A 72089-nucleotide genomic window follows, 5' to 3' on the forward strand; every position below is an offset into this window, starting at 1 on the left:
TCAACAGGGACATCAGCCTCTAGCTTGCTGAGATATTTATTCGATTATCTTATAAATTATAAAATGCTGGAGGAAATTACATTATTATACCTAAAAATAAACAATGACTTTCGAGATTTTAAAAAATGACTCGCGGGAGAGTATAATTATCATATACTAAAAAATCGATACTATCTGAAAAACGTCCGATATAATGAAAGAAAAAATAAACAATTTAATGATAGAAAAAACTACATATCATTCTCTTAACAGTCACAAATGATTTTTTCCAGATATTGCTGAATATTCAATTGTCCTTGGCCTTGAAAATGGCCGAACGTATTGTCTAGATTTTCTTTATTATATCAATCGATAAACATGAAAGTAGGACCATAAACCTGGTTTCTTCCCTGAATTAAGATATATTATGCTTTTATGGATTCGACCAGTCTAGTTTTACGGTATGGCTCTCCAGATAGGACCGCCATCTTTTTTACTATATGATATTAGTATTTTACTACAAGATCCCGTGTAAGTTGCACTAAAAAGAAACCATAAAAATTCTTTTTTATTTTTTCGCGTCTTAAAATGGAAAGTTCGTTGTTTAAAATTTTCTGATACAAATAGTTTAAATAACACTTCATCAAACTTATTGTTAATGATATTAATTGCGAATTTATTAAAATTTTAAATATTAAATTAAAATAGCAGAAATTCCTTGATTGCGTCAAGCAAGATTGAAAGACATTCCAAACTAGATCACCTGGATACTATTGATCTTTAGGAATTTCTGATGTGGTAACCACTAAGACTCGAATAATTAGTCTGAGTGGAATTAGTCGAGAAATTACAATACACTTACGGTTTAAACTGTGTGTAATCTAATAAGGTAAAACTCCTTAGTTTTACCTTAAAACTAGAACCGAGTGACGATTGGCTCTTCTTACTTACGAATCTGTTCCATTATCCAATCAACTGTTATAACATTACAAAATTCTCCCCGGTGCTCTCAAAGGGTAAGCTGTGATGACGCTTGACCTAATTTTTTTTTAATGATTATATTATCATCCACGACATAAATTTGTCTCAGTTTGTAACCAAAAGATAAAATGTCAGAAGAATTTTAAAATATGTTCGGTGTCATAACGCTTACAGAGTATGTTAGTGAAATAAAAAAATGGCATTTAATACAGCTCATTTAATGTTCATGGAAGATGAGCAAATAAAAATTTCACGCCTTCCAGTCAGCAAGGATACGAAAAGTATCGATTATGTAAACAATAAAACACGTTTAGTCTATACAAAAGAATTTTATAATGCGAAACAACGCTTTATACGGCTGAAATTACTTCTCCCAACTCGATTAGTGAGATAATTTAATAACTATCTTAAATTATCAGTTTATATATAAGTATAAAAATTTACTTTGCTGTAGAGATTACGAGTGAAAGCGCCTTAAGTCTTGTATCTAACTTTTCTAGTAGCAAGTTTGATTATTAGAAGAAAAAAAATTCTATAGTGATAGAAGTCACTTTCTTTTGTCGAGTTTTTAAAGGCCTAAACAGTATCAAAACCGAATAAAGGTCATTTAGTGTGAGTTTATAACCGCAGATACCCTATAACGCTTCAGGTTCAGAACTATTTTCACAGTTATTATAAATCGTAAATTGAATTCTACTGGTTTTATTATGTGCACTCGGTTCCTTGATATTTTTTCTTTTTAATATTTTGGAGAAATAAGGTCAAAATGTTTTTTTAAGAATAAAGAAATTCTGCCTGGAATGAACTAGAATACATAACTTAGAAAACCTATCATCATCTAGTGACGTTCGAGAGCCAATTTACCCAGTTTTGTCTGAAAATCGGATAGACAAAGCTATTAACGTGTCAACTCAGCGCTTTTGGGGATCTGGGAAACCTCGACACTTGTGAGAAAAGGTCCTTTTAGTGTCTACAGGGCTATGAAAAAATCGGTACATTTGATTCATAATATTACAACGAGTATTCTAATTATTTATTGTAACATCTCTACAATTTCAATCATATTTTTAATTTATTTAAAATATACGCTCTCCACCTCAAATCAGTAATATCTTTTCCCTGTACATTATACTTTTTCTGATAACAGAGTCATGTCAGCCATCTATGTAACTAAGTTCTGGGAGAAAATTGTTGAATCGAAATCACGTGACTTCTGTTCTATACCAAAAGTAATTGTATAATTAATCGGGGCCTCCTACCACAAAGCTACCCATATCTGGTCTCGACTTTCTTGCATCTGACATCATTCTCGAGATTAAGGAAGGACAGACTAACAGATATACAGTGTAAATTACAGGTCTATAATTTTTCCAAATAGCGGACTAATAACTGTATCAAAGCAAACATACTCAGCACCTTTAAGGTTGTGAATAAAAATATAACAGCATCTGCAAAGGTTAATAAGTAATATTAGCATGATCTTGAGAATAGTTGCACTATTCGCCTGCCGGGCATTATCATTAATTTTAATTGAAATGGAGCATGTTAATGATAAAGTAAACATGCAGATAACTGCGCGATAAATGACAACGACCATATTTTATCTACTCGAAGTGAGAAGCATTTATTGCTATAATTATCGTATTCATTCATCAATGATAAACAGGCGATAAACAACACTCCTTTTTAAACCTTAAAGCTTTTCTCTACAATATTTACAAATTTTTAACATTTTTCAGCGCGAATTTCTTGTAATTTCGTAATATGAGGTGAGAGTTTATGTCAAATAATCGACGATGTTTCGATCTGTTTGACTCTTTGGCATTTCTGTCATTGGAGAAACGTTACAAAGACGAAGTAACCGCTTACCTATTCTCCTCACTCCACTTACACTCGCCCATTCGAGAGATTATAGACAACTCTAGAACATAAAAAAATTAAATTTATTATATTGAAAAATATAAAAATAAAGTTAAGAACACAATCTGATTAAATTATTATTATTTTTAATTATTCTCTTTTAAAAATGATTATATTTTCTTCTTATTATCTTTACAAGTTGCCGATCAGTTCTGCAGTTAAAATAAAATAAATTTTCTACATGCAAGTGCCAATTAGGACAAAAATTTCGAAAAACATTTTTATATAATAATAATGCTTTTACTGAATACAACACGAGAGATAATTTCTTTACTTTCCTATTCACGAAATCTTTAATAATTTATCTGTGAAAACATTACATTTAATCATTTTTTCCATCACTGTTCGTTTTTTTTAATACTAAGATAAATTATAAAACATCAGGAGTTTACGTGGGAGAGACGATCCTGTTAACCATAACATAAATGCGTATAGAAGCGAAGGGCTGGAAGGGAGCCACAACAATCTTATTTTGGCAAACATATATATAATTTACAAACATATTTTTTAAATCGAGAGTATTAGAATATTCAAAAAAATTATTTAATGTACCTAATCTTCCCTTTTTAATATTAATTTTTACTCAGTTTATGTCAAGAACTTAGTTAACAAGTCAAGATGGTGGTATAAAAAAGTAATGATTCCTGTAAGGTTTTAGTATATTGTTTTGATTTAAGCTTACAGAATTGTAGAGATAACTTACATTAATCTTGAATAACGTATGAAGCTGTGGGGCAGACGGCGGAGAGACGACATTGACCCAAAGACACGACCGCGTTTAACATCGACTCCAATGCGCCGGTCCAATCGAATCTCGACTCGAAGTTGCCCATTTGGACGAACGTTCTTGTAGCGTGTGCAGTTCTACCTGTGGATCTGTGGATAGTAAACGCAGCTAACAGTTCTATCCATCCGCCGATGTATCTATACGCTTATGGAAAACGAAAGAGAACTTTACTACATCGCAAACAGTTCTATCCTTTCGGTTTTTTGGGAATTAGCCACTTATCGAACCTTTTCGACTACCCAAAAGGCCCAACTGGTCAACGATTCGTGTCTATGGGATATAAATGCCACTACGGAAGAAAGGGAGGCCGAACACAACCTGTCGTTGGATATAACACTTAGTGAAACGTCCGTAGTCGGGCCACCCGACACTTATCCCAATCCGGGTTATCTAGCTAACGTAGCTATTGCTGTACCTATGGGAATAAGTCTATACACTTTGAGCCTTCTTACCTTTGTGGGCAACGCTATGGTCCTTCACGCAATCAGAACGGAAAGGAGATTACAGACGGTGAGTTAAATTACCCAAAAGTAATGTCTCCTCGAAAAAACTAGTCGTTAAGATCTTGATATTTATCGAAAATCGATAGAAATAACTTATATATTCCGTATATAACGTAGTATTATACATACGAGACGTATCCCCATTCATGAGTTAGCCGGATACGTTTTATTCTTTAAAGTCTTTCTTCAGTTTTTAGGGGATTTAATTATTGATAATTCATTAAAGAAACGAGGAAATTCTCTAGAAATTCTCGAAAAATACGCGCATCTGGACACCTTTCTACGTTGTTGTATTAACGAAACTTCGCGTGACTACAAACTTTAACTAATATACTAGCGAATTTAACGCTAGAAAATTTTATGAGACGGTATGAAGAACAGTAAAGAAAGTAACGATTACGTTCCATAATCGATCCAACTAATTATAGAAATTTTAATTTAGACGAAAGCTACAAACTGATAAGCTACTTTAGACATATTTCCTGATTACGTTATAACTCCGAGACAATCGGGAGATATATAATTATTAATAAACATATATATATATATATATCCCTGCCAGTGTGATGAAAGATAATTACGAGTCAGAAGTTAGTGAAGTTGTTACGTAAGGTATAAAAGGAAAATTTTACTAATTACACCGTAGAATAGAATTGTTAAAAATGTTTTATTGTTAGCAATTTATTGAGGTAGAAAGAGAGTTGAAAAATGAATTCTTCTTCTTTTGCTTTTCTTCTCCTAAGATGCGTAAAGAGATAGCCAGAGAAAGATAAGAGGCTGGTAAACGCCATAGAGAATTGTTAGTCAATTTTTGAGAATGCCAACAAACACTGGTAGCCACGATATTTTACGCTGTTGACCCAGTTTATTTTTAATAGAAATATGTATTTCGAAATACACTATTCTTCTTTTTTTTAAATTACGATTGAAGAAAGGAGAAGTTGTAGCTTTCTGTAAATTATTTATCGATCCAGATGATCTTAGTTCTACATTCTGTAGTAAAAAAAATGTTTCCTGTATATGCGAATACAGGCTTTAAACGTACCAATGTATATTTTTCCTGTCCCTCTGCAAACGTTTTAATTCAACATTAAAAAATTCTTGAAAATATTTCTACTGTAAGGCTCTCTATCAGACATGACCTGCAGCAATCTCATACAGAAGCGCTTGTATTTTACTGTTTACAAATAACAATAACTTATTTTTCACTATACATGAGGATTTCGAATTCCGTACAAATCATATTTTCCAAGGAATTCAAAATTTAATAAAAGAAACTAATAAAGTTGTGCATGATATAGAAGTCGTCGAACCTGCATTTTTCTTTATAAAAATTTTTTACTCTACCCTAGAGAAATTTTATAATATTATGATTTTATTTTCTTCTATTAAAGAAGATAATGTCGAATTTTACTAGTTATTTAAATTTCTTTTTATATATATAAAATCGCTAGATCTGTAAATAAAGAGTAAGTAAGTAAATAAAATAAAGTATAAAGAGTTGTAAGTATATAGATTAAATCTAATTTTTGAATAACAATAGAATTATGGGGAAGTTCGTGTTAAGAATGTATGAAAAGAGAGTTGAGTGGATTAGTACGTTATTTCTAGTCGTATTTTTTATAATTTTCTTACATGAAACTGAATTCGGGTATCCTGAGACAACAAAATTCCTTCGAGAATTAGTTTAATTAAGAGAAAACAGTCATTTTATTTTTTTTATACAGTTTTATATTGAGTAATAAATCACCATTTTATAATTATAATCAAATCTCTTTTCATTAATATATATTTATATTTTTTATATTATTTAATTTTGTATTAAATTCTTATTTTTTTAAAAATTCTCAATGAATTTTATTATTTTATCTTAAATTGTAAAGCTAAATATTTATGAGTGAGTAGCGTGAAAGTATCGAATATGACCTAAACAAAGGATAAAATATTTATAAATCTACCGTGATCGAATATTTAAATAGTTATATTGTTTATTTAAGTATAAAATATCTATTTAAAGTAATAATCTTTTTAATGTTTTTTTTTTCTAATTAAAAATGCTATTCAGAAACATTCTTATTGACTAGTTTCCCCGTCAGGCTTTAAATAAAATGCAAATACTTTCAGTCAAGAAATATCTATCTTATAGATTTTCGATATTTTTCAATCCATCCAGACATAAAAAAAATTAATCTGATTAAAAATAAAGGTTTAAAAATACGTCTGAAGGACAGTCTAATTACTTTTATTATTCCTGAAAACGTGAATATATATATATATTTTTTAATTTAAAATTTCCATATTAGAGATTAATCTCTAGTTTATATTGAAATAGTAAACACGCTTGTTAGCATGAAGATCTAACGCTGTAATAATTGTAACAATAAGAAACGTGGTGTGTTCGTCTATAGGCCTTGTTTCTAATTGGAATTCTCGCGTTGAAACCTCGAGAGGCAACCAACAAAACATTAAATCCAGAAGAGAGAACATAATCTCGGTTGTCTCTCTACCAGGACCAACTCGATTACATTACCAACTTGTCAGGAAAAAGAAAAGTTTTAAAGAAATTGCTACTGAATCTGTTTTCTGTTTTCAGCTCGTTAAATACACCGCTTTTGGGATTAAGTTTCTTCTACGTGCATCCTACATTTATCAAAGATAGGAGATGCCCATTTGTATGGTCCTATACTTTATATCGCTTCGTTTTTCTGCTCTTTTCACTTAATTAAGCCGATCGATCAGTTTTGACACTAAGTAAAAATTCCTACACCTAAATAGGAAGAGAAAAATTGATTTTTCTACACTTCGAAATTAAATTAAACATTAAATAAACGTGAAATTTTCTAAATAAATGTGTAACAACTGATCAGAGGAATGCCAAATTTCTACTGACTTTATTAGCAGAATATAAAATTTTCATGTATGGTTCTAAAACAATAGTATTATTAATTAATAATAGAACTATGGCTGCATGTACAATGAATTTGACATGGTCTTCATTTCATATTAAATATTTATTAATAAGTTCTAACCCATTGTTAATATGCCCTACATTTAACTATCACATAATTTGCCAACTGTATACTGTTGTATAATTGCAACTGCTAATACAATAACATCTATTTTACACATTTCAATTGGATTCTATATATATTCTGTGTTATTTTAAAACATTAATTTACATGGAACAAACGTATAAAATTAAAATATAGTTTTATAAATTAAACAAACTAAAACAGAGACTTATGAATCTAAAAATTGTATTTTTGCCCAAATCTGTAAACAACGAACAAAATTTTTGCAATTTTTAATAATATTTTTAATTTCTTTAATTTAAGATATATGCTCTCAATCTCAAATTAACCTTTCCCCTGTAAATCATACTTTTCCTAAGAACGATGGCGTAATGCTGGTCATCTCTGCTCTGGGGAAATTTTTTGAATTGAAGTTCGTATATAGTTAATCTGGGTCTCCTGTCCAAAATATTTTTATATCTGGTCTGGATTTTCATCTATCTAATACCGTTCTCGGGATTAAGAAAGTTAGGACAGATAGTGGGAATTTATAAGTCTAGAATTTCTTTAAATTTCATCTCAAAAATTGATTTAACACAATTTAGATAAGAATATACTTCGAAATTATTCGAATTTAATGTAAGACAAACAAAAATCTTTAGTTCTTTTCGATAATTTATTTAAATTGTATAATACGTCTTAAATTAATTATAATCATTTCAATATCTTAAGGAGTTTATGTTTGTTTAGCGTAATATCTCAATTGAAAGTCTTTATTTAATCAAATGAGAATTTAAAGAAGGCAAATAACTAGACAGGAAGATTTATTTATTTATTTATTCTGAATAAATTACAAGGTTACTATATATAGTGATTACATTAATTCACTATTGTCATATTTATATAAAAAACAAACTCATATATCAATAAATAATAGAGAATGTACATAAACGTCATCTGGATCCGTCTATAAAATGAATGAAACTGGAAATTTTCTAAATCGAGTAAAAGGACGGAAATTAGTTTTTGCAAGCTTTTTTCTGTTAAAAAATCCAATTAGCCAGCTTAAAGTGATATCATGTGAAGTAGAATATACCTAAATCGATATTAGGGGGAAAAGGAAAACTTTAAAGGAAAATGCCTAACTATTCCGAATATAATTTATAATCGATATCCTTTATTTTGAAATTTTACACTCCATTTTACAATTCGCTTGAATTTTTTCAAGGAAACGTTTCCTGCTATGGAAGTAACGAGTTTCAGACGAGTAGTTATAAATTATACTTAACGTCGAAGATCATAAGTTCATGATTTTTACCGTGTCATAACGTAAAAAAATAAAAAAAAATATAAAAAAGTATATTTGACACTGAACTATTGTCGTCGATTCTTTCATTTCTTTCCAATTGCAATAGTAAAGTTGAAATAAAACTGACAAACGTAAGGAAAAACATTTGGCAACGTTTCAACTCCTGTTGGCAAGGTCTATCAGGTGAATTGAAAAAGGGCAATTTTGAAGGTCGCAAAATAACCCATTTACAAATATAATATAACATTTAACTTATTCGATTCTCGCTTATTTATTCCATAAATATAATTTAATACCTTAAATGGATGTCGCGTTAAAGGCGTTAGTCTATCTTCTGAGGGATCGGGATTGAATTCGGGTGGAGACATTTTCGTGAACGATTTGTTCTGGATATGTCGAGCCTTGTCTCCTCACTACCACCCTTGCGGGTCTGTCCTAACCCATGGGTTGGTTTGATTTATTTATATATGGCGATCTGCCGAGAAGGGTGCCTTCAGGAAGAACTTTTATGGTAAAATGGCCTCTATTTAGGCATTAAAAACGTAAAGAAAACCCGGCCAACCCGTTGGCAGTTACAAGCCCACGACCAACTACTAGTGTTTAGCGTTTTAACAGTTTATCATACCCTACAATGGAATTAAAAAGACCCTCTATATATATATAATTTAATAAATTTTATTATTATAAATAATGTAAAGAGATGAGATAAAGGTTCGAAAACTTTTCAATATAAAATTTTTAAGCTAAAAACAGCGATTTTATTTCAAAACAATTCTATAATTTAAAAATTTTGTATTTTGTAACATTATCTTTCAATTTTCTTCTCGAGGAAGTCTTATTGAAAATTTGATTGGTGGCATATATTAAATCATCATTTTACATATGGCACTTCCTGCAGTTTTTTAGATGGTGTTGTATTTCTAGAAGGTATTTTTAAAAATTACCTTACTGTTTTCGCTAATATATGTAATTCGCATCTTATTGTAATTTATGGCTTGATATTAATTTTAAAACATTATAACGACTAATAAACATCAAAGATATTAAAGAAGAATTAATTTAATTACACCAAAACAATTGTTAGCAGAGATAAAAATAAGCAGAAATTTATCTATTTCTATATTTATTAAATAAAAATATTTCTTCTTAGAAAGTTGATGCGAAGTCATACGCTTCTATCTTAGAATATATTAATAATAAATAGTTTATAGATGAAGTCGGGGAAGGACAAAGGATAAGAAATTTAAAATAAATACGTAAACAAAGTTTGTGATCAATACTTAATTATTTATAGAAGTAATTTTCTAATAGTTAAATAAAAAGTACAAATAAAGAATATTTATTTGTGTAAGTCTTATAACATTTGTTTACAAAAGTAATTACTTTTGTATATACTGTACAAAATTCTCTCTTATGATTATGTCTGTAATGACTGACAGCATTTACAGGAAATTTTTGCCTTATTTTGTTTTCTACATTTATCTCAAATTATTTAATTTTATTTACGTGTATTCAAGAGGATTTGTTGTAGTGCACCACTTAATTTTTTTTTAAACAGTAGCAACAGCACAATTTTAGCTATAGGCAATTTTTGATATGTTTAGCTTAAGCACCCGTCTACTTCAGCAGACACTTTTTTTAAAATATAAACTAAATATATTGCAGTAAGTTATTTTATTCACTTATGGCGAATATACCAATCACTCATTAAATGTGCTCTCACTATGAAAATTTGTTGTCTCTTTAATCTTTTCTCTTTAGACGTTAATTGCAGGATTATGTAAACATATACGACTAATAAGATAATTAATAGATAATATTATACATTACAACAATAAATAACTGTGCAGTTATTATAATTATAAAGTAAACAAATAAAAAAAGTATACATTTATTCGTTTACTTTTATAATTCTGCTTTAACAACATAATTGAAAATATATTTAGAAAACTCATTACTGTTTTATAATATGGGTTATAAAAATATAACGTGGTAAAATCGAATAAATTATTGTAACATGAAGAAAATGCTGGTTACAAGTTTTAATTTAATTTAAGATATATGCCCTCGATTTTAGTAGTGTCTTGCGCCTGTACATCATACTTTCCCTCATAACAAAAAAGTTATGCTGAGCATCTATTCTGGAAAAAATTTTTGAATTAAAATCACGTGTTTTCCGGTTCAAACCGGAAGTTCGTATATAGTTAATCAGGCTTCTTGCCCCTAGCTTTACATGTCTGGTCTCGACTTTCATATATCTAACTTCGTTCCCGAGATTAAGGAATGTCAGATACACAGACAGATGCCAGTGGGAATTTAAAGGTCTGCAATTTAAAAATTGCAACCCAATTACACAAATGATTGCTTCTCAACTGACTTATTATGCTCCATTTTAGAAAATACTAAGCTTATTTTGAATTGTCGTTGGATTCTTAATTCTATTTTGTTTACTCCTTGTTTATGAGAAGCAATTCAATTAGAAAAGTTTTTATATAATAACAGTTTAACTATAACGATGCATAAAATAAATTGGATTTATACTCATATTCATCTGATTAAGTTCGATTTTCTTTTGCTTTTAATGAGTTTTTAATGAGTTTTTTTCATTTAAATTATTATTATTATTATTATTATTAACATGTTTTTCCTGCTTCAAAATTTTAGATGCTGTTAATCTAGTTACGTTATATTTGATGGAATTTCGATAAGGAAATAAAAGTAAATAATAGAAATTATTTTGGAGAAAGAAATTTTCTAGTTTGTAAGTTTTCGATTGTTCTCGGATGAAAAATAACTCGGCTATTTAACTTGATTAAAAGTGCTGATTGTGTAATAACGACTCGCTCTTTTCCATCTTAAAGCTTTTAAGGAACAATTTCAAGAAAAATGTGCATTCCATTGCGGTAGAGGAAAGCTCATTCAGACTTTCGCCAAAAGGTATTTCGTCTTCCTTTCCCTTTTTTTTTCTACTTTTTACATTTTTATTTTTAGCCGAGACAATAGGGGTCTCTTGAAAAAGTAGTGCTTAGATATCGGTGATTTGATAAGTGCTGCTATCGTTATCGAACTTGCCGTCCATTCCTGACCATTAATTGGAAAGTATCTTCAACGTTTTGCCTTGTTATTCTGAAAGTTATATAAAATAATTGGAACAAATCTAGCTATGATTCACCTGTACCTACAGACATATATATATATATAGATGTATGTGTTGTTTGTTTATATGTTTGTAGTTATATATAAATACATATATATACTGGTATATACAGTGTTTATATAACTATGTTTTATTGAGAATGCTTTTACAATAGTTGGGCTGCAATTTGAAAAAAATTATAAACCTATAAATTCCCACTGTCGTCCATCCGTCTATCTTTCCTTAATCTCGAAAACAGAGTAAAACAGGTGAAACCTTAGGGGCAGGAGGACCGGATTAACTATATACGAATTTTCAGTTTGGATCAAAAGTCACGTTATTTAAATTTAAAATTTTCCCCTGGAAGGTGTTAGATAGATAACGGGCACGACTCTATTGTTAAAGGAAAAGTATGATGTACAGGTCAAGACAATATTAATTTAAGGTGGAGAGCGTATATTTTAAATTAAATAAATTAAAAAATATGATAAAAAATTGCAGCCGATAATTGCTCGTTTAATAAACAAAATTTAATGAATTTGAAGCTTGAACTCGATTTTAATTCCTTTGACAGTTTTTTAATTACTTTTTAAAATTTATAATAAAATAATTAAAACATATCTAACTATTGTCACCTGTACTTACAGATATATATATGTTGTATATATCTGTGCGTATAGTTTTATATAGACACACACGCTGTATATACCAGTATATAACTATTTTTGTTGGAACGAATGCTTTATCAAGAATGTTTTTACGCTAGTTTAATAAATAAAATTTTATAAATTTGAAGATTGAATCTTGAAGTCAATTTTAATTCCTTTCGCAGTTTTTTTTTTTTTTTTAGATTTTTTTAACATTTAAAATTTCGTTTATTGCATAGCAGATAATGCGACTCGTAAAATTCTTTATGTGAATATTAAAAAGAAAACTTTTATAAATTTTATAAGATAAAAAATGATGAAAGTAATACCAAAAATACATTAAATTCAACTAAAATTAACAATTTTATTATTGATTTTCGTTATCTTGTATTACCTTCTAGATGAATAGCTCCATCGTTTAACGCCTAATTCAACTTACTCGATACAAAAAAGAAGGTAATATTACACCAACTATCGAAACAATCTTGAAGCGTATACAACAAATTAGTTTGTATATGAAATCGATATAGCAGTTCGCTTTAAAGTCCATTCACTATTCTGGAACAGTCAATCAATAAAGCAGCAGATACTTATTGGTATCCTGCATGAAGTGTATATTTCCTCCTACAACTACTCTTATTGTGATGAAAAAGATCATTTGTATCTCGCTTCATTGTGCGGAAGATTATGAAATGTAGACTGTATTTTATAAGTTTTACCTGTTTAAATTGAAAAAAACCCCACACACACGCACACAGATTCATTTCTTCCGTTTTTTAGGTCATTTATAAATATGAGAATATAAAAGATCAGAAATATCCCACCAGAGCTTTGGTTCTTTCATACTTGAAATTACTTTCTTCTTCGATTTTTCCTTTCTGTTTCTCCAAAGAAAGATTTTATTCAAATATATATATGAGTTATATATATTTTTAAAAAACCAGAATATCTTATTAACTCGCGTTATTATTACGTGCGAGCTTATTTGGATATCAAATTTGTGCAGTGACAGATTAATAATTTAGTTGTAATCCTAAAACTATATTACGTGTTGTTATGCAGTCGATAATTTAATGTATTGGTATTTACTATAGAAATTATTAGAGAATAATTCTAAATGGTCACAGAAAATCACAAAACAAGTAATATAATAAACCATATAATACGTGCAATATATATATATATAACATATTTTAAATTTTGTATATATTTTTGTATATTTTTCTGATATAAATAAATATTAAATAATTAACGAGCAATTATTTATTGTGGAATTGTTACAATTCTTGCCTGCAATTTTTTATCACATTTTAATTTTTAAAAAATCACGTGACTTTCCGTCAAGACAGGAAGTTCTTATATAGTTAATAGGATTTTTCAGCCCTCATCTTTTCATATCTGGAATGAATTTTAGTGATGTCTTGCCTCTGTACAGCATACTTCACCTGGAAACAATCGAGTCATGTAGATTCTTGAAAAAATTTTCAGTTGAATCATGTGACTTCCGATTAAAACCGGAAGTTCAAACGTAGTTAATAAAGATCTCCGTTCAATAAGCTTTCCATATCTGCTCTCGATTTTCATCTGTCTAATTCACTTCTCGTGATTAACGAAGAACAGACAGTGACAGTGGGGGAATTTGTAAGTCTACAGTTCAAAAATTGCAGCCCAATAATGTAAAGATGTAAATTTTGTGGTGATATATTCGAATTTATATTCTTTTTTTCACACTCTATTATTAAATTATGTCCTCTATAAATTTTGCCATATCTAATAAATTTCTGATAAGATTTTATCTGTCTAATTTAATTACATTTATTTTTATAAATATATCTTTAACTTCAAAGGAATTCATTTAATTGTTTGGAAAATTAAATTTAAGTGATTTCTTATTTTTCTGACTGTTTATAATATAATATACATTTTTTATTTTTTGTTAAAATATCTTTCTACTCGACATGAAAATACAGTATGGTCCGTAAAGAATTGAAATATTTTTATATATACATCTTTTTGTTTAGTACAGAATAAACAAAATCAAATATCCGTTAACATAGAGAGGAATTATTTTGTTTATATATACACATCATGTAAAAGAAACTGCATTTGATAGAGTAACAACAGTATGAAAAAAAAACTTAAATGTGTCTTAAAACAAGAATATATTCAAAGAAAACAAGCAAAAATTATTGTGGCATCTTCACAATGCCTAAATGCAATTTTAATCATACTTTTTAAATTAATTTAATTTAAAATATATGCTTTCCACCTCAAATTAGTAGTGTCTTGCTCCTGTACACCATACTTTTCCTGATAACAACAGAGTCGTGCTGGTCATCTCTCTGACTCGTTTATGGGGACATTTTGAATCGAAAACACATGATTTTGTGTCTAAACTGGAAGTTATTATATCACTAATCTGCGCTTCCTGCTGCTACTCGTTCTATGTATGCTCTCGATTTTCATCTATTCAACACTTTTCTCGAGATTAAGAAAAGACAGCAGACGGACGTATGACAGTGAGAATATATAGCTCTACAATTTTTTCTTAAATTGCAGCCCAAAAGTTTTAAATGTGCATTAAAACAAGATTATTATTAAAGGAAAAAGTTTTTAAATTAACCAAAAAAAAATGATTTTTATTACTGAACATATAATTTTTATTAAAAAAAGAAATTAAACCTGACTCACTGGCGTATCAGAAATTACACGTCCAGTTTTATAGCTAGAAGTGGCTCGTTTTATGAGAAGTCATCTCTAAAGCATATCTGAGTGGCGAGTAGTAAAAAAAAGTTGGATTGTTGGTGTGCGGATGCGTTGATTCGCAAAAGCACATTGTATTACTTGCGCAAGGAATGTTACAAACACTGTCTTATCCAGGTAATTACCTTCAATCGACCTGAAGACGATAACGACATTCCGACGAACACTTCCGCAGTTGTAGACCCCCGAAGGGGTCTTGGTCGATTGAACATTAGCGCCTAAGGTCTCTTGACGGAATCTAACGAGGACACTTTAGCCACCGATCTGATTCTCCAATCTTCAAACAATCTTATTCTCCAGGGGGTAACTTTATTTCAACATTCTTACTTCATTCATTGGAAAGGACTAGGAATAACTTATTTAATATTTACTTTCTTAAGTCTTTCAATCTCTATTCGTCAAAACTTAATTATATTTTAACGTGTTTCTTCCTTTCTGGAATTTTCTAACTTCTAATTTTAAAAATTTCGTTGTTTTCCAAAGAATTGTTTAGGATTGTTTATCGAGGCTATCAAACAGATAAATATTTAGATAAGAAAAAATTTCATATTTGTTTGTTAGATCTGTTGCTTTAATACAATGTATAAATTGAATAGTTAACTCAACTATTAACATTTAAGAATATTTACTTGAATAATAAAATTTATTTCTATCCTTTATCACAATATAAATCGATAAGTGAATTCCTTAATTAGAGTACTCATGTAACTGAGCTTGTGTTCTTTATTTTAAATATCAAACTGTTACATATTTAATTTAAAAGTATTTTTAAAAATAGGGCCACCATACTTTTTTAAAAATTTACATGAATTACAAAAGATAGGAGTTTTCCCACTAGTAGCAGAGTTAACACTAGTAGTTGGTCCAGGATTGGCGCCTTGACTACGGGCTGGTCATGTGGAGTCTTCCAGGTTCGCTTCCTGCTTCACGTTACCTGAATAGGGACCAGTTTTCCATAATCTTTACGTTAGTAGCACCTGAATAGAGGCCAGTTTCCCCATAAAAGACTTCCTGGGAGGCATCCCACTCGGCAGATAACCCATGTGTCACGTTGCCGTATACGAATAAAACAAAACTAAAAATAGAGAAAATAGAGCAAAGATAATTCATACATTAATGATAGATAATAATCTTAATAACTTCCCTTTCCGTTTTTTAGATCGATCAGAAAATTAATGATTATCGCTGCATAAAAAATAACAAATATTCTCTTAAAAAATTCTTTTATATTAATTTATTTTCCAGTTATTTTAAAGGCAGAAATTAGTCAAGCGTTATATATTCAGTATGAATATATTTAGTAGTACATAATAAATAAATATATATAATTCTCGTATTGATGTTATGTAATTGCATACTTCAAAACATCATCAATTTTTCAGGAAATTATGCGGAAAAAAAGATAAACTAAAACAGGATTTTGATACAAGAATGTTTTATATAGTGATTTAAAATAAACTTTTAGACATTTATAGATTCTTTAATAGTAAAGTTTGTTTAGTGGCCGAGTTTACAAACGTTTCAATATAAATTGTTACTGTACAAACATTTCAATGTATGCAAACTGTATTTTCTTTTATTCTATTCTTTATTTTTCCTATCAGTTTTATAGATGAAGTATGCGATTACTCGACAGCTTAAGTTCTACACGATCTGTGATATTGTAACAGAAAATACAATAAATCCTAAATCGTATCTCAAATAGTTATTTTAAATGAGGCAAACAAATGCCCAGAGTCTAAAAATACTGGAAAAATCAAATATTGGGCAAACCTCCGCCAGTCAAAGTACAAACTGCCAAAAGCGTTTATGACGTAACACTAAAAATATTTTCCCCTTATTGACTTTGAAATTGGAAAAAAAAGTAATAAAGAAACTAGAACAAAACATGCACGAAAAATTCCAAAAAGGGGGAAAAAAATTCGTTTTTAATATTTTCTCTTTGTTCAACTCCATCTACAAAATTTTATATTTGCCCTAGAAGAAAATGATTTTTATGTCGGCCATACTCTTACAAATATCTAGTTATTACGAAACCACCGCCGAAGTAACGAAAACAAAATATTATATTGCCGTATCCCTGTGGCGCTGAAAGATTACTTTAAATCAAAATTTCAAGAATTTATTCTTTAATAAATATAACTCCGATTGAATAAAATTGGAAAGTCATAAATTCAAAGTATTGATACAAGAATTCTTCCTGTTTCGTCCGAGTTTAATTTCCGATAATCGTTATAAAAGACAAATTCTTCTTTCTGCTGCTTGCACGGTTAATAAGGTGAAATGAAGATACATTTATCGAAATTTTCCTACAGACAAACGATGTTATTTAATCGAAATTAATTTCGTTTTCTCGAGTTCGACGACATTTTTCAATTAAGAAACGGCGTTTTCAGTTGTAATCATGTATATACCGTAAATAATCGAAGTCGTAACGTTGAAGAGCTTCCTTCCCCGTCGAATAAACAAAATTTGGAGATAAAAAAAAATTCTAGAAAACTTTAAGAAACGTGAGAAATTAAAAGGTCGTTGCTTATGATTTCTATCGCGATATATCGCTTTGCTAATAAAGCCATTTAGCAAAGATGCGATCAATATTTGATCGAAGATAGCATTTTTTCTTTTCGTCAAGGCAGAAACAAAACTCTTTATCATTTCCTGAGTCTTTTTATCTTTCTTTATCTTCTATTCTTTCCTAAATCTATCAAGCAGCTTAAGACCAAGCGACGAAAAAATGACAAAGCTAGCAAAATTAACTTTTCTTGATCCGATATTTTACCCTCTTGATAAATTATCTAGTTTCTATGGTCGAAAAAGTTTAAAAAGACGTTCGTTTCTTACTTTATTACTTTTCTGTTTACTTTGTTTATAGAACACTTACGTTAAAGCCAAGAATACTAATCTATAGTGTGACTTATCTAATAAGATAGAACATACATTGATTCAAGTAATGGCAGTTCAATAAAAGCACGACCACGATCCTAGTTGGATCATTTCTGGTTAGGTGAAGGCATAACGATAATTGTCAGTCTCTCTCAATGCATTGACAAATTGCATTTGCACGTGTATAAGATCCAAAAGAGACCGACAAAATACACTTTCAACCTTGGTTTTTAACCTGAAAACCATAGACAAAATGCTGTTATCGGATAGGAAACGATTTACTTTCTAACATTAGTCCAGTTAGGGATATAATTAACGTCAAATAATTACCATAATTACTTCGAAAGCAAATGAAAGTTTAAAATGCGTTAAAATTGCAAAAAGTTCGAAATCCCCAAAGAAATAAAAAATTAAAGACATCAAAACTATGGAATGTTGCCTTGTTAACTTCCTAAATGTTCGGGATTATCTACCCTACCGGAAAATTGTGGCTTATTTTTTATGTGAAGTAAAGAAAGCCTCATGTTACTGAAATGATTTCTTTCGTGTTCACTTTAAAACGAGCTTCACATTTTTTATCTTCTTTTCATTAATATGAACATGTGGTTCTCTGTCTTTCCTTCTACCTAAGAAAAGCTTTTAATAGGAACGTAATGTACTCCTTATAAATTATTACATAAGCTTCTGGAAAATTATTTCTAAAACATTCTTTTTTTAAAAAGAACTCTAATACTTTTCTAAATTATTGTTTAATTTTACAAAATATTTAAAACAGTTTTAAACTAATAACATTAAGGTTTTAACAACAATAAAGTTGATGTATAACGCAATTAAGTAATTAAATGGTTTGCTTTATATTAGCATTGAACTTTTAACTATGATAAAAATATGTTATTTATTTTCTTAAATTATTTTGTGAATAATCCATGATTCTTCTATTTTAAAATTTGGATTCAGTAAAGGGAAAAGTATTTTTTTCTTTTATTTATCTGAAGCCTGAATATCATCGATTCCGTGGCATTATACAGTATTAAAATCAAGGTCGATTTTTAATTAGTTTTGAAATGAATGCAGTAAATACCCACATCAACCGCAGTACATTACGATATACGTTCATAAAATTATCATTAAGCATATAAATTGCTTAATTGTTGGCATATGATGCCACGTAGATCCCACTTCCCAACGGCCTTCACTTTAACAACTCACGTAAAATTAAAAACAGCAGCTTTTCGCAATTTGTTAAACAGAAATTTGTGTTGTAACAGCAATTTAGCATCTAATTTACCTTCTTGCAGATAAAATGTTAATTTTTACTTCTCTATTCTAGATAACAAGTACAGTCAAACCTGTTTAATATCATATCTGTGGAACTATTCGAATGTGGCGACATTAATCGGAGTCCAATAGAAGAGATTGAGATTGATGAGAAGGAGTACATATGCTATATTTGACACATTAAATGCATAACAAACACGTAGGTTTATTATCGAGCACAGAATTATAAGTACTGGAATAAAAAACTCAAGTAATATAAAAAAATTAACTGCCATTTTTTAAGCACAATTACAAGCAATTATTTATTGTGACACTGTCACAATTCTAAGCTGCAATTTTTAATCATATTTTTAATTTACTTAATTTAAAATATATGCTCTCCACCTCAAATAAGTAGTGGCTTGCCCTTGTATATCATACTTTTCTTTTAACAATAGAGTTGTGCCGGTCAGCTATCTAACACCTTTCAGACGAGAATTTTTGAATTGACATCACGTGACATACAGTTTACACCGGAAGTTCGTATGTAGTTAAACCTACCCATAAAATCTCCATATCTGGTTCCGTCTTTCATCTATCTTATACCGTTCTCGGGATTAAGGAGACAGAATTTATAGATCTACAACATTTTTGAATCTGCAGCCCAATTACACAGTAGGATAAATCTTTACAGTGTACTCTATTTGATATGAATGACCGAGTAAGGCTACAATGTAATCAATGTTGTCAATTCTGAAGCTGAAAACCGCTACAAAGCTGTCAAAAATGGCATTTTGGACAAGAAAATTATATATTTTACACTTAAAAGTCATTTAAAATATCTGTGTAAAAATTATAAACAGATAGAGCTGATAATACTTTGCTAAGCTGTTTATAGTTGCAAACTTTGTGGTATTTAACAGAATATTTAAATACGGTGTGCACACAAATACCTTGACATTAACCAATTTCAGTCACATTACACGGACAAAATCTGTCATTTACATAAGAGGATACATTAAGTGGGTGGACTGTATTAAACTATCAAGAAATTTTTTTGTTTAGAAACTACTATAAAATAAATGCCGATGCATGAAAAAACAGAACATAAAACTATAAAGAAATTTCGAGTCATCTTGCTGGCTAGAAACAAGGGAAAAAATAGATGAAAGCGTAGTTTTACTCCTGTTGAGCGAGTAAAATACGAATTGATCCGCTTTACTTTCCCCAAAGAGAATAAATTTGATTTTAGTTTCAGTCAAGATCTGTATATAAAAAGTTATTCGATGTTTTAGTAACAACATTCAAGCTTATTTAACTCAGTCAGGTGTTTTGCTGATAGCAATTTTTCTTTTTTCTACACGATAGGACCTGTACGGATGACATTTAATCTTTAAAGAGGCTATTTTTGTACACGTAGTAAGCACTTAGTTTAAAATTACAAAGTCAAACCAATAATTTCGTATTAATTAACTAAGAAATTATGAACTTTTTCCTTCTAGTATTTCACGTCTAGATTGTTAAAGAGTTACACCCAATTAAAATTGGTTTTATTCTGAAATTACCGGGCTATAATTTTAAAAATTTGTAGACTCATAAATTCCCATTATATGTTTGTCTGTCCTTCCTTAATCTCGAAAACTGAGTTAGATGAAACTCGAGAGCAGCTATGGAAAGATTAGGGGCAAAGACCAAATTAACATTACACGTGGCTGTAAGCCACGTGTAAAGTTAATTTGGACTGGCAGTCATGTCATTTCAATTCAAAAATTTTTTTTCAGAACTCAGTTAGACAGATGACTGACATGTCTGTATTGTTATCAGGAAAAGTATGATGTACAGGGGCAAGAGACTAATGATTTGAAATCGAGAGCATATATTTAAATTAAAATTTTCAGCCCAGCAGCATTGTGACGATATCACAATAATTTTTGCTCGTTAAGCAATTATTTTAATTTTACTGCATGTAAAACGCTGTGATTACCGATTTTCAATTCATTCGATCAATTGTAAAAACTGTACTGGTGCACATCATTCATATCTGCGCTGCATAGAAATGGATTTTGTACGTTTCTAAGAATATCTAAAATCCAAAATCCATAATTTTCAAGCGAATTTTCATTCCCATACATCAGAAAATATAACTAGATATAATATAATTCGTAGTAATTCTTTGACATTTAACATAATTAAAAAATTAATTTATCAATTATAAACAAGGAAACTTAATATAAAATGTTTGAAAGACTTATACACTATATATAGTGCTTTTATATCCAATCGAACTTTTAATTTCCTCGCTAATTTAAGACAAAAATTAAAAATCTTTAATTAAATAAAAATTGATCTTTTTTTAATTAATTTTTTTCGCTTTAATGAAAACATTCGATCGTTATTATATCGACGATTCAATTAAATAGATCTTTTCTATAGTTTTTTCTTGGTGATTTAATTTGTCAATTAGAAGTTTTAATATTCTATCTTAGCTAATTATATTACTTTATGGCTTTTGCGTGATTTTTACAAGATCTTCTCTCGCTTCCTTTACGTAAGATGGCAGAATATAAAAATAAATTTCTACACGCTTAATATCTTTGTTTACGGGCATTGTTTACTTTCCATCACCACTTTTCTAGATTAATGTCTTTGTAGGGATTTTGTTTATTGATAAAGCTTCCTGGGAAAAGTTTTAGTGATGGAACTTTATTCAGAATACTAATCAGATAAAGGAGAGATCATCGAACTACTGTTACTTTTTGATAGTGTTTGATCCAAATACAAAGCACTCGTCACAGAGTGGTTAAAGCCTGCAATATTTTATTAAATAAAAGATTTCAATATTTTTATAAGTTATCATTCCACTTCCATAATCGAATATCGCTTCACCGATATATATTCTGAATTGTTGTATAGACTATTTTAGTCATGTTTTCTTAACGTTAGAAGAGAACAAATGTTTCTATCTCATTTTAAATAATTAAACAGGCTTATTTATTTATTGAAAAATACTTTAGAGCTATTGAAATGCAATTTTCAAATTGCAGATCTATAAATTTTCACTGTTTTCTGTCTACCGCCCTTCCTTAATCTCGAGAACGGAGTTAGATAAATGTCGAGACCAGATATGAAAATTTTTGGGGCAGGAGGCTCCCATTAATTATATACGAACTTCCGATCTGATCAGGATGTTAAGTGATTCGATTTTTAAAAATTTTCTCCTGAAAGGGGTTAGATGCATAACTGACACAACTTTATTGCTAACAGGAAAAGTATGATGTACAGGGGCAAGACATTGCTAAAGTCGAGAGCGTATAGTTTAAATTAAATAAATTAAATTATTAATAGAAATTTGGTTGATTGTTATATTTAACATAAGTTTTGATAACTTTTACATTACTAACATTTAATAATTCCGAAACACTTTTCTTTACATAATCATTTTTTTATCAGCCTTTCAAATATCAATTGAAAATATTTTGTAAATATATATATATAATATTCTAATTCAAATTTTATATTCATAAATTCATCCTGTATTTTTTATTAATAGCAATAATATTTTATTCATTAATTTTTAATAAGCACGTGTTTTCTTGAAAGTATATCGTTAACAAATATTTTTAATGAATCTGTTTTTCAATTAACAACTCAAGACCTGTTTTCTATAAATTTCAAGTCAAATCTACATAAAACCTAGATTATTCGAGTTGTTTTCTTACTTCTTGCATCGCATAATTACAATTTAATTTTCATTAAAAAAAAGTATAATTTAATTTTTAACCAATAAAAAAAAATTGTTAAATTTTTTAAAAATACACTTCTACGATAAATTTTTAAAGCTTTTTTAAATTTTTACTAGCATTGTCGATACAAAAATGTATGCAAAAGTAAGATATAATATTTAACTTTTGATCCCCTAGACATACTCAATTTTGAATTCAAAGTTGGTTACTATGGATCCTTTCACTTATTTCATCCTATCAGAACTTTTCTCTTTTGATCCTATTCCGTTACATCCTGCTCCTTTCCTTTTATATTTTTTCACTCCCACTTTTACTAACTTTCTTTTCTATTCAATTCTCCATTAGTGAGTCGATTCGGTTTCATTCTGAATAAATTCTTATAAATATTATTTTTCGTCACATTCGAAAGTATTTGAAAGGGTTTTGATATCGTATCAACCTCATCTTCTTACAATTCATATAAATATGTTCTGAATATTATACATTTTTTCGTTTTGGATAAAGAAATAGAAACGAAGAACTAGTACAAAAATAATATTTTAAATTATAATAAAAAATAGATAAATTATTTATTTATTGTGACACTGTCACAATATCGTGCTGCAATTTTTATTCATATTTTTAATTTATTTAATTTAAATCATATGCTTTCCACCTCAAATTAATAGTGTCTTGCCCTTGTACTGTACATAATACTTTTCCTGTTAACAAGCCCCTGTACATCATACTTTTCATGTTAACAAGCCCTTGTACATCATACTTTTCCTGTTAGCAATAGAGTCATGCCGGTCAAACATCTAACACCTTTTAGCAAAAACTTTAAAATCTATCTAACATCTTTCTTGAGATTAAGGAAGGACAGACAGACAACAGATGATAGTGGGAATTTACGGATCTATAATTTTTTCAAATTGCAGTCCAATATAGTATTTTATTGTGTATGTTTCTAATTGCATGTATTTATGTGCATGCATATATACACATATGTAAATACATACAAACGTATTATATGTACCGTATTTCCTTTAATAATCGTCCAGTAGGCGCTTTTTTTAATTTTTCGTGGGCGATTATAGAAGTAAAACTATTGACGTTATAAGGGAAAATGCATGTTTCCAAAATTAAATTAGCAACTAAACAAAAACTCATTAATTCAAAATAGTATTTACAAAAATCCACAACAAGTTGCATAACGTTCCTGACAACAAAGTTAAAATCATGTGTGGCACCATGTTATAAAATTTTACTTGAAAAACTTTTTATATTGTTAATTATTGAAAAGAGTAAAAGCTTAATTTTGAAGTTGAAAATAAGTTTTATAAAAAGTTGTAAATGCTAATAGCGAGGAAAATCATTAAGTCTGACCCCACTCGAGATACGACACGTGTTTGGCCAGATGGCCGAGTGGTCGAGGTGGCAGCCTACAGCTCTGGGGGAGCCGAGATCGAATCCGAACGGGTCGAATAATCTCCAGGAATTTTTTCCGGGGTGGTCCGTTCGGATATGTTGGGCCTCGTCTCTCACCACCCGGTCGCCCCATTGTGGGCCTGGCCAAACCCATAATGGGCCTACTAAAAGAGGCCCTCTTAGTGCTCACAGGGCGGAAAGAGTTAAAAAAAGATACGACACGTGACCCTTCTCTTTCCCCACTCTCAACCTTGAACCACCAAAATATAATGTCCCTAATTTACAAACCTCCTACAAACTTTCAGAAATTTTCGACAGAAGCACAGGAGTTATTAAATTTTAAAGTGAATGAACAAAACCATGCCTTACCTACACACATACATTTAATAGACAAGAGAAAAAACCCTCATTCTTTCCATTTCTCTATGTTTCAAGGTCTCCTGAGTCCAAATATATAAAAATCTTTGGGGGAGTAATTTTTGGCCATTCGCCATACTTTTCCTTTGTTGTATATAACAGCCAGGAAAGTAATAACTTCAATGAAAATAAGTTACTTCAATTAACTCCGTAAATTTCGATAATTTCCGATATCAGTAATATTGAACGACGAAACAAAATTATCCTGTATTCATTTTTTCATACCTCCATATTGGAAAATATAGTAAAGATAGTCTATTATTTGGTAATATAGAACACCACTAATATAACGATGGCATAGATACCGCTATTTACCTCACAATACAAGTTAGGTAGGTGATTATTACAGGAATACGATATACGTCGTCATTTACAATATATACGTCATCATATAGAATATACATTTCATTACACATACTGTATGCTATGAAAATTCTGTAAGTGCTTATATATAGCCTCATTTTATATTTTTTCCTGTTATTTTTTCTTTTTACGTATTATTTCTTATTCTAAATATTTTAAATTCAATCCTAAAGTTATGAGCTTGTTATACATAAAAATTAATCTTATCAATTACAAAGATATTTTTAAAGAATCTTCCTATCCATTTGCAAACCCATAATCTACCTTGCATGTATTTTGAATCAAAATTAAATGTAAATTGTTAACAAATATTTTAATAAATCCGTTTATTAATTAACAACTCAAGCTTGACCTGTCTTTTATAAATTTTAAATCAAAACGAGCAATTACTTATATGTGACATCATCACAATGTTGGGCTACGAGTTTTTGTCACAATGCTCTTAATTTTAGTTGTGTTTTACGCCTGTACATCATACTTTCCCTCTTAACAATAAAGTCATGCCAGTCAGCTATCTAACGTCTTTCAGGGGAAATTTTTGAATTGAAATAACGTGACTTCTGGTCAAAATCAGAACTTCGTATGCAGTTAATCTGGGCCTCCTGCCTCAAACTTTCCATATCTGGTTTCGACTTTCATCTATCTAACTCCGTTCTCAAGATTAAGGAAGAAAAGACAGGCAGACGGATGCCAGTTGAAATTTATAAACCTGCAATAATTTTTAAAAATTGCAGCCCAATAACTAAAAGTCTAGACAATTTACTTGCAATATTATTTTTTTACCATATAATTTTACTTTAATTTTACAAAAATAACTATAATTTATTTTCTAACCATTTATAAACACATTAAATTTTTTTTTAAATTTAACATCACATTATTAAATTATTTTATTTCTTTTAAAGCCGGTTGCGCAATTTTTAATCTCAAGTATAAATGCACTTTTAGATATATATAAGTCATTTATACTCGATTGCAAGTAAACAAGTTTGTTATAATATAGAAGAAACATCAAATCTTATAACAGTAGTCTAAAATTGTTTTGGCTCAAGGCACACTGCAAGACGTGAAAGAATTTTTTTCCTGAAGCACTTCTGTAAAAAACTAAAAATATATTAATATATTTTAAAATAATTAACTCGATAATAACTATAACCCTATAGGCCTAACCTAGCTATTAGTTTACCATGGATGGAATAAATATTTGTACAAATCGTTTTTCATTTTTACTTTTCCAGATGCCATATATAATAGAGAGAAAGCATGGCGATCGGACAAAAGTGCCCCCCAAGATTTTTGCATTTTTTGACCTTGAAACGTCGAGAAATGCAAAAAAAATTCGGGGTTGTATGTGTCGTTGTTAGTGTGTGTGGAGAGACACAATTATTTTCACGTAATTTGAAGCTTAATAACGTCTGTCCCTTTTGTCAATAATTTCTGAAATTATGCAGAAAGGTTTGTGTAATAGGAGTATTGATGCTATTAAATATTGGTGGTTAACGGTCGAGGGTGGGGAGATAGAGAAATAACATGTCATATCTCGATTGGGAAAGGACTTATTAAATATTTCACTCTTTATTAGCATTTACATTTTTTTAAATAAAGAAAAAACTCATCACTACTTTTAAATTCTTTTGCCGTGAAATTTATGCAACTCGTTTCTGGATTTTTAAAATATACTTTTACAGTATTCGTGGCGCATTTAGCCTTCTCTTGAGGCGAACCGTTTGAGAATCACAATTTTATAACGATTGTAAGTTTTAAGAATCAATTTCGATTTAAAAAGCTACGTTAATATCAACCAATCTATTCATGCTATATATATTTCGTCTACATTCCAATCCCTTCACGCTTCCACCTACTCATTTCTTCGCTCCTCCATCTTGTTTCTCGTAGGTAACGCGACATCAATAATTTTTCTAACCGGACGACCAGTGAAATCAACTCGTACAGTATGCTTACCTTTTTCTTTTGATTACTAAAAATATTAAATTTATTCCACAGTTATTCCATAATTTAAACGATAGCTTGTGCAACTGCCCTTATAATACATATTAATTTTGGTACAAATAGTTTTATGGTAATTTAAAATTACGATAAACTTTATCGTTTTTTATTGGAACATCATTAAGCTTTAATTATTGTTTTGGCTTTTGAAAAATAACAAAGATTTTCTCTCGTCTCTTGTTTCATTCGATATCCCTCAGAAAAAACCAAGTAATGTTGGCTATATCAATTTCTTCCAATCTTAAGTTTTGTTGTTAAAGCTTTCTTTCTGCTGTCATTTCCAACGCTTCGTGTGTTCCTTCCTCCACCCACATTATACTTCAATCTTTCTTCACTTTCAAAACTTTCTCAGTGATTTCAAGTGTACTTACTACAATTTTACGTTCTTGTTCTCCATATGAAATTTTATACATTCTGCTAATTATTTCTTAAATTATAAGTTTGAAAATTTTTATAGCCATTAAATTTAACATACTTTCATTACTTGTTTCAGACTCTCTGCTCTTCAATATCTAACTTTCATAATTAATACTTTTGTTAGTTATATTTTATATCGTATCAGTATTTCATTCGCATTAAAATTTTATAGTTTGTTCTATTTCAGATTAGCATATTATGTAAATTTTCATTTGGCTGCAATTTTTGAAAATTACAGACCTATAAATTTCCATTGGCATGCGTCTGTCTGTCTGTCTTTCCTTCCTTAATCTGGAGAACGGAGTTAAGTAGATAACAGTCGAGACCAAATATGGAAAGCTTAGGAGCAGGCGGCCCCCATTAACTATACAGGAACGTCCGATTTGAACCGGAAGTGACGTTATTTCAATTTAAAATTTTGATACTGAACGGTGTTAGATCGATGGCGGCACGACTCTACTGTTAAGAGAAAAAGTATGACGTACAGGGGCAAGACACAACGAAAATTGAGAGCATTGTGATGAAAAATTGCAGCCCAGCATTGTGACAATGTCACAATAAATAATAGCTCGTTACTCATTTATTTTTATCCCAAATTCTTTTCTTATTTTTTGATTTTATTGTTGGATTTTATAGACTCGCCAATAATAAATCGCAAAGCTTTCTAAGTAATTTAAAAAATTAAAAATTAATAATAATATTTTTGAAAGTATTCTTTTACTGTAATATTATTAAACTTTACTTTTAATAAGTAATGCAATCACAATAAATGTTTCGTATTTTTCTTGCTCTATTTAATTTAACTTTTGAATAAGTTAAAATCTTAAAATTATTTTAACTACTGAATGAGGTCTATTTTTAAAATTTTCTGAACACAGTGTATAAAATTTATCAAACTGCCTTAAGCAATATCGTATATTTCTGAAACTCAACGTATTTACTTGAGATTATTCTTCCTCTGTTTTACTTTAATTTATTTTTAATAGGATTAGACATTATAAAATGTCAATAATCGTAATGTTTCTATATTCCTTTGTAAATTTTTCTTCTTTATAAAGATTTTAATAAATTCAATTAATTTTTAGACTATTAGTTATTGCGATAGATTTAATTATAGGTGAAATTCTATCATTTAAGAAACTTCCTATTATTAATGTTAAAATTTTAGCTTTGAGTTATCAAATTCTCTTTAATGTTATTAATTTTAGTAATATCTATTATTACCCATTAGTTGAACCATTTAAAATGTTCACAATTTATAAATAATTTTTAATTTGTAAATTAATAGTTTAATTTTTGCATCATATAATTCCGCGACATATTCTGTCATACTTTGTTTACCTAAAAAATCACATTAAACATTTCAAATATTTTCTAACAATAATTAAATTAGGTAAATAATTTTTAAAAATTCACATAGAATTCCTATATATATATATATATATTTATTTATTTATTTATTTATTTATTTATTTAATATTTGTAATCATTTCTAAATCAATTTTTATTTATTTTATTCTCGTGGATTCTTTGTCTTCAATTTCTTTTCCAATTCATTCTTCAGTATTATTTTCTATGCAATTTTCATTCACAATATTTTCCTTTTTTTCCTCCCTTCGTTTATCTTTTTCAACCATTGTCTTGACTATACACTGCTTCTTTACCCCATTATCTTCTTATAAATTTAAGTAAATTTTCTTTCGTTGCTACTGCAATTACATATTCTTAAAAATTTATAAACCATTAATATTATAAATATTTCTCGATTCAACTTATTTTTAATAAATATAACAGAGGAGTTATTGACTTTCTACTGAATTAAAAGACTTCTCCTACGCAAATATTACTTCAAATATAGAAAATAAATATTTAAAAACTTGTTACAAACTGTTATAAACGAATCATTATCGTTTTCTAAAATTTTTAAACTATTCCGAAATTGATAATAATATAATAAAATAACATATTTATTTATTTATTACATCCTATAATATAAAATCATCTGATATTAGTAATAAACACTTATAATGTATATAACAACTAAAAAAAATTATAAATTTAATAAGCTTATATCTTGATGATTTATTAAACTATCGAGCCTTGTTATTTATTTATTTATTTTATGAATTATTTATAAAACTTTGAATGATTACGATAGTAGTTTCTTTTTATATTCATAATAAAATATAAGTTAAAAAAACTTTGAGAACTATTGACAATATTTTATAAATTAAATTTTAATCTAGAATGTCTTATGATATTTAAATAAAAAAATATCTTACAACTTTTTAAATTAAAGCACTATATTTAAACACATTTAAATACGTCCTCTTTAAGAAATCATCTATGCAACTATTTCACTTCAAACGTTTCATTTAATTTCTATCCCTTCAATTCAACTGTTAGATTTCCGGATTTCTTTGCCAGTTAGCAATGAAACAATTTCCTGTGAATCGTAAATTCGTTCACTTCTTTTGACATTATTGTTAGATTTTTGCATGTTGACAACTGAAGCGTTTTCACACAATCTGGCATTCGATATAACATTTTAAAAAATAATTACTTATATTTTGTTCATTCTTGAATAAAACTGATAAATTCGAGGTTATTGCTTATTTTTAATGTAAAATTTTCAATCATTTATTCTTAAATTGGTTATTTTTGTAGTTACAATCGTAACATAAATATAAAACGAGCAATTATTTATTGCCGGGTCACAATGCCGGGCTTCAATTTTTAATCATATTTTTAATTTAGTTAATTTAAAATATATGCTCTCAATCTTAAATTAATAGTGACTTGCTCCTGTCATCATACTTTTCCTGATGACAATAGAGTCGTGCCGGTCATCTATGTAATTCTGCTGTGGGAAATTGTTTTGAATAGAAAGCACTTGGCATTCGGTCTAGATCGGAAGTTTCTTCATAGTTAATCAAGGCCTATGAAACGTACTATTTCCACATCTGGTCTCGATTTTGATTTTCTTAACTCTGTTTTTGAGATTTCGAAAAGACAGGCAGACGGACGATAGTGGTAATATGGTGATATATAGGTCTACAGTTTTTTCAAATTGCAGTCCAACAAAATGATATTTAGTATGTTCGTTAAGTTGTTTCATATAGGGTTATACTCTGTCATTTATTAGTGGATACTCTAAATCAGGGGTTTTTAACAGGAGTTCTTGAGCTTGGAAAGGTAAAAATCAGCGTTACAATACATTTAAAATATAGGAAGGTTATTGTTAATTATTGTGTTAAAAAAGAAGCACATATATTACTATATCATATATTATTTACTTTAATGAATGAATTTCTATAAAACTGGTTTCTTCTGTAATTTTATCTCATGCATTTAAAAGCATTATTGCGAAGAGACCGTGACCTTCACCTAACTAGAAAAAGTATCATGGAACAAAAACATTCGTATAACATTAAATAACATTAAACTTTCCTTACAAAAATTTTTAATTTCTTGTAAGTTTCATTCTTCTTAGCATTCAAAAAATTTATAAACCTAAATTATAATTAATTTTATATTGTATTAAACAAATCTGTAAAATTTTAAATAATCTTTCCATTAAAATCGTAAACTTTTGAGTGTCATTATATTATTTTAGATATCAAGCGTATTAATACGGCTTTAAAAGATGAATTAATCTGTTTGTTCGATGATATTCGAATAAAAGGAAAAACCACTTCAATAATTTAAATTAACCACAGTAATTTTTTTATCGTATTTAATTAAATTACGGAATAAAACTCTGTGTGTATTTTATTCTTTAAGCATTTATAAAGTATCCATTAAAAGTCGTAAATCTTTTCTAATAATCTGATTATGTATAAAACTAAAAATATTTTAATTTGAGTAAGCTTTGAATGAGTTTTAGTGTAAAATAATAATTAAAATTCGGTGTTATGAAACTCTTCGATCTTTGGAAAAGCTGACACAGAATTCAAACTGTGATTTATCTTTTGAAAACAAAGATTAAGTCTCCTACTCGGCGAGTAATTACACAACAACTTTTCTTAATACATTACTAATCCAGGATTAAATTTTACAGCCTTTCGTAACAAGATACTTTTATTTATTAAGACAATGAATTTCTCATTAAAAGATCCGCGCCAATTCTAATGATGCAGTGAGACTAGTTCTACATTTTGCCATTTACACGAATAAATACTAAGGAGCGCAGCCGATCAATAAAGAATAAGAAAGTTCTATTGTCCTGCCAATAACAGATAAAAGAGACTTAGAATGTCACTTCAAACAAAGAGTAAAATAAACTTTCACTGATAAAAAAACTAATAAATTCTTAAGTACAACATCAGAGTAATGCTTTATATCATGTATTAAACGTGAGAAAAAAAATAAAAATAATAAGAATCATTTGGTATTACAATAACAATAGCATGACATAGATGACCGGCATGACTCTGTGCTTATCAGGAAAAGCATGATGTACAGGTGCAAGATACTACCCCTTGAGGTGGAAAGCATATATTTTAAATCAAACTAATTGAAAATATGATTAAAAATTGCATTGTGGCGGTGTCACAATAATTTTTTTCGTTTTCTTAAAATATTTTCGAAGTATTCAATCATAAATCACACGCAGTTAATGTAAATTTTTAAATTTCTTTTTATAATCATAATGGATGACTATAATAGTATTTATTGAAAAAAATTCAACCGGAACTAAGTAGTTTCTTAGTGTAAACAATAAAACTAATAACTCATTCTATATTTATTTGTATCAACATAAAACCAAATACGCATCGACACGCTTAGAATTTTATAAAATAGTGTAGGATTAAATTTATTTCATTAGAATAAATCTTACTTTTGTAAACAAACTCCTCTTCCCTGCTCAATTTGAAGATAATGATTCGAAAGAATGGTTTCTATCGACTGATACTAATCTTTTCTCGTCTTATTATCTCCATTCAATTCGTGAATATAATATATTAAAGAGATGAGTAAATATTAAATTCAGCATCAAGGATCCCAATTGAAAAAGCTTATCCATAAAAAGATATATTTACTGCTTTGATACAATATTACAATAGAAATAGTTATCTGGATAGAACAGTTAACATTTAGTACGTCACAGTACATTTACTCGTAGAGTCTAACATAATAACAATTAAAACAATAAAAAAACTACCCGAAATTTAATACAAATGTAATAATATTTCACATTTAATAGTCAGAATTATAAAAAAAATTCAATAAATTGACAACAAGGCATGAATTTGAGTAGAAACGAACACGAAACAGTAATATTTATGGAACATTTATTGATTATCTTATAATTTCTCTACAAAAAATACAATTAAATAAAATTAGCGTGTATTATTTTACAAAATAATTTAAAAACTGTTTTTAATTTTCGCTAATAGATGCGTCTTTCTTCAAATGTTTATTTTCATCGAATTTTACTAAATTCTAAATTGAAAGCAATTTTCCTACCAGTAATTCCTGGAATTTATGAAATCTTTTTATTGCTTAGACTTAGGATAAATATGCATTTCAGACCTTCAATACTTCAATAATTTATCAGATTTTATTTAATATACAGTATATAATATTAAAAAATTAACTAAGTTTTACCATCATCGTATAAGGTAATTGTGCACTTACACAAATTACTGTGCAAAATTAATTTCAAAAAATGTCTTTATGAATTCTTTTGGAGACTGCTCTTTAATTTAGAATACTGTTTACAATTTTTCATTTTATTTTTTCTGTTCATTCACATAAAATATTATTATTAGTCTAAAAAAATACATAATTTATTATATTATCTTTATTTTCATCTTTATATTCACAAAATTCTATGACTATTTCCTTCATAAATTTATTTTTTTTAATGTTAAGTAATAACTGAAGATAGCCATCTACATTTTACATATAAAATTTGTCGTTTTTGTCAAAAGTTAAACATTTTTTACATATTCTTAAATATATTTCTGTATATTTCACTCAAAACGATATGAAAATGACTTCTTGAGACAGTCTTTAGTAAGTTTTTTTACATTCTGAATTTATGTACTAAAAAGAATTTATTTTAATCCAACTGTCGACAATTTCCTTCTAATTTATCGTTATTGAGTTACAATTTGAAAAAATTATACACCTATAAATTCCGATTGCCCTTCGTCAGTCTGTCTATCCTTCCTCCATCTTTATTACAGTGTTAAATAGAGAAATGTCAAGATTACATGTAGAAAGCTTAGGGGTAGAAGACCTTATTATCTAAATATGAACTTCCAGATTAAACTGGAAGTCACATGATTTCAATTTAAAAATTTATCTCCTGAACGGACTTACATAGATGACTGGCATGACTGCGTTGTTATCAAGAAAAGTACGATGTACAGGGGCAAGACATCACTAATGTGAGTTCGAGAGCATATATTTTAAATTAAATAAATATTTTAAAATAAGATTAAAAATTGCAGCTTGGTATTGTGATCATGTCACAATAAACAATTGCTCGTCTTTATGTTTTATTTCATTTATTATTGTATCTATATATTATTCAAAATATAGTTTTTCTTTCTATCAGTACATAAAGTACAACTTATATGTCTAAGTTTTTGAAACTTTTATTATAAGTCTATTGTATTATATTTCATTTTAAGAAAATATAGATCTTAATTCGATACTAATATAAATTTCGTATATGAGAATGTCATCGGATTTTGCTATTTTCGACGCGTGTTAATTATTATAAATGCTCATTAAGATTAATTGCTGACACAATTCGATGACATTTTAACTAAATGTTTACAGCTACAACTCGATTTGGAATTGCTAAACAGTTAATAGATAAGAGATAATTGCAAATATTTATATTTAATTTCCTATACTTATACGAATAAATATATAAGTATATTCGAAATTTGATAGTTTTATTAATTAAATATTTAGTTTTATAAAATGATAAACAAGAAAAATTTTCAATAATAATTATATCTTAGCAAATTTTATATTTCAAATAAATTTTTAAATAAAAAAACTTATTAATTTTAAATTAGAAACTTCGAATTATATCTCTTATGAATAATTATTTATTGCAACAGACTGCAATTTTTAATCATATTTTTGATTTATTTAATTTAAAATATATGCTCTCAATTTTAGTAGTCCTTTTCTCCTGTAAATCATACTTTTCCTGTTAGCAATTGAGTAATGCCTGTCATTTATCTAACTTCTTTCAAAGGAAAATTTTTGAATTAAAATAACGTAACTTCCTCCGTAAATTGGAAATGTGTATATAGTTAATCGGGGCTTCCCCCTTCGCTTTTCATAACTCCTATTCAGGTTCGTCTATCTAACACCGTTCTGGAGATTAAGGAAGGACAAACAGATCGACAATGGAATTTATAGGTATACAGTTTTTTCGAATTGCAGCGAATTAAACATTTTTTTAATGGTTTCAAGCTGATGTTAGACTAAAACTCTGAGGAACCAGCGATCGAATTCGGGAGAGCAATTACAGGAATATTTCATAAGCCAGCATGTATATCACCTGCTAATATGACTACTGAAGGGACCAGCTTAAAGTGGTCATCTTACACAGGTTGTCACATTAGCAGGTTTTACTGTATTTCAGATGTATCGGGTTTTATCTCTCATCTCCCATTATGGACCTGGCCGAATCCACGATGGGTATGATTAAAAAACACCCTCTTAGTACCCACGAAGTGAAAATAGCCGAAAAAATGGTTTCAAATTATTTTGTAAACATAATAATTGTTTAATTTTTTATTTATACTTGATGCGCGTCATTAAGTATCCAAAAACTAATCAAACTCTTTAAAATTTCATTTTAAAATGTCGTAAATATGTCATTAATTCGTGTTTGTGTCGAATTTAGTATTCAATCTCTTAAAGACTGTTAAGCTGTAGGAAAAAGCGATTACTAATATTCAAGAAATTCTTTTATCTCTCCTTCCAGATATAGCTATTAATTCTAAAATTGCTTTCAATTTTTCACACACCTTATAGAAAATTTAAATAATGGCTATTTGCGGATATCTTTAGATTTTTTAAATTGTCTTTTATTAATCAAAAATGACAGCTTGATCTAATTCAATATCTGTTGTTGCCGATCGATCAAAACGCCAAGATAATTTCACTATTAGCAATCAGTTAGAAGACAAGCTTGAGGTTAAATTTTCGAAAGGGGGAGAAAAAAATTAAAGATTTTGAAGTGTTCACTTGAATTAGTAGTAATTGCACGTCAGTGACTTTTATGTCATGTCAGCTGCCAACATGATAACTCGATGGACCGCGTTTGATATCTATCGAATGATTTATATCGTTCTCCACATCCACCGTTTACAACCCGATACTAAACGTAGAAGGATCAATAAAAAAGGACAGAAAAAAATGGCAAGGGATTATTGAACGGGACAAATTTCATATTTAAGAAAAATCCATCACATCTTGAGAACCATCGCCATCAATTCCAACCATACGGTGTATAAGAATGCTATTCACAAAGATTAAAATTAATTTAATTTGAATTTAATCAAATAATTTTATAATGTCTTTTATTTATTTTTTTATAATTTAATCCGGATTAGGATTTTATTATTTCCTTTTTTTTTTAATTTTCTACCGGAAGAAAAATTGAATTTAATCATTAGTAAGCTGCTCTTGCAAACAAAATACGATACAATCTACATATAATGAAAGATTAATTTTCAATTTCCGAGTATATAAATGAATTATTCTCAGAATTTTTTAAAAATTTTTCTGTTGCTCAAATGGCTAGACATAAAATATCCTGGAATATAACGTAGAAGACACGTGTGATTTATGATTTTATAGATATATTTTGAGTGTATGGAATTCGTGGATGAGTGACTTATTGTATAAAAGACAGCAATGCGACTGAAAGTAACTTATAAATATGCTGTTGAGAAATTCGATCCTATTGAAGGAATGAGTAATGAATTTACCTCGTAATGTTAGAATAATATAATGTTGTATTCAACAAATAACATTCAAAGTGTAATTTTGTTAAAACAAATTTTTAAAAGTATATTTATCTACACCAGTGATATTTGGATATTTTTACCGTTTTTATCATCACTCGTATAGAAGTAATTTATGATTTAATTTATTTAATAATTGAATTTCTGATAACATTCATTCAAGATAAGTATTATTTTTAAAAATGTACAAGACTTGACACCATTTTTTAAATGTAAAGTCGACATATTTACTTGTTGAAAACACCGAAATAATTAATTAATGTAGAAACGTTTTCAATCTTTATTCATTTAGATGTAATAGTATACTGTAGAATAGATTTTTAAAATTAACTAATTATCATTCTGTAAAAATTCTACTTGAGCATCAATTATTCTAAACAACTTTCAAATCAAATATTTCTAAATATCACCCTGAGAAATTTAATTTTGTGAGAATGTAATTTCATCTTCCCTTCGAAAATCTCAAGTGTAGTCCATTTGTTATTTTTTCATTTATACTTTTGAAAAATGTGCAATGAAATAATGAAGATTATTCAAAATAATCAATGTCATTTTCTTGCATTTCACAAAGTAAAAACTGATGATAACGTATGAAGGACGTTAAAGAATTCAGAACAAAAATCTACAAATTAGATTATTGAATGTCTATTTTTCTTATTTTGACATTTTTAGATTGTAATGACTAATAACAGAATAATTATCATAAAAAGTTTTGTAATAGAATCAGCAAAGTCGCTTTACAAGTCATCGCCTTAAGTGAAATTTTCCATTGAGTTTATCAAGCAATAGAAAAGTAAATGTAAAATTATCAATTTTAGAAATGCTTCTTGACACAGACTTTTTAAAGATTTAAATTAATTTCATACAAGTGGACAGTTTTACAGCATGTTTTTGGGCTGCAATTTAAAAAAATTGTAGACTTACTGTATAAATTTCCCCCACTGTCTGTCTTTTTCATTCTTAATCTCGAGAACGGAGTTAGATGAAATCCGAGACTAGATATGGAAAGATTAGGGTAAGAGGCTCCGATTAACTGTATTCAAACTTTCGGTTTGCACCAGAGTTCATGTTATTTCAATTCAAAAATATTCTCTTAAAAGGAGTTAGATGACCGGCACGACTGTACTGCTATCAGGAAAAGTATGATGTACAGGAGCAAGACACTACTAATTTGAGATGAAGAACATATATTTTAAATTAAATAAATTTAATTTCTTTTAAAAAATGGTAATCAGCACATTAGATGTAGTAGTGCGTCAAACTTTATAAACACGTTTGTAGTTAGTAGTAGTTGTAAGTAACAATAAAATTAAATATATTAAAGGTTTCTTCGGTAGATAATCATATAAAAATTATTCAAAATTAAGTGAAATAATAAATGATAGTAAATATATATATATATATATATATATATATTCTATCATTTATTATTTCACTTATATATACACTATATATATATATATATATGAAGGGCTTATTAGCTACGTACAATTTATCTAAATCCCGAAAAAGAATTATGATGATCTTGATTAATGATAGTCTTAGATGTTCTGTGTTATTGATGCTTTATCGTTTCGTCGTAAATCTCATATTCCTACCAGTTACATCCTATGTATTGAAGGAACGGATTACCAGTATTGACGGATTAAACGCATCTAGCTCTTGCTGCATGCCGTTGCTCTTTACCAGATAAGCTTTATTGGATCTAAACATGCAATCAGCAAGTTGACAAAATACCCACGTATTTAATAATTTGTTAAATATCTGTTTGTAAATTGCTTTTGAAATATCTGAACTTATTAACTTGTTTTCTTCTTGTTCTATATGTTACATGATTTCCAAAGATTTTACAATTTTCACAAAAATAAAGCACTAATTTATGAATATACAGAAAATACCCTAAGGGGAAATCTATTTCTCTTTTGTTAAGGTACTTGCATACGCGTTATATTTACCGTTTTATACATACTTTTGAAGCTTATTTAATGTAGATGAGCCATATTGCGTCTATTTGGCTATTTAACTTGATATAAAATAATTATAAGCAAAAATGTGCCCAATTTTCTATTTCTGTAGGGCTCCTCTTCCTGCCATTCCTGCTATTAAACTCGCCCCCGTCCAGTATAAAACGATTCAGAAAATAAATTTTAGAGTTGAAATTCTTTAATTCGTTCCGGATTAGTTTTTACTTTTCATTGATTTTCAATTATTTTTTCAATTATAAGTTATTAATGGAAAGACTATTGTGAGATTTTAGTCAGAAGGACTGACTCATTTAGAAATGATTAGAGGAATGACGGGAGGAATGATTTAGCTAGTTGCACCCAGCAATACGTTTCCTGGGTGCAACTAGCTAAACCGTTATTATTCTTAATAGTTAAATTTCTATTACTTGAAAGGAATTAAGAGAAAAAAACCAACTCGTAAAGAATATTGTACAGTACAATATTGGTTTAATAAAAAAACAGATAACTTTCAAATTAAAGAACTGTGGTCTGATAAATACTTTAAAGTAATAAAAAAAAATTAATAGCTGTTAAGAATATTAATAATAAAACAAAATAAAAAGACAGCAATAATAATAATAATAATAAGTAAATCATATTTAGGAAGGGCACGTTTTTGTTTTGTTATACAATATTCACAGAAATTGCAATGGTAAGAAATTGCAACATGCTCAATATTTTTGCATTTGAAGTTGTATTAATGGAAGAAGAATAAAGCGTGTTATCAGACAAAGTTTACAAAATTTTCGTGCAAAACGTTGACAGCTGAACCAAAGAAATCGATACATACAAATACATCATGAATTCGAATACAAGCATTTTTATCAGAAGTTTTCCAATTCTTATAATTGCTTACTATCATAATCAGAGATAATTTTACTACAATACCATAATTAATATGAAAGAGTTGAAAAATATGAATAATTTCTTTATTGTTCGTTAAAATTCCGGACTGCAAATTTTAATTATATTGTTAATTTCTTTAATTTGAAATGTATGCTTTCCATCTCAAATTAGTAGTGTCTTGCCCCTGTACATCATACTCTTCCTGATAACAACAGAGTTATGCTGATCATCAATCTGACTTCGTCCCGAAGAAATGTTTGAATTGAATCACGTGACTTTCAGTTTATATCGAAAATGAATATACAGTTAATCAGGACCTTATGCTCTAAGCTTTCCTTATCTTCTGTCTGCTTTCATTTTTCTAACTTCATACATACTTTTGAAGCTTATTTAATGTAGAAAGAACGGACAAACAGCAACAGTGGGAATTTATAGGTCTAATTTTACAGGTAATTTCTTCAAATTGCGTCCCATATCTGTTGATAATAAATATGTATTATTTGTGAGTATTAATTACTATAAATGATAATACCAATATCATTTTTCTATATAAATCTTGGTTTAATTTATCAATTAAAATACTTTTATGTATGTTATACTGAGAAATATACAATGACCCATATATGTTAAAAAGATTGATTTGACAAAATCTTAATATAAATTACGTTTAAATATTTTAAGTTAAAGAATACTTTAAATTCATTACCAAATTTTAAATCATTAAAACATATATATATATAGTCAAAATTCAATTTAGCGCCTCGAAATTTGGCACTATATCGAGTATGGAGCTAAACTGACATATGTTAAACAATAAGAATTATATACTGTATTAGTAAAGAGGTCCTCATATCGATCAAATTTTGTAAGTCACGATTGCAATTTCGTTTGCAATGCAAAATTCATTTAGTAATTCACAAATACTAATTAGTTCTCTATTTAATATTTATGGAAAAGATCAACTCCACGAGTAGAGCTATTTCCAAGAAGCATTTTATCAAAGTTTGATTATATTTATAAAGATTCTAAACGTTTCTTTTAATTTTAATTCTTAATAATTTTATATATTTTTTTCATCCAGTAGATTTATTGTGTTAGATACAAAAATAATACTGTGTTAGACAGAATTTTCAATTCACAATATCAATAAGTTAATAAAATTATTTTTTATTATTATTTATCTACAAAGTTTATACAGTAATTATGTTAAATAATTCGTTAAATCTATGAAACGTGTAAGATACATTACAGAATGAAATGCATAAGGCAACTTTATATATGTTTTATATTGGTATATAGGTTAAAAGTATATAGGTTAAAAGTGGCTTTGTAAAACTAATTATTATTTGTCTGTAGATTAGGCTACTTCAAAACAGCACATTTGTTATATAAAAAAACTGGATAAATTTTGTCTTCTTTTTTCATAAAATATAGCTCAAAAAACTTGTTCACTACTCGAAGGAAATAAGTTTAATAGATTGAATCTGTCCAATAAACAAAAATAAAAATTAATATCGGACACTATTAATATAAAAGCGAAGAATTAAACATGACCGAAATCAATTCTTTGCATTAACCTTATTCAAGAAAAAAATTAAATAATTGGGCTGCAATTAAATAAAAAAATTGTAGACCTATGAATTCCCACTGCCCGTCCTTCCTTAATCTCGAAGACGGTATTATATAGATAAAATCCGAGACCAGATATGAAAAGCCTATGGGAAGATGATCCTGACTAATTATATAATAACCTCCGGTCTAGACCGAAAATCACATGATTTTAATTCAAAACTTTTCTGCTGGAAGGAGTTAGATACACAGAGAAGTCATTATTAATTTGAGCTGGAGAGCATATATTTTAAAATAAATAAATTAAAAATACGATTAAAAATTGCAGCCAGAAATTGTGAAGAGTCAATAAATTTTGCTATGCCGTCATTAGTTTTTATATTATATTCTTTCGAGATATTTCATTACACATAATAACTATATTTAAAATTAAAATGTAATAGAAACTTCAACTGTGGCTGAACAAATCAAGATTAATGAAGACCAACTTACGCTTGTATTTCAATGTAAACTACGTAAAAACTACTACGACGAATACATTTTTCATGTCATAACAATTCCTCTCTTTTGAAAAAAACAAAAGATTAATTGTTTTACCTTGTTTTTAATGTGCAATAAAAGCTTTCCATTATCTCTAATAAACTTCATCTTAAATGAAAATCAAATAAATTGCATTGTAGAAACTACCCTAATTGTAGAAAATAATTGTATTTAAATAAAACTATTTTTAAAACTCATTAAAATAAAATTACTTTAAAAACTGTAGAAAATATTTTTACACGTATATTAACTTCTTGAATGCAAATTTGTATTTAAAAAATTATTTTTAAGATTAAAATGAAATAAATATTGACATCGTCAGTCTGTAAAACTAAAATATTTCAATTTATAAACTGTCACAAGGTCTTTCATGTAACTTTCAATATTTATTTTTTACAATTTAAAGAAAAATACAGCTTATTTATTCACCATGGAAAAGTGTCTGCAGAGCGAAAATTTGATTTATTTTTGGATAAAAATAAAAAAATAAAAATTAGATTTCTGCACAAATCTTAATATACAGTGTAACAAAGTAATTAAGATATTCAAAAACGTGTAAATGAACTTCATTGGCCCAGTTTCGTAGATTATTGACAGTCATTCTTAGCATCAGAAGAGGGAAAAAAAGTATGATATATAAAATACAGTATAGAAGTATAAAAAAATCCAGCAACGAGTTGCCTAACTTTCCCGGCAACATTTAAAACCGCGTGTGGTGTTATCTATTATAATATTTTACTAAAACCTATTTATATTTACATACATTTTTAATTTATTTAATTTAAAATATATGCTTTCCATTTCAAATTAATAGTTGCTCGCCTCTGTACATCATGCTTTTTCTGATAACAACAGAGTCGGTCATCTATGTAACTCCGTGGATAGAAAAATTTTTAAACTAAATCTTGTGACTTCCAGTTCAGACCGAATGTTTATATATAGTTAATCGAGCTCTACTGTCCTTAAAATTTCTATATCTGCTCTTTGCATTTATGTACCTAACACCGTTCTCGAGATTAAGGAAGGACACACAGGCGGACAGACGAACAATAGTAGAAATTTATGTCCGCAATTTTTTAAAATTGCAGCCCAATAATTTAAATAATAGTAATTACTTACTAATTTCTCGGCCTTATTGTTTAATTGCACTTCATCAATATTTACGCAGAGATTTTTAGTCATATAACAATTCATGGGTACTTAAAAGATTCGATATTTCCAATAGATACAACGATTACTTATCACCCCTAAACGCCAAGATTACTTATTTCAACGTTCATTCGTAATAGATAATCTCACATCGTAAGTTCTGACACCATCCTTATTTGATTATCATGGAAAAGTCTCCGCTAAAGAGCTCTTAGCAAATCTGCATAATTCTCTATTATTCTGTAACTACTATTAAATTTATTCCTAAAATTTAATATTAATTATCCCATTGTAATGAAAGTAAAAAAAAACTCTTGGATATGTTTTACAATTATATATTTATTTTAGTTTAAACCAGTTACTATAAACAGTTTACATAGGTCGAAGATTTGGGGTTTTTTCTGTCGTCTATGCGGAAGGCACGAATTTGTTCACCTATTTTCAACCTCAATAACTCCTGTGCCTTTTGTCAAATATTTCTGAAATTTTGCAGGAAGGTTTGTGTATTAGGGATATTCGTGCTATTAAGTTTTAATGGTTAAAGGTCGAGGGGGTTTGAACATAGAGGGGGTCGTGTGTCGTATCTCGAGTAGGGTCGGACTTAATGGCGATTTTATTTGTTATTAGCATTTATATTTTTTTAAATAAAACTTATGTTTGCCCTCAAAATTAAGCTTTTTGCCGTTTTATAACAATTAAAAATTTTTTAGTAAAATAGCATAACAGATGGCGCCACAAGCTGTTTTAAATATTGCCCGGAAAAGTTAAGCAACTCGTTGCTCAATTATTAAAATCAACTACAATATTAGAATCAACTAAAGCTAAATAATACATTAGTAATTGGTATATCATATAATTTTAATTACCACGAATTCTATAATTAATTAATTCATTAGAATTCTATCTTTATTCTTAAGAACAAATTCTTGCAAATATATATAACAGAGAGGATCTGAATTCGTGTAGGCTGTAAAATAATTTAACAAAACTTAATTAAATAAATAATTAAAGTTTTAAAAGCAGAAGTCGATAATTGTTGTAAAGAAATATCTTTCTAAATTAAAGTTTTAAAACTTCCATCGAAGTTATAGAATTATAAAGCTATTTTTATCTGTTTTAAAGTTATTAATGAATAACCATCGTATTAATAATCGTTAGTATTATAAGTTGTTATTATTACCACATAAAGGACACACAAAAGTAACATTTTAGAAATTGTTATGAAAGTTATTAAAGTTACCGGTAAGTCGTAGGGATAATCAAACAGATCGTAAGTTAATAATTAATTCTTCGAAACTTTAAATGGCTCTGAATAAAAGTAGTTAAAATAAAGGATGTTAAATTAGATTTATTAAAATATCTATCCTGACTGTTCCACATGGAATACATAAAAACATTTCAATGTTGTACAGTACATGTATAGACAGTTCAATCATTAAACTGTATTACGTACATGTAATACATTTAATATGAAAATATAACATGAAAATGTAATACAGTAAATCATTAAATTGTGTTTAAATAAATATATATTTATTTAAATGTGTGTGAACATGTGTGTGAGTGTGAATTTATGAGTGTGTACATAGATATATACACATGCACATTTAGTAAATTTTATCAATTGAAATTAGAGAATAAATGTACATAAGTATTTATTATTATTATTATTATTATTATGTTGGGTTTTGTGAGGTATACTTGGTTGACACCGGTGGCAGTGTACTATGCCGGACTAGAGTCAAGGCATAGTAACCAAAACAAAAATTAAAACTGTATCGTATGTGTCTGTATTCAGGAATTTCCTAACAATATGACATGTATTCAATATAGTGGCTTTCTGTAGTGTGATGTATGTGTTTCTGTTCAATCGTAATGTTTCCAGGCATTTGTGTAGTGTGTGTGGTATAACACCTGTAGAGGAGAGAACGACAAGTACAATAAGCACCCTATCCATCCTCCACAGATGCCTTATTTCCTGGGTGGGTTCCGTGTATTTGCTGACTTTTTCAGTGCATGTGTTTTGTATATTGTGAGTGTTTGGAATGGCTATGTCTATAACGTATGTGATTTTATTATGTTTGTCAATGAGTGTGATGTCTGGTCTCTTGTGGTAGGTTGTTTTATCTGTGATTATGGCTCTGTGGTAGTACATTTTTTACGTGTTGTTTTCCAATACTATGTGGAATGTATTTATAGTATGGTTCGTGGATGTCTAATAATTTGTGTTTCTTTGCAAGTTCTTAGTGTATTACATTTGCTACTTGATAGTTGTCTATGTAAATAATTTCTGTGCCAGGATCTTGCAACCAGAAGTGATGTGTTGTATAGTTTCTGGCATGATGTGACAGATGTGATATTTTCTGCATGTGTCATTTGTGAATGTTGTATCTTTAAGTATGTGCTTTCTGTAGCTTTTAGTATTTATGACCTGATCCTGTATGGCAATCATGAATCCTTTCGTCTACCCAAAGAGGAATCCACGTGCTAACCAGCTGTTTGACGCAGTTTTGTCAACAAAATCCTATGCTAGGTCGCAGGGATCCCTGCCACAGAGTGCCTTTCGAGCCCACGATTGCTTAATGGTGTCTATGGCTTTTTATATGTTTTGTCATGTCCATATGATGCGTGTAAATTTAATGGTGTGTTATTTGAGTCTGCTAGAGTTACTGCTTTATGGAACTGTGATATTCAAATAAATGTTATTTAAATTTATATCAAAATACAGTACCAAACTTGATACCAGGCTTCCAGAAATTAGGAATTAACATAAAACCGGCAATTTTTTAACTACCCAGTTTTGAATTTGTCGGGCTGTAGTACAACTGTATTTTGCCATTTTGTTTTGTTTATTGTGGTATACGCCTGGCACGTAATCAGTTTCACTGTAACTGCTACACACTGGAACTGGTAACGTCTGCAAACGAAACTTTAAAAAAGTTTTATTCTTTATTTTTCGTTGTCTATTTTATATTTTAAATATACATTTAGTCTGTGTCCAGAAAACCGGAAAATCCAGAAATCTGGATCTCTTTTGATCCCAAGCTTGTCTTATATTTGATCTGTACTGTACTGTATTTATATTCACGTATACGGTACGACATAAATTAACTGCTTCAAGGAACATTGCCATAGAAACTGGTTGAAACATTTAATTTTAGAATGTTTCAATTTTACTTCTGCAATTAATAAAAAAATTGAAATTTAAAAAATTGCATAACAACGAAAAGTTATAGGCAATAAATTAGTCATTATTTGCCTACATACAATAAATTAATTTAAAATAAAGCGTTTTTTTAAATTCTCACTAGAGACATTGTGAGTTTTCCTGTAGAAAACAAGAAACGTCCAATTACACAAAGCTGTAACACTTGCAGACAATACACCATTAAACCTACACGACACTGACCTGGATCTAATACAGTACACGGAATGCACAGACACCGCTAGACAGACTTAAACCATGAAGAAGCTTTATGGTAGGCACCCTAACGATCTCAACCAAGATCACGTTGACATAACTATATGGATGACTAGAGAGACGGTAAGGTTCGTAATTGTCATAGAAGACCAAGTCATAAAACAAAATAACTACAGGAAGCACACCATACTCACAGACGACATATTCACATAAGGTTGTAAGCTTTTTATATCTTCATAACCAAATCGCAAATACAATACATCATAAGCTTGCACACGAACAAACGAATCTATACTCACACCTCAGATGGTCATAGAGAGCAACAGAAAATATACTATGAGCAAGTTATAATCACAGTCAAAACTATTCATAACAGAGTAAACATTACATTCATTGACAAACAAAGCAAAATTACATACATCATAGCCAGAGATTGTACCAAATACCCACAGTAAACAAATACATTCACTGATACTCAGAATTTTTCCACGAAATGAAGCATCTGTAGAGAATGGATAAGATACGTATTGTGTCAACAGTCCTTTCCTGCACAAGTCATATCATATACGCTACACAAAAGTCTAAAAACGACTTTTGTGTAGTATATATGATATGAATATGGTTAGTGTATGTGTCATTAAGGCTTCATAACATCACATATATCACACTACAAATAAAGCTACCATAATAAACACATACTATTTCAGATATTCTTAAACATAGATACACAGCACAAACAAAATGTAGTAACAGCTTGTTCTGTATCTATCTATTAGCCCGATATAGCGCTAAACACCGATATATACGGGTAATTCGCGTAGGATACACGCCACCATAATAATAATAAAAATAATTTTTCATAAATCTGTTTGTTTACTTTAAATAGAGTGTTAACTTTGTCAATTATGATTTTTAATAACGGCATCTTTATAGTAAGTGTATATGTATATGCTATAGTGTGTAGTGTATGTGTCATTAAGGCTTCATAACAGCACACTACAGAAAAACAAACACAGCCACAGACAATAAATTCAATCCTTACATGTTTTTATAAAAATGTACGTGGAAAATTTTCCAATTTTATTTAATTCGATTTTTAAAATCTTTTTTTACGAAGAAAATTTAAAATTTTAGAAATATTTATTTTCTTTACTTAAGCTGAAATTGTATTTTAAACATATATAAAAAGCCTGTTTACATTATTTTTACGTGGGCCAACAAATAATGAGATTATTTAAAATATATAAATAACTGTTTCTGTTAGTTTAATAAATTAATTCAAATTTAACAGAACATTGCTTCGTTTGTTTTCTTATTATCAAATTTCTTTGACGTTATAAAAATTTCAATAAACTTTTCATTGTGTTCAGAATAATTTTATTAAAACTTATAATTTTCAAATAAATTATTTATAAAATGTTTTAACATATAAATCAAATTTATATATACATAAAACAACGAGGAAATAAACCAATAATATAACAAAACTTTGACAGACTCTAAATAAACAAAAGTTATTTCAATCTGAAATAATATTTCAAAATTTAAATACAGAATAAATACATTTATTTATTTATTTTATATTAAAAGCTACCGAAGAAAAATTCATATCAATTTTGAATTTCCATTAATTGTTTTTATTATTATATTTATATATAGAATATAATATATATATTATTAAATATATTAGTACCTTTTACAGTATTAAAAAATTAATGGAAATTCATTTTCCGGTAGTTTTTAATGTAAAATCAAGTACAGAATAAAATATTTCGTAACCTTTTAAACTAAAACTTTGTTTACTTTAATTTTTTTTTTTTCTAATAAATCTTCTCATCCAATAAATATTCAATGAGATAAATCCTGCTACTTCATGTTAAATATAACTTTAAATATGTGAATAATTAGGCTTTCGATTAGATATTTATGTAATCTTATTAAATTTATCATGTAAAATTTCTTACATTCCCTACTAAGTAACATTGAGTGATACGTATTTCATTAAATTTAAAGTAAAATAACTTTGTAGATAATTTTGAATTAATTCTGTTTGTGCTCGACTCTGACAATATTACAGTAAGAGAAACAAAATATACAACTTCATTATAAATTAATTTATTAATACGTTACTTAATGTACTTCTATCATCATTAAATTTGTTATTTAAATATAAATAATGAAGTAATGTATGAAAATTTTGATAAAATCAAGAGTAATCTTAAATCTATTCATCATTTTTAAGATCAAATGCCAAAAGTAAAGCCAGCAGGGATATTATTATTCGTACCTGATTTTAATATACAAGAACTACTTTATCCCTTTCAAACTTTTTCTATGTATAAATACAGTATAAAAGCTTGAAAAGGTGAAAGCACAAATCGCATGTCAAAATAGATCCAGTTTGCAGGGGGGGAAAGGAATATTGACGTTATGACATGCAAAAGATTGATTTAGGGTGTTAATGTATTCAGTGCATTGAAGCAAACAGTGGATCAGGATACCATCCATCAGGTTATGGTAGAATAGACCTAGATTCTCAATCTCAGTCAAGATAAATGGATGCTAGCTTGTTGTTCTACTTTATAAAGTATGTCTGGTGATTTATGTAAAGCATTCTTTACACGCGTGCAACTTGAGCGAAACTTTCAAAATCTCTTTAGAATATTGGCATTTAAGATCGTTTTTTATATATTATTATTAAAATATGTTTTCATTAAAAAGTAATTCTTTTAATGTAAATACTAGCCGTAATGAATGGAGCAGATTTTACTTTTATCCAATTATGTAATAGATGTTAATCTTCTTACATTCGACATCCGTTCTCTTGGTAACAATCCATTAGCTGCATTAAAAAAAGGCATTCATTAAGCGTGTAATTTTCTTTTTTTTAATCTAATGAATTAAAAAAAATGAAAATAATAAAATCTTCACTGCGCTGCTTAATGAATTTAACATCAAATATATTAAAGAATTTGAAACTTCTCTATTATCTTGAGAAAATTCATAAATAATTAAACATTTAAAATACTTAAAGCAATGGAATTGCCGAAAGGACAGAATTTAATTAGATACTATTATTCGTTTAATGTATGCAATAATAAAGAGAAAATAAAATAAAACTGATTTATTTAATATTAAGTTTAGTATTCTTCTACTAAAAGATGAAATTAAATTGTTTTTTATGAATGTTCTTGAGAGAATGTCGTCCTCTTTATCTCAAGAGATAGGAATTTACTGATAAATTTAAAATTTATATGAAAAAGATGAAAGTATTACTGAAATGCACACAATTTTATTTTTCAGGTGAGCAACATGTTCATAATGAGCTTAGCCATTGCTGATCTTACAGTCGGAATGTTCGTCATGCCAATAAGTTCTGCGTATGCCATAACGGGAGATTGGAAATTCGGAATTGTAGTTTGCCAGTTTTGGCTGTCTGCTGATTATTCGGCAAGTACGGCTTCCATTCTAAACTTGCTAATCCTTAGCCTGGATCGTTATTGGTCAATTCGCTCGCCACTCAAGTACATTCGCAAACGAACCAAGAAGAGGGCACTCGTCATGATCGCCATTGTCTGGTTGGTATCCGCCATGTGGATAATCCCCATTATCGGATGGCATTATTGGTACAATGATGGAATACGCAAACAGCCCGATAGCGTTTGCGAAACGGAATTCGCTGATAATGTATTTTTTAAATTGACTACTTCGACAGCTAACTTCTATGTACCAATGGTGCTCATGATCTGTCTCTACGTTAAAATATTTTCAGAAATCAAAAAGAGGAGCCAATTCGAGATAGGACAATGCAACGTTCGCGGGCAACAGCAATTAGAATGTAGGAATGGTGCCAATAATAGAGAAAACAGAAGAGATTGGAGTGACGTCAGCTTCCGGCGCACAGATAGTAGAGTTGTGTTTCGACCATCTCCAAATGATAGAAAATTTCAACAGTTAACTCTATTAACAGTTCAAAATTCTAACGGGGATCAAGCTCAACAATCTGAACATTATCAAGGAGTTACAGTTAAAGTAGAATATATGGGAGACGGTTCGAGAGAAGAAGTGAGACCAGTTCTACGTTCTGACGAAAGAGTGGGGGGAAGTTTTCGCTCTGGGAGTAGTCTTCTACCAAATTTATCAACAGCTATTCGCATGAAAGTCACTAGGAGGACAATAACTAATTTAAGACAAGAGAAAAAAGCAGCGAGGCAGTTAGGTGTTATCATGGGAGCGTTTGTGTTGTGTTGGTTGCCATATATAATTACATTTATGGTTACTGCCTACTGTGAAGATTGTATCAATCCGGACGTCCACACTGCTACGATATGGCTGGGTTACTTAAATTCTACTATGAATCCCTTTCTTTATGCTTTATGTAATGCGAATTTTAAAAGAGCATTCAAAAAACTATTTTGTCGAAGTAATAAAGCCATGTTTACTACTTCTACCTCTTCTAAACCCGATCAACTCTTCGCTTAATCATTCTGTAAGATTTTTATTTTTTCCCCTTCCTTAACATTGTCATTAAATATCAGAAAAAAAATCAAAATACTGTTTCACTAAATTATAATTTCTCTGAATTCTAGTTGAGGATGTAAATAAAATAAAAGATCGTGCATTGTATATTAATATTTTACATACAACTTATCGTTGTATATATCTAATAGAGAATGTTTATTGTAAATAACTTACAAATGTTTTTAATGAATGCAATAAATATTATACTTATGGTTAATGCTACAGTATTTTTATTTCCAAAGTGTTAATTGTAATTTTAATTGGGCTGCAATTTAAAAAAAAACTGTAGACCTGTAAATTTCCAGTGTCTGTCGATCCTTCTTTAATCTCCAGAACGTTGTTAGATAGATGAAAGAGGAGACCAGATCTGAAAAGCTTAAGGACAGGAGGCCACGACTTCGTGAACTTTTAGTCTACACCGGAAGTCACGTGATCTCAACTCAAAAATTCTCCCCTGAAAGAACTGTTCTTATCAGGAAAAGTATAATGTGCAGGGGCAAGAGACCGAGAGCATATATTTTAAATTAAATTAAAAATTGCAGCCCGGAATTGTGACGCTGTCGCAATAATTTTCGCTGATAAATCATTTATAATTTCACAAGCAAACATCACTTGAGGAGCACATCCATTTATTCTCACGTTGGAAAGAAATAAAAATAAATAAAAGAAAATCATCAATATTCTAGAAACTAAGCTTTTGAATTCTCCTTGGACAAAAATGTAACAATGGAGAAAACAAGATTAACTCGTGTTCTCTTCAGATAGAGTATATCTGTCTTCAGGGTGCCATTATTGATCCGTTCATTTAAAAAATTCGTGGAAGGAGAATTTCCTATATCATCTTTAAACAAAGAATTGCATTTTTTTTTTTTTTGCATTTTTAAATTGCCGTTCAGAAACAAAATGGGTACTCCTGGAAACAGTCGGATATCCGGCAATAAAATTTTTAAGAGGCGGAAAGTTTTCAAATGTTTCACAATTGATCCGTGATGATAGAAAAAATCGAAATTAAACACACTAAAGAGCAGTTTCGAATCATAAATAATAAAAAGCACGCATTGATTTATAGCACACGCCTTATATTCTTAAAGTATTTTGTAATAAAATCATAATCTGTTTGAAACGTGAGAAGAGAAACGTAATGTGAACACAATTGGACATGTAAATGGTGGTAACAACTTACAATAACGTTAAGAAAACTCACAAAATTTTATTGATATAAACCTTAAAATAATTATCATTTACTTACATTAGCTACCGATTAGTTAAAGAACTTGTAATTATTCATTGAATCAACTGCAAATTGTTTCAGATTTTTTATGTAACTAAGCTAATATCAACAATCTTTGCTTGAGGCTCTGTAAATTTTTATTCATTTCATTTTTTATAACATAAATTCCTTAATTCTCTTTCGTTAAAAATGCATGCATAATCATTGACTTTTATTGCCATTTCTGCTTTTAAAATAACATTAATCATGAAAAATGACCCCTGAAAAAGATAAAGGTGAAAGTAAAATAGCTCATATTGATTAATATTAATAGAAGAAGAAGAATATATTAGGAGTGAAGAAGAAGAACCTTTTTCTTAATTTTTGAATTATGATAATTTATATTATAAAAAAATAACTAAATTTAAAAAATATTTTCAAAATACTTTTCCCTAGAATTTAAGTAAATGTCGTTTGATTCCTGAATCTGAGAGAGGAAGCAAAGGAGGAAAACATATTGAACAACTACTTTCATTCTGTAGTGAATCTCGACACGTTTTGCTACCTTTAACTTCTTCCCTATCGATTCTTTATTGGATCCAAAAATAGCACGTCGCAACTGTCAGAAATTCTGTGCCACAGAACTGGTGGAATTTTATGCAAGAAAGATACTATTGTAATATACCGCCAATAAAATTTTTAAACTTATGTGATCCCACACTACACGGATAATTCCTGTTTACGGGTCATGAAAAATAAACTGTTCTATATAATATTATCCAAATTGATTAAGTCGAATTTAAAATATAAATTTATGAACAGTTTATGTTTTAGTGTACAGATAGTGTTTAAACGAGCAATTAATTATTGTGAAATCGTCACAATGCTAGGCTGCAATTTTTATTTAATTAATTTAAAATACATGCTCTCGATCTCAAATCACTAGTGTACTTGTCCTGACAACAACAGAGTCACGCTGGTCATCTATGTAATTCTGTTCTGGGAAAAGTTTGGAATTAAAATCACGTGACTTTCATACTAGATCGGGAGTTCCTATATAGTTAATCGGGACCTTCTACCCATAAGCCTTCTGTATCTTGTTTCGACTTTTATCTATCTAATACAGTTCTTGAGATTCAGGAAGACAGACAGACATACAGACGAACGAACATATAGGTCTACAATTTTCTCAAATTGCAGCCCAACAAAAGTTTAATTTAAACAAAAAATAAATAAAATAAAGATTAAAAACATCACTCAAAAAAAGTAATAGGAGAAGCCATCTTACAAGATTCAATCCATCTTCGAGCTGTCGCAACCTTTACGACGATAAAAACTTTAAAAAGTAGCAAAGTATCTTGAGAAAATATTACTAAAAGATACTGTTTGACGTTATGAACAATAAAAACAATACTTTTGATGTTTTATGGCCGGAAGTACCTGGAAGAGAATAATAATTTTGTTTATTTAGAATATCTTAAGTTTTATTTTACTTTCTGTTCACCGAAGAATGGTTATTATAAAATAATAAATTGTAGAAACAAAAGTAAATCAAAGTGCCACTTGTCTCGCAGTATAAAATGCTATTCAAAGGATTATTATTATAAAATATCTTGCAGAAAATAGGAAAAGTAGAAAGTAAAGGAGAAATTCAAAAGAAAACGAAACTCGAATGAAAAAAAAATGGTAGGGAAAAAGAGATGTAAAAAAAGAGAACAAGAAAATGGGTAGGATAAGATATGGACGAAACAAAAAATAAAAAAAAACATTTGACAATATGGAGTTGAAAAAGGAAGATTTTTTGAGAAAACACAAAGAAATATTTGTGAAAAGCGAGCAAAAATATATGAAAAATTGAGAAAATTTTCCTTATTCACACATTTGATTTTATGAGTTTTTCCTTTCTTCTTCCTCTCCCTTCGTTTTTTAAAAATAAATTGTAAAAAACGGAAAGAGAATAAAAGAACAGAAAACGAAATGATGGCCATTACATTAAAGTTTTAAACATTGAAAAATAGATTTTAATTTTTAAAAGTGTCTCAGAGGTACGCGCTTCGATAATACATTTTCTGTAGGAAATGATTCAAAAGTGAATAAATTTTTGACTCGCTATAAAACAAGAATAATATCTTTCGATATCCAATGAACGTTTATTGCCCATTCGCTAATGGAATTTGAATATTAGAGAAAAACTTATCGTCCGAAAACAAACCGCAAAAGTAGGAAATGAAAAATTGATTTCTTTGTCCTGGTTATTAAAGTTTCGATAAATTACTCCAATGTCTGCTTTTTTTCAACAACAATAAAAAACTGAAAAATTCTTCTTTGACTGAAGAAATTGTGATAAATGTTTCGAAAAACTTTATGGCTATTCAGCTCCCTCACGATGATTGGCATGAAAGTAAACTTTAATAATTTTATCAAAATTGACGTAATTTATTATTATTGATTTGTGAACATTCGTAGATTATTTCTTGAAAATTTTCTAAAAATCCACGATGAAATATATTTTTAAAAATTGAAGACTAAACACAAATAAAAATTTGATGTCTTCGCACGTCCTACACAACCACAGGATTACAATTAACATGAGCAGAGTCGACCTTTCTTTGGAGGCTCTTCTTTGCCTTTATCTTTAGAAATTTTTCAAGGAATATTTTAACAAAAATTCGGGATAGGAGGACTTTTAATTAATTTAATATTTCATAAGCAAGGAAGAACCTCAAAAGAACTGTTAATTGTGTTTCTTAGTTGTGAAGGATGTGTGAAACAAATTTTTATATGTATTTACTCTTCAGTTTCTTTTTTTAATTTAAAGATTATATTTATTGTATGCATTTAATATGAGTTACGTTAAATATATTATACATTTTGTTCAATAATCAATTTAAATGTCATCAATCAGAAATTGTAATAAAAAAATTTAAATTAAATCTTCGTTATATTGGTCAGTTTTTAAAATAAAACGACCATCACCTAAAGCCAAAAGCTGTATTTTTTTATCCTGCAAGTAAATTGATTGAATGCACTAGAATTTTTTCATCTATGACTTTTGATTGCTCACCTGAAGATGGCTCGCAGGTAGGTAATCAAATTCTTCTACTTGAAATGAAAAAAGAAGAAAGACTTCGGAACTCAGACCATGTAAATTGAACAGGTATTCGATTTATAAAAAATTTTTTTACGCTTCCTTAAAATAAAAAAATAAATCAGAACGAGCGACTGTTTATTTGTGACAACATCACAATGCCGGACTGCATTTTTAATTTATTTAATTCCCGAGATTAAGGAAAGACGGACAGACGAACGACAGTGGGAATAAGTGTACAATTTTGTCAAAATGCAGTCCGATAAGTAAATTTATCAACCATAACAATCTGTTCAATTGTTCTCTATTGTTTAAAAACAATCCAATAGGAATGAAATTTACTTTAACTTCTTAATATTCTTTTAATTAAATTTATTTTTTCATCTTAATTCATTAAGATAATTTTATCCTTAAAAAATGCTTTCAATAAACATCTTACAGGGAAAGATAAATGGATTTCTTGACAGTTGTTTTGGAAGATAATTCTTCATTTTCCCCTCGGGTTATTTGAATAATGAAACTGATATTTATTAGATTTCAAGCATATTTTATAAAGTTTCAAACACGTTTTATCAGATTTGTAAAATCTAAAAATTTTTTCCACATTAAAATTCTTTTGAATTTGCAACTAAAACTAAGTTAGTAGCATTAAAAACTCCAATATAAGAAAATAAAATAGTTGTATCTATAAACCTAATAACTTATATATATATATCGAGCCTGAAAAAATCTCAAAGCTATTTAAAAAAATACTAGATACTATGTGGATAATGATGGATTGTGTTATATTTGGAAATATTTTTCAACTAGAACAACTTATTCTAGATATAAAAGGTAATACATTCGTCATACGATATGTCAACGTTTACTGTGAACTGCACATCGGAAATTTTGATATTTTATTGCTCTTTCGACTCGGGTCATCCATCATGGCTAGTGAGAGGGCTCCGCCCATCACCTCATAACCAAAGCAAATAAGGAATTTCTCTTCATTCCAGGATGCTCTTTTACTATTCATTTGTCATTTGTTGGATAAATTGGCCCGAATTTTTGTATAATTTTTAAAATTTACTTTCCTTCATAAATACTCATCACGTCTGTAGAAATTCATTAAAAAAAACAAGCAAAAATTGCAAATTTTCGATCATATTTTAACTTATTTAATTTAAAATATATGCTCTCGATCTCAAATTAGTACTGTCTTACTCCTGTAAATCATACTTTTCCTCATACAACAGAGTAATGCTAGTCATCTATCTAACTCCTTTATGGGGGAAATTTTCGAATTGATATTACATGTCTTCCGGTTCAGACCAGAAGTTATTAAACAGTTAATCGGGGCCTCCTTCCTCTGCGATTTCTATATCTTGTCTCGACTTTCACGTTGGAATTTATCGGTCTACAGTTTTTTTTAAATTGCAGTCCAATGAAAATATCATCTAAATACCTGTTTAATTTGGTTAAGATCAATATTGTAATATTGGAAAAATCAGTAAAACTTTGTGTAAAAATTTTGAAACTGCAAATAAATATTGCAGTGGATTGTAATATGGATTGTAATATTAAATAAAGCTCTTTTTTATTTGAATTTTCCTTCTCTGGTGTATTTTTTTAAATCGAGATTTTATCAATTTTAAAGTGAAAGTTATATATGGTCTGGGAGCTGCTATAGAGCTTAAATTTCTCTGAACTTAACCTTGTTTGGAATAGATTAAGAAAGGATGTACTCTCATAAATCAAACCAGTTCTTTTAAAAATAACTTATGAAATTCAAAGCAGTTCGGATAAGAATAAAAAAAGATGTCTTTATTTGAATTTATAAAAAAAAACATTATCAGTTTTATTAGCATGTGATTTAAAACAGCATACTTCGGTCACATATTTCACTTTATATTATTAACACTATTAATAATTACTATAATTACAATATAATCGAGTAATTTTACTGTGATAAATCAAGATGAAGTAATTTTGAAAGTTATTAGTATTATGAGACGTCGTTCAACTTTCGTGTTAATAAATCTAAATTAATTTTATAATTATCTGTTTTAATTTTATTATATATTGAAAATTCTATAAACTTTATTTAATATTATAAAAATTTCTTATAAAGAAAAGATTTGATTCATAGATTAGGATGCAATTTGAGATCGAGAGCATATATTTTAAATGAAATAAATTAAAAATATGATTAAAAATTGCATTGAGACGATGCAGCAATAATTTTTCTTGTTAGTTTTATATTTGTTTTTATACAGCTAATGTTACATTTTGTATTCTCAAGTGACAATCTGTAATTACTGTAAAATTTTGATCCTTGTGACTAGAAAACAAGAGAAGAGAATCCTACAGCATTAACTAAAAACTTTAAAAAAGAAATTGAATTAGATGCAAATTTTTCTTGTAATTTTTAAAAATTCTTTAATAATTCCATACACTGTCTATCAATTTTAATACATTATGACGTAGATAATCTTCAATGTAGTTTTTATAATGTATCTACAAGACACTTAAGTAGAAAAAATATATTTTTTGTCGACAGGCACATCATCACTTGTGAAGAGTCCCTTAGGAATTTTTGAGAAAGTTTAGAAAATATTCCCCAATGTTTCTTGTACTCATAAAAACTGTAAATCAAAATAGCTGTTTTGTAGTTACTTAATGGTATTATATTTTTTATTTAAAACCTTCAATAAATAAATCATCCGAACTGTTGATATTAAAACGTTTAATGAGGTAAACTGAAGTAAGAAGTCATTAAATATAATTTATTATTAAAATTTTAAAAGGTAACCAAACAAAAACAAGACATTTTTTTGTTTGGAATTGTTATTGTGCTATAATTTGAAAAAATTGTAGACTTAAATTCTTGCTGTCTGCCTTTCCTTAATCTCGAGAACTGTGTTAGATAGCTGAAATTAGAGACTAGATATGAAAAGATTAGGTCCAGAAGGCCCAAATTAACTATATGCAGGTAACCCCCATATAACACGGCACTTTTATAGCACGGATTCACTCTAACACGGTTCGGGAATTAGGTAAAACCCTCATACAACATGAAATGTAATAAAAACTGTTACTATTGATGATGCTCAAGCTGAGAGCATCATATAGGATGAATAATCCTTTGGTAAAATATTTACTTAAATAATAAATAAGTATTTTATCCATGAAAAAAAAATCTACTGTATAAACCTGAAGAACAGGATTCTATCACTGTATGCCAAAAATGGCCACTAGGGGCGCCCCTGGCTATTATTTAAATTAACAATATAAATTACAGGTATAACGTCGGTAATTGGTTCCAGGAGAGGCGACGTAAGTCGAATTTACTTGTGTAGTTACGACGAAAGTCGTAGTTTCGACTTACGTCGTAACTAAACGCCAATAATGGAGGAAACGCCAATAATGAGCACTTAAAGACCGTTAAATAAGACGACAACACAGAAACACAGATGTTTTCATGGTTCGTTCCCTAGGATTTATGATGATTATTTTAACATTTACTGTAAATGTACGTATTTTAATATGATTTTATGTGTTTTCAACGCTTTTCTAGTGATATTACGACTTCAATGTTTATGGCGGACGGATTTAAAGTCGAATAAACTGACTTAAACTTGATTTTTATTTTTCCATATACTTTTTTTGAAAAACGACGTATAATCGGGAACGACGTAACTCGAGAGCGTCGTAACTCGAGGTATACCTGTATTTTATATTTTTACAGTAAAATATTCAGTATATTATTATTTTTATTTGTAATTTTGTATGCCCCAATGCTTGCATCGGGCCTTTCGACTTGCGAATAATAAATCTGATTTAAAGAAGGATTTAACAGCATGCTTTTAATTTTTGGAACCTAACCCCCTTTTCGCACTAGTTCTTTGTTTCGTATAACACAGATTCGCATAACACGGCAATTTTTTGGAACGTAACTCCTGTGTTATACGGGGGTTAACTGTACTCGATTTCAATTCAAAAATTACCCCTGAGAGGCGTTAGATAGATGACTCGCACGACTCTATTGTTAAAGGAAAAGTATGATGTACAGGGGCAAATTTGAGATGGAGATAATATATTTTAAATTAAATAAATTAAGAATATGATTTAAAAAATGCTGCCCCGGCATTGGACGATGTCATAATAAAAATAATTACTCGTTTGAAAGAAAAATTTATTTCTTTAATTAAATTAAAAAGAATAAAATGTCTTTTATAGAATAACATTACTTCGTTAAAAAATATATATTTACAAGTACTTAATTTTTATTTTTAAGTTAATTAATAAGTGATAAAAAGTGAATTTCAAACATATTTTTAAAATTGTGAAAGTAAATTTTCTTTTATTCTTTCCAGAATTTAATCGGAATTTCCAAATAAACAAATTTCACAAGTTAATTATTATCTGTTTTGATAATAAATTGCAATATAAAAAACAAATATATTGTTGAAATAAAAAATAACAAAAAAATTGTAATAAAATCACAAATTTCCTTGTATTATTATTTATAAACTTATTCTTATACGATAACACAAACTGTCTTTTATTTATAAAAATAAAAAATATAAAAATGAAGACAATGCATTCAACGAAGGAAATAGAATGTCTGGAATTATTCTTGCATAAAAATAATTAACGATTGTTTTTATTATTACACATTAATTGTTATTAGTATAATCGAATAATGTTATTATTTTCGTAGATATTTCATCTCACATAAAAATAAAATTGGCATTGAAAAAACAGCAAAAATTTCTATAAAATGTAAATGTTATCAAATATTATTTGAATATTTTTCCATGTAATTTACTCAGATGCGGAAATTATATTTATAGCGTTGTAGGAAACTGCGATTACAGTATTTAATCACTGAAAAATTTCCCACATTTCTTTTCCTAGTCATTTAAAAGCCATCATTAAAGAATAGAAACGTTACTTTCTCTGCCAATTATCTTTAGGCAAAGATATTTTTAAAATATTTTTTCTTTCGTATGCAAAAAACTGAATATTTCTGTAACTTATAGCATAGAAATGTATTCAGAAAATGTATCAATTGGCTTTTTGCTTTTCTGGCTGTTATATATATACATAACAAAGAAAATATTGAAATTTAACCTTCCGAATTTTTGCAAATTTCCATGTTTTCAGACTTCCTGCACCAAAAAATCTATTTAAAAAAATGGCAAAAAAATCCGTGTATATGTTTGTGTGTGTGTTTTGGTGTCTATTTCGGTTAATATCTCAGAACGGAATAGAATAAAAAGCTTGGCATAGTGGCTTGTATATAAGAAGCATTGAGCCTATTAAATTTTGGTGGTTAGAGGTCGAGAGGGTGAAGAGATAAAAAAGTGTAATATGTTGTATGCCGAGAAGGGTGGAACTTAATGAACACTTTCTTCGTTATTAGCATTTAAAATACCTTATAAAACACAATCCAGCCCTCAAAATTAAGCCATATTATAGTAATTAAAAATATAAAAACTTTTTTATGAGAAAACTCATAACGTATAGTGCCGCACATAATTTTATTTCTTTTGCTTAATTAATAATATAAAAGTTATTTTTTAAATAAAAACTCATAACAGCCAGGATAGTTATGCAACTCGTTTCTAGAATTATTTTCTATTCAGAAATACAGATGTTTCTGTTTTAGTGAGTTGTAACTCCCGATCCGATAATATTTCGGACGGAATAAACATAAATATGGAAATACTGTCATAATTTTTTTTTTATCAAACACCAGAATATATTTCTGTGGATAATATTTCATAGTAAATTGAATTCGATATTATTTGAAAAACATTCTTTTGCAATACAATAAGGAACAAGACATTCTTTTTGTATATATAAAGTTTTAAACGAAATATATCGAAAAAATAACTTTAAAAAAGTTACTTCAAATAATATCGATTAAATTTTTTTTAAAGTATAGATAAGCGGTATGTTTCGTTTAGTGAAAACATTCCAAATAATTTGTTTTCGAAAGTAAACGGAATGAAAATAGTCGAAATTGAAATATTTAATGGAGTGTACCATACCATCATCAATAAAAGACGTGAGTACAGTTGGAAGATGAACTAAAATATATCGTTTACGGTACGCGAAAGAATTTGACATGAAAGAAGTTAATAATATTTAAAAAAAAAAAAAGAAAAGTTACTAAAACTATATATTTCACTTTTACTTTTTCGGCTGTTATATATAACAGAGGAAAAATATGGCGATCGATAAAAAAGTCACCCCCCCAAGGTTTTTATATTTTTAGACTGAAGACACTTTAAAACGTCGAAAAATGCAAAAAAAAAAAATCGGGTTTCTTTTCTATATGGATGTTAATGTGCTTGTGTTTGGGGGGACACGATTTTGTTCACCCTTTTTGAAGTTTAATAACTCCTGTGCTTTTCGTCAAAAATTTCTGAAATTTTCCAGGGCAATTTGATTTGTTTATTGGGGGGATTGATGCTAATAAATTTTGGTGATTAAATGTCTTGGGGATGGGAAAATAACGGGAGTCGTGTGTATCTGCAGTAGGGTCGGACTTTACTCTTTATTAGAATTTATAACTTTTTATAAGAACTCATCCTTACCTTCAAAATTAAGCGTTTTGCCATTTTATTATAATTAAAAATAGGAAAAGTTATTTAATAAAATATCATAACAGATGGCGTCACCAAATGTTGCCGAGAAAGTTAAGCAACTCGTTGCTGGATTTTTTAATGTAGTTTTTATAAAAATATATTCTATAAAATTGCAAAATATATCCACTTTAAATCTATAACTTTTGCAATGAACAATATTTTCGAATAAACAGAAAATTATATTAAAATATGCATCGTGTGAATATGCATCGTGTGAATATACCTCGAGGCTAAGTATATAAATATATTAATATAATAAAAATTTAACTGTATAGGTGAAATAATGGAAGAAATTCTCATGACTTACGTGTGAGAAACATAGTAGCTATAAAAATTGCTTTGTGCTAGTATCCAAACTTGCTATAGTTGCACCAATTGCAAGGCATCAAGTCATTCAACCACCGTCGTGTTCAGGATATATAGATATCGTTCACTATTCAGGGTGTCGTCCATTTACAGAACACGCTCTGCCTAGTGAAATATTTTAAATGAATTCATCTTTTGCCTCTGGATAGATATTAAGTATCGGTTATTTTAGAGGGAAAAGCATACACCACATACATACGCTCGTGCAATGTATAAATGGTCACCTCGTATATCTCTTAAGATAAAATCACTGAGATAATTTAAATTAATAGCGTGTAATAACAATTAAATATTACTTTGAATATTTTTCTATATATAATGACTTCGTCACAATGCCGTGCTGCAATGTTTAATCATATTTTTAATTTCTTTAATTAAAAATATATGCTCTTCACTTCAAATTAGTAATGGCTTGCTCACGTACATCATATTTTTTCTTTAACAATAGGGTCGTGCCAGTCATCTAACACTTTCAAGGGAAAGATTTGAATTGAAATCACGTGACTTCCGGTGTAGATCGCAAGTTCGTATACAGATAATCGGGGTTTGCTGCCCCTAAAGTGTCCATGTCTTGTCTTGTCTTTCATCTGCCTAACTTTCTTCTCGAGATAAAGGAACGACAGACGGACGAACTGACGGACGACAATGGGAATTTATAGGTCTACAATTCTCCAAATTGCAACCCAATTATTATGAACATGCTTTTAATTTTGTTCCTAATTATTTTCTACATTTATTTATAATTATTTATTATATCGATTTCTTTTTAAAATGTTTTTAATTTTAACTTTCTATTCTTACGAAATAAAATTATTTAATTGTAAAAGTACATTATTCATAGCACTCAGTTTGCATGTAATGAAAAAGTAATGACTATTTACATATTCATTTAAGCAATTATAATTAATCACAAATACTACCCTCTTGTAAAATTAAATCAATTAACGTAGAGCCAGCAAATTTGTAACCATAAAAGCTTAGTAATTATATTTGTATTTTAAACCAATGGATTTATATAATATGGCATAGATTATATAATTTTTCTCAGCTTACATAAGAGGAAGATTATATAAATTACGAAATTAATTTATAATTTTATTCAATTTAATTCCGAAACGAATAGATTATTTTATAATTAAAGAATTGGACATTGTTTTCCAATTTCAATTAAAGATTTCTATTAATTCAATTATCAAAGTTGCATTGTTTATCAAGCCATCTGTTGATTTCTGTCAACAAAGATTTTGCTATATTTAAATTAGTCATTGACCAAAAAATTGAAAAATGAACTGAAATAAAGAATGAAATATAATAAATATTGTTTTTTTCAAAAGGTTAAATCTCTTTATTCACATTTATTTATGATACACATCATTTTCCAAAACATATTTTTCGGTGAATTAAACTTAGAATCTTAGATACTGAATTGCTAATATAAATTGTAATTCATTTATATGCGTCGAAAAATATTATTACTCATCCGAAACGAATGAAGTGTTCCAGAAGAAAAATTTTGGAGAAAAAGAAGATAAAAGTTTTGAAATTAGAAGAAAAATAATATTATGTGTCAGCGTTATATAAGTTCTTTTTTTCCTTTTGGACTCGATGACAGAATATCGAGTTAAGATTAAAAGAAATAAGATTGTAATACATAAATAATAAGTTTATAAAATTAAAACCAAGAAATTTCAGTTTATCAAAACGTGAATCTACTCAGAACGAGCATAAATTTTTTACATATTTTGAATTTATTTAATTTAAAATATATGATTCCCATCTCAAATTAATAGTGGCTTGCCCCTGTACATCATACTTTTCCTGTTTGCCATCTATTTAACTGTTCTGAGGAATATTTTTTAATTAAATCACGTGACTTCCGGTTTAAATAGGACATTCATGTATAGTTAATCGAGACCTTCAACACCCATGATTTCCATATCTGGTCTCGATTTCCACCTACCTAGCACTGTTCTCGAGATTCAGGAAGGACAGACAAGCGGACGACAGTGAGAATTTATAAGTCTAAAATTTTTTCAAACTAAAGTCCAATAATTTTAAACCAAACAGAGCAAACAAAATTAATTTAAGCAATCTTTTAACGATTTAAATCGGAAATATTTCAAAAGATTCCAAGAGACTGCTCTAATACTCAATTCATAAACAGATAAAATTAATTAATCTAAACATCCATGTGAAAATATTTTGCACAATAATATCTTAATGATTATTATCCAGAAATTGTCATATTATTACTAACTACTTATTAAATATTAATAAGGAATAGTTGAAATGTAAATATTTTACAGATTTTAGATGCATGCATTTGCAAATATAATGTTATCATATTCCAGCAGTTTAATTTTAATTGTTGATAGGATATTATCTCCAGACTCGCTTTTGTAAACAATTGAAAAAGGGAATTGTGTCGTGTAATTAAGGTACGTCTGAAGACATTATTTTCACTTAACAAGTTTATTTGCCAACGATACTTAACTATTTAAATTAAGTTTAATTGATATTCATTGTCCAATATTCGGTAAACATAAAATAAGCTTAAGTTTGTTACAATTAACAAAGAATTTTCATTTAAACAATAAAAAAGTAACAAGAGACTCAAACAATTAATGCCTCAGCTTACTACTCAGAGATCAGCAGGTCAAGAAATCTCACGAATGTTTCGGAGAGGTCTATCTTAGATAAATCGGCCTACGTTTTCCATTATTTGGTCTCCCTAATGGACCTGACCAGACACACGAAGAGCTTGAAATGAGACTCTCTTATTGCTCACAAGCTAAAAATAATAATAGAAATCTAGCAACAAGTTGCCTAACTTTTCCGGCAACATTTAATACTGCGTAGCATAACCTGTTATGATAGTTCATTTGAAATTTTTTTTTATTTTTAATTATTATAAAATATAAAAAAGCTTAGTTTAGTGGATAGAGACAGGTCTTTATAAAAAAAATTAAATGCTGATAACGAGTAAAATCGTCATTACGTCCGACCCGAATCGAGATATGAAATACGACCCCTCTTTCTCTCCACCCCTTGACCTTTAACCACCAAAATTTAATACGATGAATAAACCTAATACACAAACCTTCCTGAAAACTTTCAAAAATTTTTGACAAAAAGCACAGGAGTTTATTAAGCTTCAAAGTGGGTGAACATAATCTTGCCCTTTCATATACAAACACTAACGTCCATACATACAGAAATTACCCCCGAATATTTTTTTTTTTATTTTTCGACTTTTCAAAGTGCTCTAGGACAGAAAATGTAAAAATTTTGGGGGGTCATTTTTTGATCGATTGCCATGCTTTTACTGTTATAAAAAACAGCTGGGAAAGTAGTAACACAATACCTAGTTTACAAAAGTTTTTCGTATGTAAATAACTTTATAAAAGTATCTTTGTTAAAAGTAAATTTTAAAATGCTAAGAAACACGTTCAATGTCGATAATGTGACATTTATTTCTAATCTTTTCAACGCTCGTATAGAGTAATGTTTCTCTTAGTTACTTAAACCGCAAGCTATTAGACATCAAAAGATCTCCAAGAAAAGACAGAAGTGACAGATGGAAGACCATTAGATAGAACTTCGCCTCCAGTCTTACGTAAATATGTACAAGAAAAAAACTGCGTAAGGATAAAAACCGTAGTTGATTTCATTCCATCTAAGAAACTCCCTTAATGGGAATGTTGACTTCATCTGAAATTCAATTGGGGATGAGTTTCGAAAAACTTTTAAGTAAAATTTTGTGGAATTTTAATAGTATCATTTATATGAAAAGCTTTCATATTATAAAAGACTAATATGAAAGATTATCGTACAAAATAAGTAATTATATTTATTTAAATTTTAAATTAATTTAAATAAATATGATTACTTACTTAATTTAATTTAATTTATTTAATATCGAAGAAACATATAAGACATAGAGCGCATATACACACTGAAGAAACCCCCACAAACCTCCTCAAATCATATTTTTATTTAATTTAAAATATATGCTCTCGAACTCAAATCGCTACTGCCTTGCCCCTGTACATCATTCTTTTCCTGATAACAACAGAGTTATGCTGATCATCAACCTCTGTTATGAGAAAAATTTTGAATTGAAATCACGTGACTTTCGGTACAAAACGGAAATTCGTGTGTAGTTAGTTGGGACCTCCTTCCCCTAAGGTTTCCACAGTTTTAATTTATCTAACACCGTTCTCAAAATTAAGGAATGACAGACAGACAACAGTGAAAATTTATGAATCTACATTTTTTCAAATTGTAATCTAATCAAAATACAAAAATTCAGAAAAAATACAGTGTTAGTAACATAAATTTTTATTTATTTTTTGTAAGATTTATCGTTTTCAAATGCGATATCGATTTTCATTCTTTAAAAAAAATTTCACGAATTTCCTTATCTAAATAAATTTTTCTCTAACAAATTGAGATTGAAGTTTTAATATTAAAGGATTATATCTGATTTCGACCAAATAATCTCTTTAAAAGTTAATATTTGGATTCCGTCCATTAAATCAACGATAAAGTCATTTTATATATCACCAAATTACGTAGGACTTTGTGTTAATGATAATAAATTAGATTAGTCGTAGTCTGGTTTGAGGTTTAACTAAGTTCGTGAAATGGCAGTTAATTGTTCGTAATGAGTTGTGCAAAATGGTTTCATCATAATTAACTCAAGTATGAATAAAAATATTTTCAAATTTAGAAAAATTAGAAAAATGGAAAATTGCTTTTCAGTTGTAAGAATATGTTTTCATTCAAAGAAACTAAATATCTAAAAATAAAAAATCCGGCAAGAGTTGCTTAACTTTCCAGGCAGCATTTGGTGGCGCCATCTGTTATGATATTTATTATTAAAAACTTATATATTTTTAACTATTATAAAATGGAAAAACGCTTAATTTTGAGATCATGGATGTGTTTTATAAAAAGGGGCCAAACTACTATGAAAGAAAGCCCAAAAAAAGGAACAAAAAAGAAAACTTCAGAAACAATAAACAAAATTATTCCCACCTTAAGCCCCCTAACAACAAGTAAACTATGATCCCCATTCAAACATCTTAAATGCTAATAACGAGTAAAATCGTCATTAAATCCGATCCTACTGGAGATACACACGATCCCCATTATCTCTCCACCCCAAAAGCACAGGAGTTATTAAGCTTCAAGCAGGATGAACAAAATCGTGTCACACAACACACACTATCATCTATACATACAAAGGATAAATTATTTAAGTAATAAATAAAAATGATTTTATCATCAAACTATCATTCCATTAAATAATGAATGTATTTACGATTTATATTGACTTTATAGCAAGTGAAATAAGTGGAAATGAATAAAATTCTCTATATTTTTAATATAAAGAATTTTATTGATTCTCACTTATGCGAGGTATAGACAAAAGTATTGCACAAGGATATATCTTCCCTATTCTGCTAAGTAATAATTTAATGCAATTGTAATAAAATATAGGTAATAGGTAGTGAGTGAGCTGTTCGTTGATCTGGACGTCATAAACCCCCTTCTCACGGATACAAATCCTACATTGGGTCCTTCGAAATATAACAGCATAATTTAAATTACAAAGTCATAGAGAGTCTTAAGAGACTGTCCATAAAAGACGTCCATAGTAGAAGAGGGAAGGAATTATGACAAGAGGAGACGAAAGGTTCAATTTCAGTGGACGTCCACTTTATTTCATTACATTTTATGCATTTTATTGTATTTACTTCAAAATTTCTTATATGTTTCGTTTCTAATTATGGTATTCATCACTCATAAAGTGATAAAGATTTTAAGTTTTGCTAGATGTTAGAAAAGAGGATGGAGTTGTAGAAACTTGGAGAAACTAAGAAAAGAGGAGAGGAAAAGTTAAAATTTCAAGAAAAATGCGGACATAATTTATGGACAGCCCTTAAGACCATGCAAATAAGTCTCAGATGGTTTCACTGTCATCTTTTACGATCTCCGGTACGAAAAAATACTTTGTACTGATCTTCAGAAGCTCTATTGTTTTGTATTTAAACTATTCTGTTATCCTTCATGCAAAGGGCGATGTATGCTTCTATACCAGCGAGTTTACCAATACTTCAGTACAATTGCATTTAGTTACAACTTAGCAGAAGCGAGATGAAGCCTGGTTCAATGTTTGTATATATACTTTAAATTTTCTGCACGATAAGTTTAAAGATATAAAAATTATTATTTGTTTAGTGCCTTATCGATTTATATACTTTAATGCTATTTTTGTATATAAAAATAACTCCACAGCAGTTTAAAAAATTTCCATATTTTCATTTTCAGGAAAAAATTGATATTATAATATTTAAAAAACCTTTCTCTTTGTATCATAAATAGATTATTTGCGTGAGAACTGATATAGTAAATTGTGAACGAAATAGGGCATTGAGAGGATATTCGTGATGGAATAATAAACCAAGAGAGTATGAAAACATACAAAAAAAATTAAGATGTTGAAATACTAGCCATAATTATAAAAAAACGCTGTGATTGTTAAATTTTAAAAAATAAGAATTGTTTTGCTAAATTTAATTAAATTAACACAGATTTATTCATTTATTTAAAGTTTAAAAAATAAAATTATGGATGAATATTTTAAACAAATAATTACTTTTTTTTCATTTTAATATATGAAAATTTTATTTGTTTTATTTTTTAAATATAAATGAATACAATGTTTGGTACCGGTTTACTAAATACAATAACGTTTCTTACAATTTTTATGCAAATTTATTTGAAAAAAATTAATTAATTTTAAGTTGGAAAATATTTTGTATAAATATTACTTGATGTTCGTGACGATAAATATATATATATATATATTTTACTTTAAAAATATTTGCTGATTAATATTCATCAGATATATAACTCTCAATAAAAATTTATTATTTACAATATAACTTATATCAATATTGTTCGATTTTAACTAAGAGGAAGTCACCCGAAGAGAAATATCTCCAGAGACGTTACCAGATCGAACTACATTCTCTCTCGAGAAGTCATAGAATACCACAATGATTAACTAAAAAGAGAAGAAGATAACTGAGATAAACTAAGTCTAATCCCACAAAAACCAAATAAAGAAACATTATAAACGAGAAAAAATTGTTGTGACATCATCACAATGCTGTAATTTTAATCATGTTATTAATTTATTTAAATTGAAACATATGCTCTCGATCTCAATCACTGGCTTGCCCCTGTACATCATACTTTTCCTGTTAGAATAGAATCGTGCTGGGAATCTATTTTACTGCTTTCAGGGAAAATTTTTGAATTGAAATCGCGTATATAGTTAATTGGCTCTAATCTTTTCATATCTGGTCTCGAATTTATCTATTTAAAGGGCAGGGAGTAGGAATTTATATATCTACAATTGTTTTAAAATTGCAGTCCAATAATATTAATTGAAGCAAAATTGATTGAGTATCACAAAAATTTTATTTAAACTTACAATCGAAAACACCCATTTATGAGAGATTCGTTTATTGACTGTTCGACAAAATTCCTTTATTATAGTTTTCGTGTTAAGTTAATAAAGACATATCGTTCGAATTGATAGCAATACGCCAAAAGCAATTCCTTGAGCTGTCTATCTATCTGGTAAAATTTGATTAAAATCGGCCTGCAGCATTAAAAGTTAATATTAAAAGATATAAATAACTTTACGTTGAAATTATATGAGAATTTTTGATCATAAAATGAGTAACATCAGTCTTCTAGTTTATCATTTAAAAAATCGTGATATATATATAATAAAAACTTATTTTTAATCCTTAAAATCTTTGATCTGTAGTTAGAACTAAATATTGTTTACTTGAATATCGTTTTAAAATTTTTAATGCAATGGCTAGTGACATACAGTATGGTCGCGCTAATCCGAACTAATTGAAACCAGTAGATTAATGAAAAGTTCGGATTAACGGAGATATAATGCTTATCGTTGATGCCATTTTTTATTGTTGTAAGATACTTGACAACAGTAAATAGAGGTTAGAATTGTTGTTAGGTCAAACAGGATCACAGAAAGAGTAATACGACTTACGTTTACTTTACACGTGAGTTGATAAGTCTATTTTTTTAGTTAGAGAAATAGTAGAAGCTGTTCGGATTACGAGACGTTCGAATGATTAAGCGTTTGAATTATTGAGATCATACTGTATTTATTTCTATAATTGTTTAATTAAAAACTTGCAAAGTTTGATAAGATCTCAAATATTTTCGTTTAAACACTTAAAATAATTTAAAAATAAGCGACGATATATAATATCGTCGCCTATTTTTAAAGAAAGAAAATGAAATTGAAAGAAATTTTGAAAGAAAATGATATCTTCATTCATAAATTTTGATCCTTTGATCATACTTTAAATGTTGAATTATCCAATCAAAATGATAATATCTGGAACAACTGACACTTTATTATAAAAATGTCCTCATTTTTTAACATGAATGTTTGGGCGTATTCTTCGATACTTTTTAGTAATTCCTGTTTTTATTTTATGACATTTTAAGGTGGTGATATGTTTCATCTGTCCTCTTGTCACTTTGTAGACTATTATATTCTCAAGAACAAATACTCTTTCTAAAAAGTAAAAGATTCGCACCATTTCCCAAAAGTCTTTCATCATGATGGATGACTGCGAAAGCTATTATTGGCAATATATTTAACAATATCGCATCATTTCTTAAGATTTAAAGAATTGTTAGGCTATCTGACATTTGATTTAAAAGATTTTGCCATTAGAACAGTAAATAACACACACGAATAAGGCATAAATCTGATTTAATTAAATACAAAATCGTACAATTTAATTAATCGTTTTTAGTTTCCCAGCTCTGTTATATATATATATATATATAACAGAGGGAAAGTACGGCGATCGGTCGAAAAATTATCCCTCTCCCCCAAGATTTTTGCATTTTTTGACTAAAGGAGTTTATAATATACTATTAGGAGCTTATAAACGTCAAGAAAGCTCTAAAAATTTGGGTTTTTTCTATACGTGTGGATGTTAGTGAGTGTGTGGGAGGTACGATTTTATTCACCCTGTTTGAAGCTCAATAACCCCTGTGCTTTTTGTCGAAAATTTCTGAAGTTTTGCGGGGAGGGTTGCTTATTAGAGAGATTTGTGCTAGTAGATTTTGGTAGTTAAAGTCGAGTTGGGTCGGATTTAATGACGATTTTACTCCATTACAATTTTAATAAAACTCATCCTCACTCTCAAAATTAAGCTTTTTGCCATTTTATAATAATTGAAAATATTTAAAAAATTTAAATAAAATTTCGTAACAGATGGCGCCATACGCTGTTTTAAATGTTGCCGGAAAAGTAAAAAAATCCAGAAACGAGTTGCTTTTTAATTTTTTCTTCCTGTTTAAAACTTTTCCTATTATTTTAAACAATTCGGAACTATATAATTATATCTAAAAGAGACTTTAAACGTCGATACTATACAATAAAATAAAATATAATGATGATAAAATACAATAAAGAATTTTATAATGAACTTATAGAGAAAAACAATGCTACATGTATCGTATTAAATTTAGAATAGCCTGAATATCGACCTTTTTAGAGATATGAATATTAAAATTTTTTTTTAAATCAAATTTTATGATACTCCATCAAAAATAGCATTAATGTATTCACAGTATAAAATGTTATTTACATAATGTTTAACTTTCTCTAGGGTCATTATATGGATTATTCTTGAATATTCTCAACTGCGATTACTGATAAAATATTTATATTTTATTATTTATACGCTGAAATGAATGCATCAAATGGAATATTTGCTGGTCGTTATGGTTAATATATTCATTCTACTCTTTGATTGTGCTTCGTTCTTTTCTTTCTGTGATTTCTATTATTTAAATTTCTTATCATTATCGCAAAAAAATATTTTATATGATTTATTGTATAAAATAAACAAGCTGGTTTCATATTACTTAAATTTAATCTTCTTAAAGATAATTTTAATCCGAGAAACATATGGAAATGTACGACTGTCCCAGGAGAAATTTCTCTAACAGCACATGCATCCTCTATGGAAGCTTGCACACTTTGTAAATAGATTTGTTATGAATATTGCACTGTAAATATGTCTTTATGTGTTAAAATGTCTAATATCTTCTCCTTTT

General features: G+C 28.5%; 1 protein-coding gene across 1 annotated transcript; it reads left to right on the plus strand.

Annotated features, from left to right (window-relative positions):
• The first annotated feature begins 3653 nt into the window (after positions 1 to 3653).
• LOC136974897 (histamine H1 receptor-like) lies at positions 3654 to 50741 on the plus strand. Its single transcript, XM_067269882.1, has 2 exons — positions 3654 to 4177; positions 49373 to 50741. Exons 1-2 carry the CDS (start codon positions 3815 to 3817, stop codon positions 50549 to 50551), a joined length of 1542 nt encoding a protein of 513 aa, XP_067125983.1. The 5' UTR covers positions 3654 to 3814; the 3' UTR covers positions 50552 to 50741.
• Positions 50742 to 72089: the final 21348 nt, after the last annotated feature.

The sequence above is a fragment of the Centruroides vittatus genome, unplaced genomic scaffold (assembly GCF_030686945.1).
Source record: "Centruroides vittatus isolate TY-2023 unplaced genomic scaffold, ASM3068694v2 contig_359, whole genome shotgun sequence".
NCBI classification, from domain to species: Eukaryota; Metazoa; Arthropoda; class Arachnida; order Scorpiones; family Buthidae; genus Centruroides; species Centruroides vittatus.

What these genes read in the sequence shown, in the direction of transcription:
- LOC136974897 (XM_067269882.1), top strand. Translation starts at nt 3,815, where the DNA reads ATGGAAAACGAAAGAGAACTTTACTACATCGCAAACAGTTCTATCCTT. An exon ending in CGGAAAGGAGATTACAGACG is followed by an intron (nt 4,178 to 49,372) that starts GTGAGTTAAATT and finishes TTTATTTTTCAG; the next exon opens with GTGAGCAACATGTTCATAAT.